The following is a 72,089-nucleotide window of genomic DNA, read 5'->3' on the forward strand; positions in this document are numbered from 1 at the left end:
TTGGACCAATTCATGGTGGAGGGAGCCTCTAACCAGCCCAGTTTGGGCAAATTCATGGTGGAGGGAGCCTCTAAAAAACCCAGTTTGGACCAATTCATGGTGGAGGGAGCCTCTAACCAGCCCAGTTTGGGCAAATTCATGGTGGAGGGAGCCTCTAACCACCCCAGTTTGGACCAATTAATGGTGGAGGGAGCCTCTAACCAGCCCAGTTTGGACCAATTAATGGTGGAGGGAGCCTCTAACCACCCCAGTTTGGACCAATTCATGGTGGAGGGAGCCTCTAAACAGCCCAGTTTGGGCAAATTCATGGTGGAGGGAGCCTCTAAAAAACCCAGTTTGGACCAATTCATGGTGGAGGGAGCCTCTAACCAGCCCAGTTTGGACCAATTAATGGTGGAGGGAGCCTCTAAACAGCCAAGTTTGGACCAATTCATGGTGGAGGGAGCCTCTAAAAACCCCAGTTTGGACCAATTCATGGTGGAGGGAGCCTCTAACCAGCCCAGTTTGGGCAAATTCATGGTGGAGGGAGCCTCTAAACAGCCCAGTTTGGGCAAATTCATGGTGGAGGGAGCCTCTAAAAAACCCAGTTTGGACCAATTCATGGTGGAGGGAGCCTCTAACCAGCCCAGTTTGGACCAATTAATGGTGGAGGGAGCCTCTAAACAGCCAAGTTTGGACCAATTCATGGTGGAGGGAGCCTCTAAAAACCCCAGTTTGGACCAATTCATGGTGGAGGGAGCCTCTAACCAGCCCAGTTTGGAACAATTAATGGTGGAGGGAGCCTCTAACCAGCCCAGTTTGGACCAATTAATGGTGGAGGGAGCCTCTAACCACCCCAGTTTGGACCAATTCATGGTGGAGGGAGCCTCTAAACAGCCCAGTTTGGGCAAATTCATGGTGGATGGAGCCTCTAAAAAACCCAGTTTGGACCAATTCATGGTGGAGGGAGCCTCTAACCAGCCCAGTTTGGACCAATTAATGGTGGAGGGAGCCTCTAAACAGCCAAGTTTGGACCAATTCATGGTGGAGGGAGCCTCTAAAAACCCCAGTTTGGACCAATTCATGGTGGAGGGAGCCTCTAACCAGCCCAGTTTGGGCAAATTCATGGTGGAGGGAGCCTCTAAACAGCCCAGTTTGGGCAAATTCATGGTGGAGGGAGCCTCTAACCAGCCCAGTTTGGACCAATTAATGGTGGAGGGAGCCTCTAACCAGCCCAGTTTGGACCAATTCATGGTGGAGGGAGCCTCTAACCAGCCCAGTTTGGACCAATTAATGGTGGAGGGAGCCTCTAACCACCCCAGTTTGGACCAATTCATGGTGGAGGGAGCCTCTAACCAGCCCAGTTTGGACCAATTCATGGTGGAGGGAGCCTCTAAAAAACCCAGTTTGGACCAATTCATGGTGGAGGGAGCCTCTAAACAGCCCAGTTTGGGCAAATTCATGGTGGAGGGAGCCTCTAAAAAACCCAGTTTGGACCAATTCATGGTGGAGGGAGCCTCTAACCAGCCCAGTTTGGACCAATTAATGGTGGAGGGAGCCTCTAAACAGCCAAGTTTGGACCAATTCATGGTGGAGGGAGCCTCTAAAAACCCCAGTTTGGACCAATTCATGGTGGAGGGAGCCTCTAACCAGCCCAGTTTGGACCAATTAATGGTGGAGGGAGCCTCTAACCAGCCCAGTTTGGACCAATTAATGGTGGAGGGAGCCTCTAACCACCCCAGTTTGGACCAATTCATGGTGGAGGGAGCCTCTAAACAGCCAAGTTTGGACCAATTCATGGTGAAGGGAGCCTCTAAAAACCCGTTTGGACCAATTCATGGTGGAGGGAGCCTCTAACCAGCCCAGTTTGGGCAAATTCATGGTGGAGGGAGCCTCTAAACAGCCCAGTTTGGGCAAATTCATGGTGGAGGGAGCCTCTAACCAGCCCAGTTTGGACCAATTAATGGTGGAGGGAGCCTCTAACCAGCCCAGTTTGGACCAATTAATGGTGGAGGGAGCCTCTAACCACCCCAGTTTGGACCAATTCATGGTGGAGGGAGCCTCTAAACAGCCAAGTTTGGACCAATTCATGGTGGAGGGAGCCTCTAAAAACCCCAGTTTGGACCAATTCATGGTGGAGGGAGCCTCTAACCAGCCCAGTTTGGACCAATTAATGGTGGAGGGAGCCTCTAAACAGCCAAGTTTTGGGAAATTCATGGTGGAGGGAGCCTCTAACCAGCCCAGTTTGGACCAATTCATGGTGGAGGGAGCCTCTAACCACCCCAGTTTGGATCAATTCATGGTGGAGGGAGCCTCTAACCAGCCCAGTTTGGACCAATTCATGGTGGAGGGAGCCTCTAAAAAACCCAGTTTGGACCAATTCATGGTGGAGGGAGCCTCTAAACAGCCCAGTTTGGGCAAATTCATGGTGGAGGGAGCCTCTAAACAGCCCAGTTTGGGCAAATTCATGGTGGAGGGAGCCTCTAACCAGCCCAGTTTGGACCAATTAATGGTGGAGGGAGCCTCTAACCAGCCCAGTTTGGACCAATTCATGGTGGAGGGAGCCTCTAAACAGCCCAGTTTTGGCAAATTCATGGTGGAAGGAGCCTCTAACCAGCAGAGTTGTGGGAAAGCAGGGTGGAGGGAGCCTCTAACCAGCAGAGTTGGTGGAAATCAGGGTGGAGGGAGCCTAGTATTAGCAGAATTGTGCAACGCTTATGGTGGATGAGTATGAGGATGCGGAGGAATTGGAGAGGTTGAGTACAGACATGGAGTTTCATGTTGGGGTGCTTTACACAGGTGGGCACAAAAATGAAGGCTCTATCCAGTGGTGGTTCATTTTTATCAAAGTGAGCCGGTCGGCACTCTCAGCTGACAGACGGGTGCGCTTGTCAGTGATGATGCCACCGGCTGCACTGAACACCCTCTCAGATAGGACGCTGGCGGCAGGACAGGACAGCACCTCCAAGGCATATAGGGCAAGTTCAAGCCACAGGTCCAACTTCGACACCCAATACGTGTAGGGCGCAGAGGGGTCGGAGAGGACAGGGCTGTGGTCGGAAAGGTATTCCCGCAACATGCGCCTATACTTCTCATGCCTGGTGACACTAGGACCCTCCGTGGCGGCACTTTGGCGAGGGGGTGCCATCAAGGTGTCCCAGACCTTAGACAGTGTGCCCCTCGTTTGTGTGGACCGGTGAGAACTTGGTTGCCTACTGGAGGAACTGCCCTCCCTGCCGCCAACGTCACATGCTGGAAACATCTCCATCATATTCTGCACCAATTGCCTGTGGCAAGCATTGATGCGATTGGCCCTCCCCTCTACCGGAATAAAAGACGAGATGTTGTTTTTATACCGGGGGTCAAGGATAGCAAAGATCCAGTACTGGTTGTCCTCCATGATTTTGACAATACGCTTGTCGGTTGTAAAGCACCCCAACATGAACTCAGCCATGTCTGCCACAGTGTTAGTTGGCATGACTCCTCTGGCCCCACCGGAAAGTTCAATCTCCATTTCCTCCTCATCCTCCATGTCTACCCATCCGCGCTGCAACAATGGGACGATTCGAAGTTGCCCGGAAGCCTCCTGTATCACCATCACATCATCGGACAACTCTTCTTCCTCCTCCTCCTCCTCCTCCTCCTCCATTAAACGCAGTGAAGCGGACAGATGTGTGGACCTACTCTCCAGCTGTGACGGATCGGATGCTATCCCTAACTCCTCTGTGTGATCTGAGTTATCCCTGATGTCAATCAGGGATTCTCTCAGAACACACAAGAGCGGGATTGTAAGGCTCACCATCGCATCCTCAGAGCTCACCCTCCTTGTGGACTCCTCAAAGACCCGTAGGATGTCACAAAGGTCTCTCATCCATGGCCACTCATGGATGTGAAACTGAGGCAGCTGACTTTGTGGCACCCTAGGGTTTTGTAGCTGGTATTCCATCAAAGGTCTCTGCTGCTCAACCACTCTATTCAACATCTGAAACGTTGAGTTCCAGCGTGTGGGGACGTCGCACAAAAGCCGGTGTTGTGGCACATGCAGGCGTTGCTGGAGAGATTTTAAGCTAGCAGCGGCTACTGTCGACTTGCGAAAGTGGGCGCACATGCGCCGCACTTTCACCAGTAGCTCTGGAACATTGGGGTAGCTCTTTAGGAAACGTTGCACCACTAGGTTGAAGACGTGGGCCAGGCATAGAACATGTTGGAGTCCGGCAAGCTCCAGAGCTGCTACCAGGTTCCGGCCGTTATCACAAACGACCATGCCTGGGCCCAGGTGCAGCGGCTCAAACCATATTGCCGTCTCATCGAGGAGGGCATCCCTCACCTCGGAGGCAGTGTGCTGTCTGTCCCCCAAGCTGATCAGCTTCAGCACAGCCTGCTGACGTCTACCAACGCCAGTGCTGCAACGTTTCCAACTCGTAGCTGGGGTCAATCTAACAGCGGAGGAGGAGGCGGTGGCGGAGGAGGAGGCGGTGGCGGAGGAGGAGGCGGTAGAGGAGGAGGAGGAGGGGGGTGTTCTTCTCGTGTCCCTGCCAGGAATGTTAGGCGGGGAGACGAGGTACACCGGGCCAGTTTGGGAAGCAGTCCCAGCCTCAACTACATTCACCCAGTGTGCCGTCAGTGAAATGTAGCGTCCCTGTCCGCATGCACTTGTCCACGCGTCGGTGGTCAAGTGGACCTTTGTGCAAAGCGCGGAACTAAGGGCCCGCCTGATGTTGAGTGACACGTGCTGGTGCAAGGCGGGGACGGCACACCGGGAGAAGTAGTGACGGCTAGGGACGGCATAGCGAGGTGCCGCAGTTGCCATCAGGTCCAGGAAGGCGGGAGTTTCAACAAGCCGGAACGCCAACATCTCCTGGGCCAGCAGTTTAGCGATGTTGGCGTTCAAGGCTTGCGCGTGTGGGTGGTTAGCAGTGTATTTCTGCCGCCGCTCCAATGTCTGAGAGATGGTGGGTTGTTGTAAAGAAACGCCTGATGGTGCCTTTGATGGTGCAGGAGAAGGAGATAAGACAGGACCAGGGGAGGATGAGGTAGAAGTCAACAAAGTGGCGGAGGCAGATGAAGTGGTGTCCTGGCTCGTCCTCTGGAGTGCATCGCCAGCACAGTCAGCAGTGGCAGTGGCAGAGGCAGAGGCAGTGGCAGAGGCAGTGGCAGTGGCGTGAACGGCAGGCGGCCTTTGTCCTGCCGTTGCTGCCTGCCACTGATTCCAGTGCTTGGATTCCAAATGACGGCGCATTGAAGTGGTGGACAGGTTGCTCTTCTCAGAGCCCCTAATCAATTTCGAGAGGCAAATTGTGCAGACAACACTATATCTGTCCTCGGCGCATTCCTTGAAAAAACTCCACACCTTCGAGAAACGTGCCCTCGAGGTGGGAGTTTTTCGGGGCTGGGTACGAACTGGAACATCTTGGGAGATTCCGGGTGTGGCCTGGCTTCGCCTAAGCTGCTGACCTCTGCCTCTGCCTCTAGCTACCCTTTTTGGTGCTGCACCTGCCTCAACATCCACACTACTTTCCCCGCTTGACATCCCCCCTGTCCAGGTCGGGTCAGTGTCCTCATCATCCACCACTTCCTCTTCCAACTCCTGTCTCATCTCCTCCTCCCGCACAATGCGCCGGTCAACTGGATGCCCTGACGGCAACTGCGTCACATCATCGTCGATGAGGGTGGGTTGCTGGTCATCCACCACCAAATCGAACGGAGATGGAGGAGACTCTAGTGTTTGAGCATCTGGACACAGATGCTCCTCTGTTAGGTTCGTGGAATCGTGACGTGGAGAGGCAGGTTGAGGGACAATGAAAGGAGCGGAGAACAGCTCTGGGGAGCAGGGACAGTTTGGGTTATTGTTCTGTAAAGCTTCGGAATTTTGGGAGGAAGGAAGACAAGACTGTTGGGTAATAGGAGGAGAGGAGGCAGAGTCTGACTGGCTGCTGGACAATGTGCTGTAAGCGTTCTCTGACAGCCATTGCAAGACCTGTTCCTGGTTCTCGGGCCTACTAAGGTTTGTACCCTGCAGTTTAGTTAATGTGGCAAGCAACCCTGGCACTGTGGAGTGGCGCAATGCTTGCTGCCCCACAGGAGTAGGCACGGGACGCCCTGTGGCTTCACTGCTACCTTGCTCCCCAGAACCATTCCCCCGACCTCGCCCACGGCCTCGTCCACGTCCCTTTCCGGGAGCCTTGCGCATTTTGAATTCCTAGTTAGAAATTGGCACTGTATACCAGTAGTAAAAATTGTGGGTGCACGTAACCCCAATATATTCTTTGAATTCCCAGTCAGACACTGGCACTATATGGCAGTAGCAAGAAATGAGGGTATTTGTATTCCCAATATACTCTTTAAATTCCCAGTCAGACAATGGCACTGTATACCAGTAGTAAAAATTGTGGGTGCACGTAACCCCAATATATTCTTTGAATTCCCAGTCAGAAACTGGCACTATATGGCAGTAGCAAGAAATGAGGGTATTTGTATTCCCAATATACTCTTTGAATTCCCAGTCAGACAATGGCACTGTATACCAGTAGTAAAAATTGTGGGTGCACGTAACCCCAATATATTCTTTGAATTCCCAGTCAGAAACTGGCACTATATGGCAGTAGCAAGAAATGAGGGTATTTGTATTCCCAATATACTCTTTGAATTCCCAGTCAGACAATGGCACTGTATACCAGTAGTAAAAATTGTGGGTGCACGTAACCCCAATATATTCTTTGAATTACCAGTCAGAAACTGGCACTATATGGCAGTAGCAAGAAATGAGGGTATTTATAACCCCAATATATTCTTTGAATTCCCAGTCAGACAATGGCACTGTATACCAGTAGTAAAAATTGTGGGTGCACGTAACCCCAATATATTCTTTGAATTCCCAGTCAGAAACTGGCACTATATGGCAGTAGCAAGAAATGAGGGTATTTATAACCCCAATATATTCTTTGAATTCCCAGTCAGACAATGGCACTGTATACCAGTAGTAAAAATTGTGGGTGCACGTAACCCCAATATATTCTTTGAATTCCCAGTCAGAAACTGGCACTATATGGCAGTAGCAAGAAATGAGGGTATTTGTATTCCCAATATACTCTTTGAATTCCCAGTCAGACAATGGCACTGTATACCAGTAGTAAAAATTGTGGGTGCACGTAACCCCAATATATTCTTTGAATTACCAGTCAGACACTGGCACTATATGGCAGTAGCAAGAAATGAGGGTATTTATAACCCCAATATATTCTTTGAATTCCCAGTCAGACAATGGCACTGTATACCAGTAGTAAAAATTGTGGGTGCACGTAACCCCAATATATTCTTTGAATTCCCAGTCAGACACTGGCACTATATGGCAGTAGCAAGAAATGAGGGTATTTGTATTCCCAATATATTCTTTGAATTCCCAGTCAGACAATGGCACTGTATACCAGTAGTAAAAATTGTGGGTGCACGTAACCCCAATATATTCTTTGAATTCCCAGTCAGAAACTGGCACTATATGGCAGTAGCAAGAAATGAGGGTATTTGTATTCCCAATATATTCTTTGAATTCCCAGTCAGACAATGGCACTGTATACCAGTAGTAAAAATTGTGGGTGTATATAGCCCCAATTCTATTGCTAGGGGACTTGCAGGGTATTTCTGGGGTGAAGGTGGGGGGGCACACCGTTGGAACGGGTATCGGGGTATATATCGGGTATACGGGAATACACTGACAGTGTATTCCATTCAGGATCCTGGGAAAGCTGGGTTGCGGCGATTGAGCCCGTCAGTGCCACGTTACACTGACAAGCTTCTCCCTGGAATTTAGCTCTTACAAGAGCTGTTGGTTGTCTTCTCCTTCCTATCCTAGCCTGTCCCTGCCTACCCAGAATCTAAGCCCTAGCTAGCTGGACGGAAACCTCCGTCCTCGGTGAATTGCAAGCTCAGAATGACGCGAACCTGGGCGGCGCTGTTCTTTTAAATTAGAGGTCACATGTATTCGGCAGCCAATGGGTTTTGCCTACTTTTTTCAACGTCACCGGTGTCGTAGTTCCTGTCCCACCTACCCTGCGCTGTTATTGGAGCAAAAAAGGCGCCAGGGAAGGTGGGAGGGGAATCGAGTAATGGCGCACTTTACCACGCGGTGTTCGATTCGATTCGAACATGCCGAACAGCCTAATATCCGATCGAACATGAGTTCGATAGAACACTGTTCGCTCATCTCTAATCACTACTGCCAATAGATGATGTCACCGCTTATCCATAGAAGAAGCATCACATGACCTCAGGTGGCGCTCTGTTGGGATTCCACATAATGACGATCGTGGATGAGTCAATGCGAGTCATTGATGGGTCAGAGGATAAGTCCTGGTCATGGAGGAGATACAGAGAGGAGGGAGGACATCAATCAGGATAGATGGAGGGGATAAGTGTCATAGTGAGGAGACTGACAATAAATAGAGAGAGATAGGAGACTGTCAGGGTGTAACCGGCAGCCATGGTTGTGTTGCTGTTGCTGCACAATACTAACATTATTGTAGGAGATCTCAGAATGTCAGAAATTATTTTTCAGGGAACCTGGAACACTTCAGACCAAATTTGTTTGGACTGAATGGAGTCTGCCGCCAGTATATAGCAAGACGTGTACAGAGGCTAAGTTTCTTATACATGTATCTCTTCCTTAGGAATCTGCTTTCTAATCCTCGCAGCAAACCGATGATTGATAGATTAATAAAGCACAAAGTGCAGAGTGGATATTAATAGCTACAGGAAGGATCCATAGGATTGTGTCTAGTTAACGTTCTCCTCCTGCTTTATAAATGCCCTTTACCTTCCGAATCCTTAAGGGGTTGGTACATGTGAAAATCAAACATGCTGATGTTTGTAGGTTAATAACCTTTATGTGATGCAGGCGCAGCGATCAAACATCACTGTGATAACTGGAGGGTAGAATCTATCCAGAGCGCCGGCGCCCTGCACATTTACATGAAAACATCAATCAAATCAAACCTGACTGTGTTAACGCGAAAGTCAAATCAATCACTCACAGAAGCCCAACGTAATTACCTGTAATACAGAGCAAGACCGGCCAAGGCATGGACCGCACTGATATACAGAGGCCAGGTGATAATACTCCCAATTATGTGTCTATCTGCAGGGAAATAAGGAGTTAAATGAAATGGAGGCAGCGGTACAAGTTATATAGTATACAGGAATATAGGAAGTAATACAGGACATGGAAGAGAATCAACAGAGCAATGTATCACCAGATATTGGAACTAGATTAATGTTTACTGTATTAGGATTAATTATAATATTGCCATGAGACTGAACTGCTAAAGTACTGCCCCCCATGTGCAAGAATATAACTACTATAATACTACTCCTATGTACAAGAATATAACTACTATAATACTGCTCCTATGTACAAGAATATAACTACTATAATACTACCTCCTATGTACAAGAATATAACTACTATAATACTACTCCTATATACAAGAATATAACTACTATAATACTACTCCTATGTACAAGAATATAACTACTATAATACTACTCCTATGTACAAGAATATAACTACTATAATACTACCTCCTATGTACAAGAATATAACTACTATAATACTACTCCTATGTACAAGAATATAACTACTATAATATTACTCCTATGTACAAGAATATAACTACTATAATACTACTCCTATGTACAAGAATATAACTACTATAATACTACTCCTATGTACAAGAATATAACTACTATAATACTACTCCTATGTACAAGAATATAACTACTATAATACTACTCCTATGTACAAGAATATAACTACTATAATACTACTCCTATGTACAAGAATATAACTACTATAATACTACCTCCTATGTACAAGAATATAACTACTATAATACTGCTCCTATGTACAAGAATATAACTACTATAATACTACCTCCTATGTACAAGAATATAACTACTATAATACTACTCCTATGTACAAGAATATAACTACTATAATACTACTCCTATGTACAAGAATATAACTACTATAATACTACTCCTATGTACAAGAATATAACTACTATAATACTACTCCTATGTACAAGAATATAACTACTATAATACTGCTCCTATGTACAAGAATATAACTACTATAATACTACTCCTATGTATAAGAATATAACTACTATAATACTACTCCTATGTACAAGAATATAACTACTATAATACTACTCCTATGTACAAGAATATAACTACTATAATACTACTCCTATATACAAGAATATAACTACTATAATACTACTCCTATGTACAAGAATATAACTACTATAATACTGCTCCTATGTACAAGAATATATCTACTATAATACTGCTCCTATGTACAAGAATATAACTACTATAATACTACCTCCTATGTACAAGAATATAACTACTATAATACTACTCCTATGTACAAGAATATAAGTACTATAATACTACTCCTATGTACAAGAATATAACTACTATAATACTACTCCTATGTACAAGAATATAACTACTATAATACTACTCCTATGTACAAGAATATAACTACTATAATACTGCTACTATGTACAAGAATATAACTACTATAATACTACTCCTATGTATAAGAATATAACTACTATAATACTACTCCTATGTACAAGAATATAACTACTATAATACAGCTCCTATGTATAAGAATATAACTACTATAATACTACTCCTATGTACAAGAATATAACTACTATAATACTGCTCCTATGTACAAGAATATAACTACTATAATACTACTCCTATGTACAAGAATATAACTACTATAATACTACCTCCTATGTACAAGAATATAACTACTATAATACTGCTCCTATGTACAAGAATATAACTACTATAATACTACCTCCTATGTACAAGAATATAACTACTATAATACGGCTCCTATGTACAAGAATATAATTACTATAATACTACTCCTATGTACAAGAATATAACTACTATAATACTACTCCTATGTACAAGAATATAACTACTATAATACTACCTCCTATGTACAAGAATATAACTACTATAATACTGCTACTATGTACAAGAATATAACTACTATAATACTGCTCCTATGTACAAGAATATAACTACTATAATACTACCTCCTATGTACAAGAATATAACTACTATAATACGGCTCCTATGTACAAGAATATAATTACTATAATACTACTCCTATGTGCAAGAATATAACTACTATAATACTACCTCCTAGCTGTGAGGACGTGTTTTTGTAGCTCTCCTGAGGCTCCTGATGTCTGGAGATAGCCCAGGGCGGGGCCGCCCTGGGTGGGGAAGTTCCCCTGCCAAGGCCCAGGCTCCAAGGCCTTCTCTGGGAAGCAATTCCCAGACAACTAAAAAAATGGATGGAAATCCTAAAGTCCCCAGTAATGGGAATCGTGTCCAGTGTGTCAGCAGTCCTAGTGCAGCAAGCCAAGATGGGAAGAAAGTTGTAAAGGAAGAAGTAACGGAAGCAAGCAGTAGTACGGTGCAACAACCAAGCAAAATGGTTGAATGTAAGGAGCAAACTTTGCAGCCTGTGCAGACTCCATTGCAGGTTGCAGGTGTCCAGTCCACCCCACCCTCCTGCAGACAGAGGAGAACATCCCTGGAGAAGCAGACCATGCAGGAGAACATGCAGCAGTCTGTTTTGGTACGGTCTGAGCGGACAAGATCTGGAAGCGGTAACTACAAAAATGTAGTGAAGGCAGTGGAGGAGATCAAAGGGAGACCAGCGGGGAAGCTTCAAGGTACCAGCAGTACAGTCACTGGAAATAAACTGGGACATAGTCCCCAGTCTGGACATTGTGGGCCCATGGCAGTGACAACAGCCGTAGCATGTCAGAAATCACAGGCTACACCAACCAGAAGCCATACTGGGGGTAACCAACCTGCAAAGCTTTCCAACAATGCACAGACTGTCACAGCTACTGAGCGAGCACCAGAACTGCGCCTGGCAGATGAGATACCAGCACTGGTCAAGCGACTGGAGACATTGAAGGCCAGTAAAATATATCTGCAGAGACAGATTGAATGTGCGTATAATCTAAAAAAGTCTGCATGCCCTGAGAAACTGGTGTTACTGGACAGGAAGCTGAGCGCACTGGCGAAAGAGCTCGCCGAGAACGTACGGGAGACCGAGACTGTACTGGAGCAAATGGGACCGGTGGGAGAATCATACAGAAACCAGCAGCGGTTCCAGGAATACCAGAAGTCACCATCACCTTGTGCCAAAGCTGGGTCTGAACCCTCTCAAGGTGGCAGCCAGCAGTCCCATGTAAAACCAGTTCTGCAGCCAGCAAGTTTCCCTTTTAAGGAAGGGAATTTGTACGGGAAAGCGACCAGTGTTCAGCAACAGCAAAAACCTGCAGCAGTTCTCAGCAAGGCACCACAAGTCCCAGCAACCAGCACTTTGCAACCAGGTCATGGACCCCTGCCTAATGGTAATGAAGTAGCAGCTGTGCAGACACCACAAGTCCCAGGAGACAAGTCATTGCAGCAGGACTATGGACTCTTACCTGAAGGTACTGGGGGAGTAACATATTTGGGGTTACAGGTTGTGGACTCTGTTGTGCAGGACTCTGCTGCCGCTGACTGTAGTGGTAATATGGACTCTGCTATGCAGGACTCTGCTGCCGCTGACTATAATACTAATATGGACTCTGCTGTGCAGGACTCTGCTGCCGCTGATTGTCTGACTAATGTGCCTGATATTATGGATATTCCTGTATGTGATAACGGCCCAGCAGGGGAAGGTGTTTCTGGGGGGGATCCTTCACGATCTATGGCGTCAGACCCCTCTGCAGTCCAGTCTCTGGAGTCTGGTGATATTGCAGACATAGAGGTTGATGGTGGGGCGGACACAGGACAGTCCAGTGTGCAGGACTTTCCCCCTCTAGATACTCGCACAGTAGCAGAACCACATGGTACAGGTGCTCAGCAGCCCACACAGCGCCCACAAACATGCCAAGATGGCGGATCTGGCCGTACCTCCTCAGGGAATGCCTGGAGCCGCGGTGCTCCATCTTTTGCATCAAACTCCAATTATACAGGCCAGGCTTTCAGGAGGAGGAATGTAGTCAGGTTTAGGCACGGAGGTGCCAAGGAGGATCTGCCGGATAGGAGGTTTGTGGTCCGAGAGCTCCTATGTACCCAGATGGGCTTTGTGCCGACTGATATCCTGGCCGTCATAAACCTTCCTGACCGCCAGGGGTATGATGTTAGTTTTAAGCTGATGTCTGATCTGGACCGGTTCTGGGCCAATCTCACCAGGTTGAGAGATACGGAAGGTTGGGATAAGTTCAGTTTCATCCCCATCTCTAGGCCAGATACAGCCTCTGTCACAATTGTATTTTGGAATGAAGCCGTTCCCCCTCAGGACATAGTCATCTGGCTCAGGAGGCATTGTGACCTCATGTCTGATCTTAGTAAGAACAGGGATGAAGACGGGGTCTGGACCGGTGGGTGGAGGGTCCTGGTGAAGTTGCGTCAGCAGAACAACATAACCCAACATCTGCCCAATTCGTTCTTTATAGGCCGAGAAAAAGGGATCTGCTTCTATGCGGGTCAGCCTCGCCGGTGCTTCAAGTGTGGGAAGGCCGGCCATGTGGCCAGTGTATGCTCCATGGTAAAGTGTAGCCTATGTAATGAAATGGGCCACGTGAGTGCCACATGCCAAAGCATTAGGTGTAACCTGTGCGGTAGGATCGGTCACCCCCACAGAGATTGTCCTGATGCCTGGCATAACATCTGTAAAGATAGCCCTGATGAGGACTTGCTGGCAGCGGCTGATGACATACAGGAGGAGGAGGAGGCGCTATTGTCAGGGTCAGTAGTCACGGAGGCGGAGCCTCAACCACATACAGGTGATACCACCCAAGACCAGGCCGAGTCAGGTCCCATTGAGACGACCATGGAGGTTGTCGAGCAGGTTGTACAACCCTCAGTGGTCGTCTCTTCTCCTGCCCGATCATCCAACAATAATAAAAGGAGGAAGAAGGATAAAGCCAGCCGTAAGCCTGAGGGTGAGTGGACCACGGTAGAAAAGCCTACAAAGATGAGAGTAAGTAGTGCAGGCGAGGTCACTGCAACGGGGAATAGATTTAGTGTCCTATCAGAGTCAGACGGAGAAGCAGAACTAGACAGAGAACTCTCACGAATGATGGCGGAGTATGAGGAGGAGCCAGAGGGCGATCCTCCCAATAAGAGGAGACCCCACCGAGATGAGGGGCAGTCCGAATCAGACATGGAAACAGCTGGTCACCAGGACACCTCTGACTCTGATCTATGACAATGGGGCCCATCTCTCTGTTTCTCATATTCCTAGTTGTTCTGATGGCAGGTTTCTATCTTAAAGTTATCTCTAGTAATGTGAATAGCATCCGAGCAAGGAGGACAAGACACGCAGTGTATGAACATCTGAGATATCTTGATGCCGATGTCTATTTCTTACAAGAAACCCGTTTAAATACTTTAGGACTAATACGAGAAGCAGAGAGAGAATGGAAATCTGGCCCGTCCTTCTGGTCTCTGGCTGTGGAACCTTATGCCGGGGTTTCTATACTGTTTAACACCCCTGATGTCACCATACACAGATTCACTGAGGTTCTGATGGGGAGGTGCCTGGTTTTAGAAGTTACCATCCGAGGCAGAAGGCTCCGACTCATTAATATCTATGGTCCACCGCAGTCGGTGATGGAAAGGGCACGTCTGTTTGATGAAGTCAAGCAGTACTTGTTTACATCTGTTCCGGTAGTCATGGCAGGGGACTTCAATGCCACCATGTCATCCAGTGACAGACCTACTGGTCGGCCTCTCACCAGGGACTGCAAGGTCTTAAGCAGAATTATTTCACAGGCTGGTCTGTCTGATGTGTTTACTGAGGGTGGTAGGAAACCCAAATTCACTTACTCCTGCGCTGGTAGATGCAGTCGGATAGACTTAGCTCTGGTCAGTCCCGCTGAGCATGTTAGTGAGAAAAGTGAAAAGACAGTCCCTTATTCTGACCATCTGGCTTTGTATTTTTGCTTGGGCTCCACAAAACGCCCTGATATTGGGAGAGGCCTATGGAAGCTCAATTCCAGCCTCTTGGACGATGACTGTGTCCGGAGTTGTGTCCACTCTCTATTTCAGAACCAGCTTGAGAGAGTGGTGTTTTATGATAACATGGCAGACTGGTGGGAGGATGTCAAGGAGGAGATCAGATCCCTCTTAAGGAGACTGTCAGTTAAGAAGGGGAAGAGTAAGTATAGCCAGTATCTCAGGCTGCGGAAAGAATTAGAGTCACTCTATTCGGCGGGCGGGGATAACCAACAGAAGATTGACCGGCTGAAATCTGAGATCAGTCAGTATCAGTACCGCAGGTATACATCCCTGGTTCTTGAACGGGATTATGGGTCCTTAGGGGCTCCGGATCCTTTTGAGAATTGCAGGGAGCGGGTGGCAAATAAATCGGTCACAGGTCTCACTGACTCCCAGGGTGTGTTACAGGAATCTCGGGAGGGTATCCTGGGGGTGGTGAGAACTTACTATGCTGACTTGTTTCAGAAGAAGGTTTTGGATAGAGAGAAGGTGGCTCAATTCTTGGAGGCAACTCCAGGTCCTGATACTAATGATTTGGACTTTTCTCCTTTGACAGCAGAGTTAACAGTGGAGGAGGTGAAAGAGGCCATAGATAAGTTACATCTGAAGAAGGCACCAGGTCCAGATGGGATTACAGCTGAGTTCTATAAGAAATTCCGAGACCTCTTGGCACCAATTCTCGTGGATGTATACAAAACTAGTCTAGAAAACCACCTGATGCCTCCATCCATGAGAGTGTCCTCCCTGATCCTGCTGTCTAAAGGTAAAGAGCCTAGTGACATCAAGAACTGGAGGCCGATTGCCCTCTTGAATGTCGATAGGAAGATTCTTGCAAAAATTCTGTTCTCTAGATTAGTTTGTTTGTCCCCGGCACTGTTGGCAGGCTCACAGTTTGGCACAGTTAAAGGGCGGAACATCTCTGGAGCAGTTATCTCGATAAGGGAGATGTTTGAGAGATGTAAAGCTCTGAGGTGTGGGAGATATGTTGTGAGTCTGGACCAGGCTAAGGCCTTTGACAGAGTAGACCATGAGTATCTATGGGCGACTTTGACAAAGTACGGTATTCCGGGACAATTTGTGGATTGGCTGAGAACTTTGTACCATGAGGCGGAGAGCTTTCCTCTGATTAATGGTTGGCAGGGTGATACTTTCAGGGTTGAGGCAGGGGTGAGACAAGGTTGCCCACTGAGTCCATTACTGTATGTGTTTGCCATAGACCCGTTTCTTAGGTCACTGCAGGAGTGTGATTTTCAGGGGGCGCCGGTCCCCCACTGCTTGCCCCTGAGAGTTGTTGCCTACGCGGATGATGTGACTGTGGTGATATCTGAGCCTCGTGAGGTGGAGATGTTGTCTGCAGCCATCAGAAGTTACTCAGAGGCCTCCGGGTCTCTTGTCAACCTTGAGAAGAGTCAAGCTCTCTGGACGGGTCATACTGGTCCTACATTTGATCTGCCGCAGTTTGCCCAGGCCTCCTCCTATATTAAGATCCTTGGGGTGAAATTCGGGAGGGATGATAATTGCAGACTAAATTGGGAAGAAAAGTTGGAATCCGGAAATGCAAAGGTTCAGCGATGGAAGAACTGGAGGCTGACCTATAGAGAAAGGGTTAAAATGTTGAAGACTTACCTGGTCCCTGTCTTCTTGTACGTCTCTGTTGTCTTTCCTTTGCCAGAATCTTTCTCCGCTAGGCTCTTTAGCCTGTTCTTCCAACTTTTGTGGGGGAACAGGTTGAACCCAGTAAAAAGAGGGATAACCTACCTACAGAGGAGAGAGGGTGGGCTGGATATGTTAAATCCAAGGGTGTTTTTTGACTCCATGTTTCTAAAAGTAAATTTTGGTTGCCTGGACTCAGATAACAGCTCCCTGTGGGTAAATAGTATCAGGGACTGGATATTGCCTTTTGCAGAATCCTGGGTGCGAGGCGGCAGCCTTAAGAGGGGTCGATCGACTCGTGACTACCTCCCCCAGTATCTGGACTATGGCATAAGGTGCCTAAAAAAATGGGGTATTGAAAAGACCTATCTGGTGAGTAAGACCAGGAGAGATCTATACACCAGGGTATGTAAGACCTTCTATTGTCTCCAGCCGGCTTTGAGGGACTGTACATCTATAACCCTGCAGGATAGTCTGAGGCTCCTCACTGGTCTGAGGCTCCCTGCAAAGTTCTTTGACATTGCCTGGCTATCTCTGCATGGGAAACTTTTTGTAAGAGGCAACTTAAAGCATCTCAGTGTGACAGATCGGGCATGTCCATTAGGTTGTCAGCAGGAGGAGACCATGGCACATTTTATATCAGAGTGCGGGGGAGGGCGAAAGATCTGGCAGGAAATATCCCGGAGGCTGAAAATTCCCCGATTACAATCACTCAAATACCCCGAAATCATATATGGCATCCCAACTAATATAGGTGACATTAACCGGGAGACCCTGTATATTATTATTACTGTCATCAAATATTATCACTGGCATACGAGGACCCAGGTGTCCCTACACAGAGAGCCCTTCCGTCATATGACCGCTGTCACATATATCATGTCTGAACTGAGGTGGATAAAGTCTCTGGAGGTCAGAAAAAAGTCTGATAATGTAAAATTGTGGAGAAATGTATATATCGATTGCTGAATATTCTGATAACACTGCAAATAAGTCTGTTCATTTATTTATGGATTTATTTATTTTTTCCCCCTCTTTATCCTGCCAGCAATGGACTCTTAAGTTAAAGTGATTCTCATTTTTGTTATCTGACAGACATGTCTGATTTATGTTATATTATTATTATTATTATTAATTAGTTATTAATTCTGCTGGAATGTAATGTATTTTTGTTTTGTTTTTACTAATAAAAATTACCTCCTATGTACAAGAATATAACTACTATAATACTACTCCCATGTACAAGAATATAACTACTATAATACGGCTCCTATGTACAAGAATATAATTACTATAATACTACTCCTATGTACAAGAATATAACTACTATAATACTGCTCCTATGTACAAGAATATAACTACTATAATACTACTCCTATGTACAAGAATATAACTACTATAATACTACTCCTATGTACAAGAATATAACTTCTATAATACTACTCCTATGTACAAGAATATAACTACTATAATACTACCTCTTATGTACAAGAATATAACTACTATAATACTGCTCCTATGTACAAGAATATAACTACTATAATACTACCTCCTATGTACAAGAATATAACTACTATAATACTGCTCCTATGTACAAGAATATAACTACTATAATACTACCTCCTATGTACAAGAATATAACTACTATAATACTGCTCCTATGTACAAGAATATAACTACTATAATACTGCTCCTATGTACAAGAATATAACTACTATAATACTACCTCCTATGTACAAGAATATAACTACTATAATACTGCTCCTATGTACAAGAATATAACTACTATAATACTACCTCCTATGTACAAGAATATAACTACTATAATACTACTCCTATGTACAAGAATATAACTACTATAATACTGCTCCTATGTACAAGAATATAACTACTATAATACTACCTCCTATGTACAAGAATATAACTACTATAATACTGCTCCTATGTACAAGAATATAACTACTATAATACTACCTCCTATGTACAAGAATATAACTACTATAATACTACTCCTATGTACAAGAATATAAGTACTATAATACTACTCCTATGTACAAGAATATAAGTACTATAATACTGCTACTATGTACAAGAATATAACTACTATAATACTACTCCTATGTACAAGAATATAACTACTATAATACTACCTCCTATGTACAAGAATATAACTACTATAATACTGCTCCTATGTACAAGAATATAACTACTATAATACTACCTCCTATGTACAAGAATATAACTACTATAATACTACCCCTATGTATAAGAATATAACTACTATAATACCACTCTTATGTACAAGAATATAACTACTATAATACCGCTCCTATGTACAAGAATATAACTACTATAATAATACCTCCTATGTACAAGAATATAACTACTATAATACGGCTCCTATGTACAAGAATATAATTACTATAATACTACTCCTATGTACAAGAATATAACTACTATAATACTACTCCTATGTATAAGAATATAACTACTATAATACTACTCCTATGTACAAGAATATAACTACTATAATACGGCTCCTATGTACAAGAATATAACTACTATAATACTGCTCCTATGTACAAGAATATAACTACTATAATACTACTCCTATGTACAAGAATATAACTACTATAATACTACCTCCTATGTACAAGAATATAACTACTATAATACTACCTCCTATGTACAAGAATATAACTACTATAATACTACCTCCTATGTACAAGAATATAACTACTATAATACTACCTCCTATGTACAAGAATATAACTACTATAATACTACCTCCTATGTACAAGAATATAACTACTATAATACTACCTCCTATGTACAAGAATATAACTACTATAATACTACCTCCTATGTACAAGAATATAACTACTATAATACTACCTCCTATGTACAAGAATATAACTACTATAATACTACCTCCTATGTACAAGAATATAACTACTATAATACTACCTCCTATATACAAGAATATAACTACTATAATACTACTCCTATGTACAAGAATATAACTGCTATAATACTACTCCTATGTACAAGAATATAACTACTATAATACTACTCCTATGTACAAGAATATAACTACTATAATACTACTCCTATGTACAAGAATATAACTACTATAATACTACTCCTATGTACAAGAATATAACTACTATAATACTACTCCTATGTACAAGAATATAACTACTATAATACTACTCCTATGTACAAGAATATAACTACTATAATACTACCTCCTATGTACAAGAATATAACTACTATAATACTACCTCCTATGTACAAGAATATAACTACTATAATACTACTCCTATGTACAAGAATATAACTACTATAATACTACTCCTATGTACAAGAATATAACTACTATAATACTACCTCCTATGTACAAGAATATAACTACTATAATACTGCTCCTATGTACAAGAATTGTAAAGGGATGAAACTTTTGCAGCCTCTCTGACTCCTTGCACTCGGAGATTAGTGTTATAATTCCTGATTCCATTTGTCTTTGTATTTTGGGCTATGGTAGGACACAGAGATAAATAATACACCCATATCCCCCTCCCCGCCGGTGAATACTGCGTTCAGTATTGGTGGTTCTTATTGAAGCATAAAAAGCACATTTTTGCCTTTCCTCCGCTTTCTTGAATCCAGTGAATTGGTCCCTCCTGTGTTTGGAAAATAGCGGATAAGTCAGGCAGAGAGTGAGCGTACATTGAATGGCGAGCACTTGATGAAACAATCCGTACCCCACCAGGCAGACATAAGCTGTGCCCTACAGAACGGAGCAGGACGTCAGCACAGATGTAAGGCGCCGGTGACACTGTACAGCCACACACAAAGATGTTCCTGGTTACAATTACACGACTCGAAACAGACAGGATTCCTGATAGAAGAAAGTGAATCTTAAACATTGTATTTGTGAGATGTTGCAATGAGGTCACAAATAATGGACAATAGTGGAAGAAACGAGGCAAACGGGAAAATATAAACAATGGAGATTGATGGCAGAGAAGACCTCATGGTCCATGGAGTCTACCCTCAATATTTTGTGTTTACCCCTCCATGATACATTCATGTATATTCCCAACCACATCTGCTGGAAGTTTGTTCTAAGACTTAATGACTCTTTCACTGAAATAAACAAAGAATCGTAACTTTGTATTTCTGACCTGGCTCCGCCCATGCAGAGCTGAATTGGGGTTTCACCTCTTTTTCGGGAACTGCTGGGTCTCTCAATGATATAAATGTAATTTTTGCTTATTTCTCAGGGCTGGAGTTGTATTCTGCTCTCCCCTATGGTCCACTTGTGTTTCTTTTTGCCTTGTAGATGGTGTCACTGGCCCTGGGTAACCCCTGACCCTGAACTGTAATACCTGTCCAAACCCAAGTGTTTGAAAAACTAAAAAATACCATCTTGTTATAAACCGGTTTGGGATTGAGGGAGGAAAAGCAGAACAGAGCAGAAGGAGAAACTCTTTGGTGCAACGAGGGTGTCGGCATTGCTCTTGCTGTTCCACAGAGCTCATTTACATATTTGAAAAAAATTCTGATATCTTGGGAACAGAAGGGAGAATCCGCAAGAAGTATTCACAGATCACTATGGAGCCTCCTCTTTTCTGTAGATACAACTGCTTGTCTTCCTATTTGTCTTGCTTTCACTCTCGCACTGCCATAGATCAGATTTTGCACTGCAACGTGTTAAAAATTTTAAGAATTGAGTAAAGAGGGAAGAACCTTTCATGTTTATGATGACCCTGACCCTGTAACATTATTACAGATCCACACAGAGAGGGCGGAGTTACGTTATACCCTATGTACTAATTAGATACACACGATTCACAGACTGCTTGGTGATTGTGCTGAGACTTCCTGCTGTGAGAGAGGGCAAGGAGGATTTTTTGATTCACAGTCTTTAATGAGAGCAGCAGGGGGCACACAATGTAAAACATATATTTTTTAATTACTAGATACGATAGAGTGAAAACTTAGCAGACCGTGCTAATTTGCACAGGAGTGGTCCTCTCATAGAATGAAGTATAGAGGATGCAGAATAAAGTGAATAATGACAAAGCCAAAACTTAGGTATATTATACATAACCAAAGTTTACTGTGCGTCTGATAACATAACTTACTCCAGTCCATGACCGTAGGGGCACCCAACTCTCTTACTCTCATGGTGACTGGCACAATTCCTAGTTCCAAGGTGGCCCCACTATATCTTGGCTCCAGGATAGTATCTTTAGCATGGCTCATTTCTGGTCTCCAGCATGGGGTCCTCAGCTAGGTTCCCCTCTCAATACTAGTCTCTGCCATGGTATCCTTTTACATTTTGGCTCTCAACATGGTTCCCCATGGACTCCAGCATGGCCACTCCTCTCCTTATTGGGTCCTAACATGGATTTCCTCTCCATTTTAGACCCAAACATGGCTATCATTTCCATTTTCTCCTTCAAGGCTAACCTTGATGATAGTTGAAGACATTTCATGGTCCAAATTCTGAACTTTCTCCTCTCAAGTCCCTTTGAAAGTTTCTTACCCTTGCTCGATTCAGTCCAGTGATGTGGCACAGAGCGACGGTTATCTTGGTCTTATAGTCTATAAGTTCAATGTGTGATCTTTTCTAAGGAGCTCCCATTGAAAAATGTGGTCAATAAAATTGGTCTTTGGTTAAAGGGGTGGTCAACTTATAGAAGGATAGCTTCCATAGAGTATAAGAGGAGGTCTTTAAGAATAGGGTCTTCTGGGTTTCCACCAGTCCCGACCACTTCGAATATCGTTCACAATTGTATTACACCGTTCCCTTCAGATGAAGTTGACTTACGTGACCTTTATCCATTGCTTGGATGTCTATAATAATAGAACTGGGCCACATGTGCAGGGAGTATAGGACATGATTTGATATATTTTGCATCCTGACCTCCATAGGGGATACGGTGACCCCGCGTCTTCCACCTTCGCACCAGCTCACATAAAGATATAACCAGTTCTTAAAAACTATTAACCCACCAGGGAAACAGGTCTTTGACTCCAATATTCTGTTCCGTTGTTCACGATTGCTCATCGACTGTCAAAATGAAGTCAGGCATAAAATAGGACTTAGCCTCCTGAGAAGACTCCTCCTGACCTCCTTAACATTGGTGTCTTTAACCATCAAGGTATCTCTCTCTATCTTCCCTCTCTCTTCTATCTAAGTGAAGGCAGCCGCTCCTGACATATCCACAAGATGATTCTCTCCCATTCCCCGGTCTCTAGGTAAAACTGCTGCGAGGCTGCAAAGCAGAACATTTTAAGATGTGGACACCTGACGGGAAACTAGAGCATGTGAAAATGAAGGCATTATCCTGTGACTGTGCGGTAAATTGTTCAACTCCCAAGACGTACTGCACATCCTTGACACCTTCCTTTACAGAAAAAGATTTCCACTTTCTAACTCCAATTTGGAATAAATTTGGGAATTTTTTTTTTTCATATAAATCTAATAAAAAATGAACATTTCAGACTAGACTGAAACTGCTTTATGCTCAGCCCTGGACCTCAGGGGTGGGACATAGCACAAAGGGTCTCATGTTGCCATGCTCCGCCCCCTAGGGACTACCCTACATAGAACACAGCAGATCATAGCTTGTTACATAGTTGATACATTGTTATGGGGTTGAGGGTGAACACGATGCCAACTCCGCACCCCAATCCCAAACTCATTGCCATTTAATTCTGAATATTTGATATCGTTTTTGTAAACCAGACAATTCCGACAAAATGCAGAAACTCGCACCGGCTGAAATAAAGATTACCGGAATATTCATTAAGCAAATCGGATGATTTAGGTAAAAGTGAATCAGCAGGAAGCAAAAGAAAGACAATATCCAATTAATTAGAGACATTACCGAAATCCAAAAAAAATCTCTCACCTATAAAGTGACACAAGGTTTATTGGAATGTAATTAATATCGGGTTTATGTCTCGTGTCATTAGAATATTAACAACTCATTAATAATTACATAGAAAAATAGGAAGAAAAAAATTATCACATTCCCTGAATTATTAGCAAAATGTAATCACTCATGGGATCGTAGAACATAAGAAATGACTGACCCGAATATCCCTGTGCGCTGCGAGTAGGGACCCCAGGGCTGTGTGTACAGGCCCCAGGGCTGCAAGTATGGACCCCAGAGCTGTGTGTACGGACCCCAGAGCTGTGTGTACGGACCCCAGGGCTGTGTGTATGGACCCCAGAGCTGTGTGTACGGACCCCAGAGCTGTGTGTACTGGCCCCAGGGCTGCAAGTACGGGCCCCAGGGCTGCAAGTACGGGCCCCAGGGCTGCAAGTACGGGCCCCAGGGCTGCGTGTACGGATCCCAGAGCTGTGTGTACTGGCCCCAGGGCTGCAAGTATGGACCAAAGGGCTGCAAGTACGGACTCCAGGGCTGCATGTACAGACCCCGGGGTTGCATGTTTGGACTTCAGAGCTGAATGCACACAGGGACAAATTGATGCAGATTTTCAGAGCAAATTTGTGCTAAAATTTCTACAATGAGCCAAAAAAGTGTTGTATGATTTTACGTTATGTATTCAAGGCTGACGCAAGCAACCATTTTACTTGGGCAGGGGTTCTGAGCACTGGGGGACGTCCAATACTGATGGAGGGTTTCATTGCCTTGTAATTGTGAGAGGTGCTCATAGACTTCTGTTGCTTTCAACCTTTGCAGTTATGGATGGAGGGCTGGACTTCTATCCCTAATGACATCATTCTGGGAGGAGACTGGAGAGTGTTCAGGTTGAAGCTCTTTACTGACCAACGCGCATGCCCTGAGGCCTGGAAGCGAGGCCCCAGAGAACCGACTACAGACTATTGTTGGTATTGCTTCTTTTCTATCTTTTATGTCCATTTTATTTTATGTATTGTATTATGCTGTAACTGTATTTGCTTATCCTCCATTGATGTACTGTATATGTTAAGTGGCTAGTATCAACACGTTCGGGGTGAATAAATATATAAAATTTATAAAGCTTGTTTCGTATTATCCTATAAGACCCGGGCACACTCGCAGGGCGTAGATGGATTGAAAGAAAGTAGGGTGATCGCCAGGTGTTCCAAAGTGGCTTTGGTGATGCGGTACTTTGCTTTTGTCCTGCCTGCAGTCAGACCCCACATGGAGGTGTGACATGTATACATCACCCCAGCACACGCATATACACAAACCTTATGCATAATGTTCTTTATTACAATTAGATACAATTTGCAGTTAATCGCCTTGTTCAGATTCTATGCGGCGGTTTCCTTATGTATCATTACCCGCTGTTCACACCATCTGAATTGTCTGTTGTCTATTAACCTGGAGTGATCTGAGGATTTTCAGCCGGACTGTAATATTCTTCATTAATTATTATGTATAGCAGGAGCCGGATCCGCACTCGTCTCCGCTTCTCATTCAGCCCCAGCTCTTTTGTGTTGTCTGTACAATTATTACTCTCATTAGTCCTTCATGTTTGGAAAGAAAGAAGGAGAAATCATCATCTTCAAGCTAAATTAGTTTTCTGTAATTTTGGTATAATAAAGCTGTTCTCTTCCCCTACAATTCACTCGTATTCACTGTATATAGCGGCAACATATGCCGAATCATTCTCTCACTCCGATCGGTTCTGGTCCCCAATGACAACCTTACCTTCGGAGAAAGGGAGTTGTCCAAGATGAGAAACCGGGTTTTGTAAAATTGGTTCTCATGTGATCCCTTTCCCACATTGGGGCCACCGTCCCCTTTCTCCCCTGTTGAGGGGCCTCCATCTCTGGTATCTTGGACATCCATCCAACTCTCCACCAAGGGTCCTCCTGGCCCAGCTTCTGGTTCTTCTGGTCTCCCTGCCAAAGTCATATCTGTAGCAATCCTGTGGATCCTATTGGAACCTACTGTAGACATTGATGGCACCAGTAGATGTTCCATTATGATATACACTATGGGGTCACTTTGTATAACTTGTATAACTCATGTAAAATGAACATTCACAAGATTTCATCTTCCAGAATGGATTTCTCTTTTGACTCTTCCAAGTGGGCGCCAAGGAAAAATGGTAAGAGTTGTTATTCTAGATGACTGGTGGCTGGAGACTAGCGACTATGATGTGTCCTATGCACTACATATGGAGATAAAACTTCAGGTTCATCCACACCCAAAAGTTTGGGGGTTTGGCACCCAGAAATCTACTAAAACTGAATAGCATACCCTGAACTCACGCGTTTCAGTGCCTTCTGATCTCTAGATTACTACTAAGGATTGTGATTGGACAACATGAACCATCAAGGTTTACCAATGCCAATTAGCTGCCCCATATTAAGGAAAGGTAGTTTGATACTTCCGTGAGCAGACAGTCTGTCCTGGAAAACCAAGATGGATTTAGCAGAGCATTAGAGGTCGGAATCAGAGATGGATAAGAGGAGAATGAGTATTTTTCTCTGATAATTTATTACAATTGTCCGATATTTGTCTGTACTATTGATTTAGTTGAATTGTTACTGACCCTCTAGAAGTAGCGGAGTCTTGGATTTTGTTACATTTGCGTATTTTACATCTTCTACTCTAAACTAATAATTTATAAATAATTGATTAAGAATTGCTTTGGAAACTTTCTCTCTCTGACTTCTCTGGCACCTTCTTCGAAAAACAAAATTAAAATTAGAATTAGAATTAGGAGCCGTTCAGTCGTCGGCACCTGAATTGGCTTTTTTTTAATTATTAGCGAGATAATGAGGTTCACCCCATCAGGTGACTCCTATTAATTTACCCCCAACTCAATCGGCGCTCCCGTAATCATCCACAACAAGTCAAATCGTTGCCGAGCCGTCCGATGTTTCCATCATGATTAGAAACAAATTAATTCAATGAGATGGCGGCAATTATTGCACATAATGTTTCCACTCTCCTGATTTGGATGAAATGTAATTTTCTGATCATCTTCTAATGCTCGGCGAGAACCAACGAAACGTCATCTTAGCAAAGTTGTGTTTTTTGTTGTTTCTCTTAAATCAACCCAGAAAAATAAACGAAAATGTGACAGCGAAAATGTTCTGAAAATAATCGGAATGTTCAGTTGTTACAATGTCACAATTGTTGTGTTTAAATAAACTATGTTTATTATTTAATATTTAGCACCATTGTGTGTTATACCGTAAAGGTTGTATTGGAAAAGATTTTTTTTTTTTTTTTTTTTAAATGTAGATTGTGAGCCCCACATAGAGCTCACAATGTACATTTTTCCCTATCAGCATGTCTTTGAAATATGGGATGGAAATCCATCCAAACACGGGGAGAACATACAAACTCCTTGCAGATGGATTTTTGCCCTTGGAGGGATTTGAACACCAGGACTCCAGCGCTGCAAGGCTGCAGTGCTAACCACTGAGCCACCGTGTGGCAAAAAGATAATTTTTTAATAAATATTTGTAATGTTTTAATACTTTTGTGTCACCTCCTTTGGCGAGTCAGAATTGTTCTAATTTTTGTACAAAATAAGGGCTTTTTTTTTTTTTTTGCAGAACTGGCCGTAGTTTTCATTGGTATCGTTTTGGGGTTGAACAACTTTTACAGAGTTATATTTCTTGATGGGTTGATGGTAAAATCTGTATTTTATACAACTTTTTTTTTTTTTTTTAGATTTTTTTGACAGCCTTTCGTTACTGGCAGGGTTGAGCAATTGGGAACGATCGAATCCCGATCAGCGATCGAGTAAATTTCATGATCATGATCAGAATTCCGATCCCGTTCTTTTCCGGATGGATCAAGGTCAGAGGTTATCTCAAGGTAGGCTCAACCCTATTCATGTATATATCAGTAATAGGGTTGAGGGATCGGGAAAGATCGAATCCCGATCGGCGATCGAGCAAATTTCATGATCGGGATTGGCTGGAAAATGATCAGAAATCGGATTTTAAAATCGATCCCGAATTCTCAAGATCGTCTCAACCCTAGTTACTGGAGATTATTATTATATTATTATTGATTCATTTATTATTATTATTATTATTATTATTATTATTATTATTATTATTTTTATTATTATTATTATTTTTATTAAAATTTTTACAACAAAGGGACCTATGAGATCTTACTACACTACTTCTGACCATGGGAAAACAGAGGGATATTCCCTACCCCTACCCTCTATCCCCTTCCCCTAGCCCTCCCCCTCCCCGTGCACTACCTCTCCTTCTCCCTCCCCTCCCCCTACTCTCCCTCCCCTCCCCCTACTCTCACTCTCCCTCCCCTCCCCAACCCCTACTCTCCCTCCCCCTGCCCTACCCTCCCTCTCCCTCCCCTACCTCCCTCACCCTCCCCTACTCTCCCTCACCCTCCCCTACTCTCCCTCCCCCTGCCCTACCCTCCCTCCCCTACTCTCCCTCCCCCTGTCCTCCCCTCCCTCTCCCTCCCCTCCCTCTCCTACCCTCCCTCTCCTACTCTCCCTCCCCTACCCTACCTTCCCTCCCCTATTCTCCCGCCCCCACTCTCCTTCCCCCTGCCCTACCCTCCCTCCCCTACTCTCCTTCCCCCTGCCCTACCCTCCCTCCCCTACTCTCCCTCCCCCTGTCCTCCCCTCCCTCTCCCTCCCCTCCCTCTCCTACCCTCCCTCTCCTACTCTCCCTCCCCTACCCTACCCTCCCTCCCCTATTCTCCCGCCCCCACTCTCCCTCCCCCTGCCCTACCCTCCCTCTCCCTCCCCTCTCCCTCCCTCCCCTCTCCCTCTCCCTCCCCCAAAACCCTACCCTTCCTCCCCCTCCCTTACCCCTACCCCACCTAACCACAATTTTTTTTTTAACTATGACACTTGAGAGTCGTAATGGCTGGGATTACAGTTCTCTTAGATGGTAGCCATTTCAGGGAATCTCTGTAATACACGCCTGTTACCCTCTGCATACAGTCCCTGGCGCTTGCCCACTCTCCATACTGTAACTTGATGACATTCGGTGCTAACTACATAGCGCCAGTGCCATCCATGTACAGAAGATGGCGCCAAGGGGCCCTGATAAAATAACTGAGAGAAATAATAACATTAAAAAAATTGAATAAAATAAATAGGTAAAAAAAAAAAACTAAAAAAAATCGAAAATACAAGTGACCTAAAATTGTAGTGAATGTAATTTTAGAAAAAAAAAATTGTTAAAAAAAAGTCCAGTTGAGATGTTATTCTGGCAGTCGCTCGGAGGAACATATTTTGGAAAGTTATTTTGGTCTGTGTGCCTCCCGAGCATATGACTATTTTATATTAATGTACTCGGCTCTCCCTGCTGTCTCAGCGACTTGGCTAGCGTGCTGGGCAGCTTGTATATGAACAACATTTTCTGGGCCGGGGCCAGGCGGCGCTGCCAGTTATTAATCTATGTTTGTTACAGGAGAGGAAAAAAAAGCTCAAATGTATTTACAGAGGGATCAAGGAGAAGCAAACGCGTCGGGCTAAGTGCTGGATGGATTCATCGGCTTAAAGGGGATCTCTAACCTCCAAGGGAACCCAACCCGACACAATGGACTCGTCTGAAAAATTAAAATTTTTCCAGTATGGAAACTCTGCATAGACATAGATAGAAATGTATCATGGAGAAAATTTGTCAAATCAGCTTTGTTGGAATCGGCATCGTCGTGACTTCAGCCAAATATTATAAAACATCATAAATTTGGCCAATGGTGCAGGTGAAGATAACAGACTGCAATAGATTGTGCTAAGGATAAGTGCTTGTTTCTTCAGTCGTTGGCCTCCTGCCACTGACCAAATCTGTAGAGGAAGAGGAGAGCGCCTCGAAATAGAGAGACCGTTCTCTTTCACAACACAGCAGGGTATTCAGTTATCACCATCCACCCTGATAACCTCATATCTGTCTATCCCTCCCCTCTCCATAGACTTCTTTGTAAACTGACACTGCTCATGTGCAGAGCCTAGAACAGAATCTTCAAGATCAGACTCACACTGCACAGAACGTTGTAATAAATCAATGTTGCAATTTCCTTATACAGATAAGACCAAAAAGTAACAATTTTATGACGTAACTTTTTGACTTCAACATTCTGACTTGCTGGACTTGATACATTTCTATCAGAGTTGGAAGATTGAGCTCGGGAGTGTGTAGAGTTGTATTGTCTACATTTGTATACAGTGTATACACTGTACTAAATAATGATGGTAAATGAATTGAGAACCCTGAGCTCCCCCTAGTGGTGGCTATAGGCAGAAAGAATGTTTATCATATACTTCTATGTAGGAGATTTATATGTGAAGCCCCCTATAAAGATAGGTAAAGAAATGTATCAGCGAATAGGTTGAATAGGGTCCGAATAAATGGATATTCACTTTGAAATATACAAATAGATCCTTGCTGTAGCGCCACCTCCTGGCCTATAGCTCCTTATAGGACTAATGACTGGTGACATGATCAGGGATGAAAGTCAAATCTGAATATCCTCCAAAAGGAAAAGAGCCCCTTATGGAGAAAGCAATTTCAGGGTTCTTGTCCCCCAGGGACAAGGTGAGAGGTCAGAAGATCTCCTGTATCTCCTCTATAGTATACAGTGCAAAGAGAGGTGACACATTTTATTTCCCAGACTGTAGTACACCAGTCCGCCTGCAGGTGTCACTATATCACAAGACTCACATTAAATGTATCTCAATTAAACAAGTATAATTAATGATGTGCTAATGATGAAACAATGTAACATCTTCGCTATCTGCCTGCACCTTTAAGGGATGAGATTACCCAGGGTGCCCAGGTACAAAAGCTTTCTACTCCCTTCTCCCCAGAAGCGTCTTTAGTATTCAGTCTGATTTTCTTGCCAGAACATAGAATTGTCGTCCCAATTTCCAATCACGAAATAAAATTACACGTATAAGTGGAAGAATAATATAGGCAAGATTTTGGATAAGAATGCTTCAAGTGTCATTTTCTCTGAAAACTGAGTATCTTTATTGTTATTCAGCCCCGGAAACCAATATTAATATTCTGTAGAGAGGGAACATTGCGCCGGCCGGGGTGAACAATGGTAGATACAGCATTAACCTCCACTACTATTCAGTGTGAACACTCCCAACCTCGCCGCCAATACTGAGCTATATGCAAAGAAGGATTTGCAGCCTCCAATTATTAGACATCTGAAGTTTGCTCGAGTTCAATCTCGAGACTATTCAGGGAAAGTTGGTGGTTGGTACAATGTGATCTACAACGTAACCAGAGGTGAGAGTGTCATGGTAAATATATCTGCTGGGAGAATTGGCATCTTAACATCTAGAGAGACTGTAGGGTGACCGCTATCTCCAGGCTTATGCAGCACTAGGGTGATCGGCCATCCCAGAGCTTCATTTTCTAAGATTTACTTAGAATATTAGTGACGAGTTCAATACTTATGTCACTTATGTATAATATGTAGGTTAAGTACAGACTAATCTGGCTTGCTTTAAACAATGAAGGTACAGATACAGTCCTATGAAAAAGTTTGGGCACCCCTATTAATCTTAATCATTTTTAGTTCTAAATATTTTGGTGTTTATAACAGCCATTTCAGTTTGATATATCTAATAACTGATGGACACAGTAATATTTCAGGATTGAAATGAGGTTTATTGTACTAACAGAAAATGTGCAATATGCATTAAACCAAAATTTGACCTGTGCAAAAGTATGGGCACCTCAACAGAAAAGTGACATTAATATTTAGTACATCCTCCTTTTGCAAAGATAACAGCCTCTAGTCGCTTCCTGTAGCTTTTAATCAGTTCCTGGATCCTGGATAAAGGTATTTTGGACAAACAATTCAAGTTCAGTTAAGTTAGATGGTCGCCGAGCATGGACAGCCCGCTTCAAATCATCCCACAGATGTTCAATGATATTCAGGTCTGGGGACTGGGATGGCCATTCCAGAACATTGTAATTGTTCCTCTGCATGAATGCCTGAGGATTTGGAGCGGTGTTTTGGATCATTGTCTTGCTGAAATATCCATCCCCGGCGTAACTTCAACTTCGTCACTGATTCTTGAACATTATTCTCAAGAATCTGCTGATACTGAGTGGAATCCATGCGACCCTCAACTTTAACAAGATTCCCGGTGCCGGCATTGGCCACACAGCCCCAAAGCATGATGGAACCTCCACCAAATTTTACAGTGGGTAGCATGTGTTTTTCTTGGAATGCTGTTTCTTTTTGGACGCCATGCATAACGCCTTTTTTTATAACCAAACAACTCAATTTTTGTTTCCAAAATGAAGCTGCCTTGTCCAAATGTGCTTTTTCATACCTCAGGCAACTCTATTTGTGGCGTGCTTGCAGAAACGGCTTCTTTCTCATCACTCTCCCATACAGCTTCTCCTTGTGCAAAGTGCGCTGTATAGTTGACCGATGCACAGTGACACCATCTGCAGCAAGATGATGCTGCAGCTCTTTGGAGGTGTCTGTGGATTGTCCTTGACTGTTCTCACCATTCTCCTTCTCTGCCTTTCTGATATTTTTCTTGGCCTGCCACTTCTGGGCTTAACAAGAACTGTCCCTGTGGTCTTCCATTTCCTTACTATGTTCCTCACAGTGGAAACTGACAGGTTAAATCTCTGAGACAACGTTTTGTATCCTTCCCCTGAACAACTATGTTGAACAATCTTTGTTTTCAGATCATTTGAGAGTTGTTTTGAGTAGCCCATGATGCCACTCTTCAGAGGAGATTCAAATAGGAGATCAACTTGCAATTGGCCACCTTAAATACCTTTTCTTATGATTGGATACATCTGGCTATGAAGTTCAAAGTTCACTGAGGTTACAAAACCAATTTTGTGCTTCAGTAAGTCAGTAAAAAGTAGTTAGGGGAATTCAAATCAATAAAATGATAAGGGTGCCCATACTTTTGCACCGGTCAAATTTTGGTTTAATGCATATTGCACATTTTCTGTTAGTACAATAAACCTCATTTCAATCCTGAAATATTACTGTGTCCATCAGTTATTAGATATATCAAACTGAAATGGCTGCTGCAAACACCAAAATATTCAGAACTAAAAATGATTAAGATTAATAGGGGTGCCCAAACTTTTTCATAGGACTGTAGTACTGTCACCCTATTTCTTCCCATAAACAATGAAAGTACAGATAGTGCTGTTGTCCTCCCTCCTTCCTATAAACAATGAAGGTACAGATAGTACTGTTGTCTTCTCTCCTCCTGTAAACAATGAAGGTACAGATGGTACTGTAACCTTGTTTCTTCCCATAAACAATGGAAGTACAGATAGTGCTGTTGTCCTCTCTCCTCTTGGAAACAATGAAGATACAAATAATACTGTTGTCCTCTCTCTTCCTGTAAATAATGAAGGTACAGATAGTACTGTCATCCTGTTTCTTCCCATAAACATTTAATGTACAGATAGTGCTTTTGTCCTCTCTCCTCTTGTAAACATTGAATGTACAGATAGTACTGTCATCCTCACTGTTCCTGTAAACAATGAAGGTACAGATAGTGCTGTTGTCCTCTCCTCCAGTAAACATTGAAGGTACATATAGTACTGTTGTCCACTCCTCCTGTAAACATTGAAGGTACAGATAGTACTGTTGTCCTCTCTCCTCCTGTAAACATTGAAGGTACAGATAGTATGTTTGTCTTCTCTCCTCCTGTAAACATTGAAGGTACAGATAGTACTGTTGTGTTCTCTCCTCCTGTAAACAATGAAGGTACAGATAGTACTGTTGTCCTCTCTCCTCCTGTAAACATTGAAGGTACATATAGTATGTTTGTCTTCTCTCCTCCTGTAAACATTGAAGGTACAGATAGTACTGTTGTCTTCTCTCCTCCTGTAAACATTGAAGGTACAGATAGTGCTGTTGTCCTCTCTCCTCCTGTAAACATTCAAGGTACATATAGTATGTTTGTCTTCTCTCCTCCTGTAAACATTGAAGGTACAGATAGTACTGTTGTCTTCTCTCCTCCTGTAAACATTGAAGGTACAGATAGTACTGTTGTCTTCTCTCCTCCTGTAAACATTGAAGGTACAGATAGTACTGTTGTCCTCTCTCCTCCTGTAAACAATGAAGGTACAGATAGTACTGTTGTCTTCTCTCCTCCTGTAAACAATGAAGGTACAGATAGTGCTGTTGTCTTCTCTCCTCCTGTAAACAATGAAGGTACAGATAGTATTTTTGTCCTCTTTCCTCCTGCCAATAAACTAGTTACATATATTACTGTTCCTTGGACTCCGCCTTTCAACAGTCCAGATAGTACTGCCTCCCTGGATCTCCATATATATTATGAAATAAACTTATTTAAGTACAGTCCCTATGGTAAAAATGGGGTCATATATGGCCTCAGTACGATATACAGCTATACACACAAACCGTATATGCAGCCATAAAAACCAGAGTGACAAATTCTCTCTTTGGTGAATAAGGAGTTAACACAGTAAGTGATATTTGGTAATGACTTGTATGATCGTCTCTTTATACAAAGGGAAAAACTTGGAAATGTGCGTCTGCCATAAAGCGCCGCTCCTCACATAGCTCGGCAGATTTTAATGTGTCTCTTATGAAGTGTGAAAAACAGTTTTAATTAGACAATTACTTAACAAAACAGTAAAACAGCGACTCTCTCAATAAAACATCTGTCATGCCGATATAACCCTAAATATAAAGCAGAAAGAAGATTCTAGTTAAGCACAAAATGTGACGGCCATATAGTTATTAATGCCGCACCTTGGGCCGCACCGGGCCGCTAACCCCTCGCCCTGCACTGCATACATTGTGGCCAATGAGATGGCTGAGCGACAACATCCCGTATTGCTCGCCACCCAGCTTTTCCAGGAGCGGATTTACTATTCTTCATACCTTTGTGTTCCTTTTTAGGGAAAAGCTGATGAAACCCGAAATTTTAATTGGGCTGGGTGCATTAAAGGCGGCATCATTCCAGCGAGCGGAGCGGATGGTTAGACGGGGGGGATTATCCAGCCCTTTCTGCGCCGTCCTCACAATCCTTTCCTCTATACTGAAGATTTTCAGACATTTAAATCTCCCAAATCCGCCAATAATATGAAGAATCCAGCTCAGCCGCCGCCATTCTCTGCCCATACAATATAAAACTTTTAAATCCTGCGCACAAAAGGCAACGGCTGAATATCCATCCTGTAACCCAGAAACCTGGATATCCGGCCGCTGCTAAATTATTTACACTGTCATTGTATCCGTCGGCGTGATACATTTACCTGTCATGTCCCCCAGCAGCCGCAGCCCAGAACAGGCACAATATTGAAATGAATTCTCCCTCCTCATCCGCGCCGGTATTGGACGCCGCGACATTAAGGGAAATGACATTATAAATGCAGAGAACATTATATCATTAGGGGCAATTATTAGTCATTTCATGGCGGTATACATCTTCATATTAACCAGGATATATACAGAGAGATCCTCGTGGAGAGGAGGGAGAGCGGGGGAAGGAGGGAGAGAAATGTCAGGAAAGAAAGAAAGAGAAGGAAAGAAAGAAAGAGAAGGAAAGAGAAAGAAAGAAAGAAAGAAAGAAAGAAAGAAAGAAAGAAAGAAAGAAAGAAAGAAAGAGAAAAAGAAAGAAAGAAAGAAAGAAAGAAAGAGAAAAAGAAAGAAAGAAAGAGAGAAAAAGAAAGAAAGAGAAAAAGAAAGAGAGAGAAAGAAAAAGAAAGAGAGAAAAAGAAAAAGAAAGAAAGAAAGAAAGAAAGAAAGAAAGAAAGAAAGAAAGAAAGAAAGGGAGAGAGAGAGAAAGAAAGAAAGAGAGAAGGAAGCAAGGGAGGAAGGCTGAGAGAGGACTTATATATTACACTATGGGTAGACAGAATCTAGTTTTTAGCAAGAATGGACATGCACCAGCAGCAGCATGGGGGACATTATACAGTGGTACTGAGCAGTGTATCTGCGACCCATCCCTAGGGTAATACTAGAAGGCTGTATCAAGTCTGTGGGTCTGCATCTGTCTATCTGCTGCTTCTCCCTCTCCATAGCTTTCTGTTCTCTCAGTGAGCTCATAGTAACTCCATGTCTATCTGCTGCTGCTCCCTCCTCTCTCTCACTCTCCATAGATTTCTATTGACTGTAACCTGATCTCTCAATGAGCTGATAATCCCTCCCTGTCTATCTGCTGCTGCTCCCTCCTCTCCCTCACTCTCCATAGATTTCTATTGACTGTAACCTGATCTCTCAATGAGCTGATAATCCCTCCCTGTCTATCTGCTGCTGCTCCCTCCTCTCTCTCACTCTCCATAGATTTCTATTGACTGTAACCTGATCTCTCAATGAGCTGATAATCCCTCCCTGTCTATCTGCTGCTGCTCCCTCCTCTCTCTCACTCTCCATAGATTTCTATTGACTGTAACCTGATCTCTCAATGAGCTGATAATCCCTCCATGTCTATCTGCTGCTGCTCCCTCCTCTCTCTCACTCTCCATAGATTTCTATTGACTGTAACCTGATCTCTCAATGAGCTGATAATCCCTCCATGTCTATCTGCTGCTGCTCCCTCCTCTCTCTCACTCTCCATAGATTTCTATTGACTGTAACCTGATCTCTCAATGAGCTGATAATCCCTCCATGTCTATCTGCTGCTGCTCCCTCCTCTCTCTCACTCTCCATAGATTTCTATTGACTGTAACCTGATCTCTCAATGAGCTGATAATCCCTCCATGTCCATCTGCTGCTGCTCCCTCCTCTCCCTCATTCTCCATAGATTTCTATTGACTGTAACCTGATCTCTCAGTGATCTGATAATCCCTCTATCCCTAAATGATCAGTGCAGGAGGCAGGGGATGGGGAGACAAGTCTGAGCAGTGAAGGAGAGGCAGATATCAATAGTAGAAGTGAAAATAATAGATCCTTTCAAAATGGAGAAGGGATTTAGAATAAAGCTTCTGGTTTCTAAGGGACCAATGAGGGTGATGATAAAATGCCTGGTGGTCCAGGGTCAGTGAAGGTTAATAGGCTTCTAACTCAGGTCAATCCTGGGGTGTCAGTCCTTAGGACCCACTTAGAAATAGTTTAGTTAGACCCCCCCTTTACACTGTCCTAGAGGCTAAATAAAGAAACACCCAAAAATTAAGAGAAAACCCTAAAAACCGGCCAAACTAAGCCACAGATGGGACCAGAGTCACCGGGTTTAGGACCTCAAACCCCAATATCAATAAATACCACTTGGGTTTAGGGCGCCTGCAGAAGAATTGAACACTTACTTCCAGATTCAATATAATCCCATGTTATTGGCTTATTGCCAGGGGATGATTGTGGGAAAACTGAGGACCCCTTTAAGAAAATCACATCCAATCTACAGCCATGGGGATAAATAATGCATGTGTCCATGGCTTTGCTGGAGAGCTTAAACGTCAAAAAGATGGAGTCATTTATCATGCGTGCGTGTCCCGCGGGCTCTCATATGACCGTGACCTATGTCATAATGAGTTTTGCCATTAGGAATACAAGGACTTGGTATTGGCAGTATTGTCATCCTGATCAATGGAATTAACATTCACATTAGCTGAAACCCAACGTCTCAGCAGATTGGGAGGAAGAAAGTGGTGGGGATGAAGGATTCTGCTGAATCCTGGAGTAGCGGGGGTCGTCCCAATTCAGTCTACGTTGAGAAGTTCTGCAACTTTTTAATATGGTTTCCCAGTAGGGATTGTGTTTTAGGAGAAAATTCAAGGTAAAATGGATGCACTAAATGTATAAACATCTAGTTAGGGGTTAGAGAAGAAGAAAACATTGAAAAACCACCAAAGAGAGACTTCCTGAACTCTGGGGTAAGGAGGTGACCCTGGCTGACCCTGGCCAGTTATCACTCAAGAAATCAGATTCACTTCTAATCCCTTCTTTCATTTATGATGTTTGTATGTCGTAGAGCGGTGGAACGGATCTCCTACAATCGCCTCTGCAACGGGACATCATGTGGGTGGCTTCACAGCCAACCCCTCCCCAGCGGACTACAACTATGGCCACTGCTGGTCTAGAGATGATGGACGGTTGGACTTCTAATCCCTGCCCTTTTTGACCGTATCTGGACATCAAAAGAGCGATGATCATCTATAATAGTCATCGCTCTCCTGCAATGGGGCTTCTAGAGGGCGGTTTCACACCTACCCCCTACCCCCATGCTGATCCCTAAATAATATTGAGTGGTTCCATCTCCAAGCTCTCCGCATCCAGGCTTCATGGTGGCGCTGGTCTCCTACAATGGACCTCCAAGAGATGAGTGGTAGCAGAGAAGGTGGAAGAGATTGGGGGTATTTATCGCAGAGTTCCCCCTGGTGTGGTGGGGGTGCGATATACAGACCCTCACTCTGAACAACCCCAGATGTGCCCCTGGATTTAATAATATAAACCCAATAAACCACCTCCATGAGAAGAGCTTTGGTCCCATCGCTCATCCATACAAAGATTGGAAAAAAAATTCGGACACAGCCTTGGTGAACTTGAGATTTCCTTTTTCTTACGTAAAACTGTATTGGTACGTTTACAATTTTGGAGTCACCTTAGTCTGGTGGGCCCGGACCGCGCTACTCTCTGCATAACATGTATCCAAGCAAGGCTGTTGCTGAAACTGTTGCCATGCTTCTATTCTTGATGTTCCCACCATTGCATATGATCCCGGCCCAGCAGAATACAGCACATGCATCGTCTGGCTGGTGTTGGCGCGGTTGCCCGCACACAGATGTCCTGGGCCGCTCATTGTCTTCTCTGGCTACGTGACCCCCGGAGACTTGTGTCAGACACATTCTGTTTGGATGAATTAAAGCCAAAAATCAGGGAAATTACAAACATATTCTCATTTGTCTCGTATTTTGTGACAAAATGCAGGAGCAGCAGAATCTTTTGAGCGGCGATCAGCCATGAGAGGAGCGCTCTGTTCTAAATTTACATACAAATATAGACACCGGAAGATCATTTGTCATATGTTCCTCAAATTCCAATCCTGTGGTGATTAAAATGTGAATTAAATTGTGAAGTGTCAGCTGCGCCTTTTTGTTAATTCCCTCGGCTTATGGCAGATTCTGATTCAAAGATGCATTTTGGAAATCATTTTAGAAGGCAATTTATTCCGCTTCTCTGTGAACACTTGAAAGAAGGAAAAAATCTTCTCTAAATGTTGTTAGCACATAGAAGTTCTAATCTGGAACACGGGTTATACGGCGCCGGCCTCTGTATTCTCATATCTGAAGGGCACAGATGCAGCCAAATGGTTGTCATATGGTTACTTTGTATAAGCTTGTGTGTTATGTTAAAGGGAGTGTCTCACCAAACTAAGCACCGCCCTGCAGATAGATAGGTTATAGGGTCACCAGAACCAGCATATCACCCCAGCCCTGCAGATAGATAGGTTACTCTCACCAGAACCAGCATATCACCCCAGCCCTGCAGATAGATAGGTTACTGTCACCAGACCCAGCATATCACCCCAGCCCTGCAGATAGATAGGTTACGGTCACCAGACCCAGCATATCACCCCAGCCCTGCAGATAGATAGGTTATAGGGTCACCAGAACCAGCATATCACCCCAGCCCTGCAGATAGATAGGTTACTGTCACCAGAACCAGCATATCACCCCAGCCCTGCAGATAGATAGGTTATAGGGTCACCAGAACCAGCATATCACCCCAGCCCTGCAGATAGATAGGTTATAGGGTCACCAGAACCAGCATATCACCCCAGCCCTGCAGATAGATAGGTTACTGTCACCAGAACCAGCATATCACCCCAGCCCTGCAGATAGATAGGTTACTGTCACCAGACCCAGCATATCACCCCAGCCCTGCAGATAGATAGGTTACTGTCACCAGACCCAGCATATCACCCCAGCCCTGCAGATAGATAGGTTACTGTCACCAGAAGCAGCATATCACCCCAGCCCTGCAGATAGATAGGTTACTGACACCAGAACCAGCATATCACCCCAGTCCTGTAGATAGATAGGTTACTGTCAGCAGAACCAGCATATCACCCCAGCCCTGCAGATAGATAGGTTACTGTCACCAGAACCAGCATATCACCCCAGCCCTGCAGATAGATAGGTTACTGTCACCAGACCCAGCATATCACCCCAGTCCTGTAGATAGATAGGTTACTGTCACCAGAACCAGCATATCACCCCAGCCCTGCAGATAGATAGGTTACTGTCACCAGAACCAGCATATCACCCCAGTCCTGTAGATAGATAGGTTACTGTCAGCAGAACCAGCATATCACCCCAGCCCTGCAGATAGATAGGTTACTGTCACCAGAAGCAGTATATCACCCCAGCCCTGCAGATAGATAGGTTACTGTCACCAGAAGCAGTATATCACCCCAGCCCTGCAGATAGATAGGTTACTGTCACCAGAAGCAGCATATCACCCCAGCCCTGCAGATAGATAGGCTACTGTCACCAGAACCAGCATATCACCCCAGCCCTGCAGATAGATAGGTTACTGTCACCAGAACCAGCATATCACCCCAGCCCTGCAGATAGATAGGTTACTGTCACCAGATCCAGCATATCACCCCAGCCCTGCAGATAGATAGGTTACTGTCACCAGAAGCAGCATATCACCCCAGCCCTGCAGATAGATAGGTTACTGTCACCAGAACCAGCATATCACCCCAGCCCTGCAGATAGATAGGTTACTGTCACCAGACCCCAGTATATCACCCCAGTCCTGCAGATAGATAGGCTACTGTCACCAGAACCAGCATATCACCCCAGCCCTGCAGATAGATAGGTTAGTGTCACCAGAACCAGCATATCACCCCAGCCCTGCAGACAGATAGGTTACTGTCACCAGGCATGTCAGAAACAAAAAGGTAGAGTGTTGAATGCAAAAACGAATGGGACTTTGTAAAAGGGCATGGCGACTCATGAGGTGTAGTATATATAGGACTGTCCTCTCTACTGTGTGGTGTAGTATATAGAGGACCTGTCTTCTCAGTATATACACAATACAATACATGTACAGCCATATTGTGCTAGTGATATAAGATAGCGGTAGATTTTCTCTGTACTTACTTGGGCAGTGCGGGGATAAGACTTCTACAGACAGGAATACAATATTTCTTACTGTAAGGAGAAAATAACCTGTCAGCTGCCTCTTACGAGAGAGCCGGCACCGCGCGTATAGCGAGAGTTCAGACCGCTTAGCATCTGCGCGGCGCTCACGTAACTGCTTGTGACATGTAGGATCAGTGGGTATTATCTATTGATAAAGATCTGCCCAGATTCAGCCCTTAAGTGATGTTTGTTTCTTTTGTGAATCATATAAACCGAAATCGAGTTTGACACCATTTTAGGCTTTTACTGCACTCTGTCCGGGCTAATTTCTTCAAAGGAAATCCGAGGAGGAGGTGGATATTGTCTGGGCGAAGACGTCTGGAGATTTCCTTGCAGCTTTCAATGCACTGAGTTATTTATGTGTTTATCTGCAATGAAGGAAATTTATGGTTTGGTATAACATTGTATAGTATAATGTAGTGTGCGGTATAATTTATTGTATAGCAGCAGCCAGGCTTATACATATTCCGGAGCTTGTGCGAGAGATTTCAGGAGTCCAGACCTGTAAATATAAAATATGATAAATATTAGAATATTAAAAATAATTCTGGAGGCCAAACAGGCAGCGATGTAGATGTGGGAGTCATTATGGAGGGCTCCGTCTGGATGGAGGAACCGAGGGGGAGGGTCAGACTTAAGAAGAGGCTTCTTGGGGGTGGGATCAAAGCTGTTACTGTTATGTGATTGGCTGCAGAGCAGCTCAGTGCACATCTATTGGTTGTCTATTACTGTATAATATACTGTAACAGTGGTTGACTAAGATAGATAGATAGGATACAATATAGATAGTCATGGCCAAAAGTTTTGAGAATGATAGAAATATGAATTGTTACAAAGTCTACTGCTTCAGTTTTCCTAACGGCAATTTGCATCTACTCCAGAATGTTATAAAGAGTGATCAGCTTAACAGCAATTACTTGCAAAGTCAATATTTGCCTAGAAAATGAACTTTATCCCCCAAAACACATTTCAAAATCATTGCAGCCCTGCCTTAAAAGGACCAGCTAACATCGTTTCAGTGATTGCTCCAGTAACACAGGTGTGGGTGTTGATGAGGACAGGGCTGGAGATCAATCTGTCATGATTAAGTAAGAATGACACCACTGGACACTTTAAAAGGAGGCTGGTGCTTGGCATCATTGTTTCTCTTCTGCTAACCATGGTTATCTCTAAAGAAACACGTGCAGTCATCATTGCACTGCACAAAAATGGCCCAACAGGGAAGAGTATCGCAGCTAGAAAGATTGCACCTCAGTCACCAATCTATTGCATCATCAAGAACTTCAAGGAGAGAGGTTCCATTGTTGGCAAAAAAGGCTCCAGGGCGCCCAAGAAAGACCAGCAAGCGCCAGGACCGTCTCTTAAAAGTGTTTCAGCTGCGGGATCGGGCTACCAGCAGTGCAGATCTTGCTCAGGAATGGCAGCAGGCAGGTGTGAGTGCATCTGCACGCACTGTGAGGCGGAGACTCTTGGAGCAAGGCCTGGTCTCAAGGAGGGCAGCAAAGAAGCCACTTCTCTCCAGAAAAAACATCAGGGACAGACTGATATTCTGCAAAAGGTCCAGGGAGTGGACTGCTGAGGACTGGGGGAAAGTCATTTTCTCTGATGAATCCCCTGTTCAATTGTTTGGGACATTTGGGAAACAGCTTATTGGGAGAAGTCGAGGTGAGCGCTACCACCAGTCTTGTCTCATGCCAACTGTAAAGCCTCCTGAAACCATTCATGTGTGGGGTGGCTTCTCAGCCAAGGGAATCGGCTCTCACAGTCTTGCCTAAAAACACAGCCATGAATAAAGAATGGGACCAGAATGTCCTCCAAGATCAACTTCTCCCAACCGTCCAAGAGCAGTTTGGCCACCAACAATGCCTTCTCCAGCATGATGGAGCACCTTGCCATAAAGCAAAGGGGAGAACTAAATGGCTCAGGGAACAAAACAGAGAGATTTTGGGTCCATGACCTGGAAACTCCCCAGATCTTAATCCCATTGAGAACTTGTGGTCAATCATCAAGAGACGGGTGGACAAACAAAAACCTACAAATTCTGACAAAATGCAAGCATTGATTGTGCAAGAATGGACGGCTATCAGTCAGGATTTGGTCCAGGAGTTGAGTGAGAGCTGCCCGGGAGAATTGCAGAGGTCCTGAAGAAGAAGAAGGGGCAACACTGCAAATATTACACCGCTGCAGTAACTCCTTCTAACTGTCACTATAAGCTTTTATTACTCAGAATATGATTGCAATTCTATTTCTGTATGTGATAAAAACATCTGACAAACACAGAAAAACCAGAGGGAGCAGATCATGTGAATAGAAGATTTGTGGCATTCTCAAAACTTTTGGCCATGACTGTGCATATTACCGAAGGTTCACACTAGCAAAATACAGTAAAAGGGGGTTACCTGTGGAAACAGACTATAGACTATAATGGGGTCCGTTGGGTTTTTGTCCAAAAGTAGTCCTGCATGGAGGGGTTTCAGCTTAAAAACAACGCACCCAATTATAGTTAGTGGGGTCTGCCGGGGTCGGTGCGTCTCTTCTGGTTTCCATGGTTCATATCTCGCAACAGACCCTGCAGACGGATGACTTATTGGGCTTAGTACAGACTTTGCTTTACTTTTCTATCACTGAATAGATATTTGAGTCTAGACACAGTATAATGGCGGTATTATCTGTGCACATATTGTTATAGGACGCTGCACAAATGTCAACATTTCTCCTTCCATTAGTGATATCGCCTGGTACTTCTGCACAATGACCCTCCATCTCCTGCCCCCCCATTATAAACTCGAAGCTTAACATCATCTATCACTGAGCAAGAACAACCTGAAATTACAGGATTAACGGGATACAATGAAGACCCGACTCCCTCCGGCCGCAGTTATACGCCCTTCTAACCAGACACGAGATCCCACAATGCAGCAAAGCTGAGGCTACGTGAGATGTGACAACAGACACAGCACTGGCCCCAATGCAAAATCTATAACAGGGGCCCCATCTGCCACATGTCATTGTAATACAGGGTCTTCTTAAGTGTTTACAGGGGTTTTGGGTGTCTTTAGAAACCAGGGCTCGGGAGTGACTGATAACCCTGTACCCGGACAGCGGCAAGTCTGCTGGAAATTAGGGAACTATTGCTATATTCTGCACTGTAAATGGATAGATTCCACTTTGTATTAGAAAGTAACTGTATAAAATATATGTATGGATAGAGCGAGCTTTAACTTGACATCCAATGTTGGACCTGCTCTTAGACCACTGGTGTGGGTCCTACATGTCCAGCCTGCTCAGTGTAGGAATCCAGATGATGGGTTGTGCAAGTTTGTATCTATGGGACTCGTCATGTTAGATGTGGAACCGGTTTCTGGATTTTAAATTTTTCCTTTTCCATTTTTCCAAAAGGAAGTGTCATCCATCTACCGATAACGGGTTTGGGGTTTCTGCCATTCATCAGTGCCGAGCAGGATACTGGTGGACTAAATGAAAGTCCATTCCCATGGGTGAGGAGCGCCCATTCATGTTCCCTATTACCCCACCTATTAGATGGTTCTAACCCTATAAGTCAATGTACGACTTGTAGAAGTATTGCACCATGTCTTGGGTTCTCCAACATACCGTACCCTAGAAAATGCACAATCTGCAAATACAGCTTTAGTTACAAGGCCATAGACTGATCCCTGTCCATCCACCATAGAGGAAGACCAGGCATCAGAGAAGGGATTGGCTCTAAGCTCATGGATATAGTTCAGAGATTAGCACAAGATTCTCCTGACCAAGGTGACAAATTCAACACGTCCAGTTCTTTGCTCCAACATTTGATGTCGTAGGAAAGTTAGGAAACCTCATACACATTGCACAGGGTCTGACAGGTTCGTCACAGCGCCGTCCCTATAACTAGCGACCCTGAGTAGTCGCTCTGAGGTTGCATTTCTTATCAATGCAGCAAATAGAAGAGGTAAGAGCTAGGTACATGAACTCATGGACATCCCCTTTAATCTTGGACCATCATAAATGGAATTTGCTCCTTGCACAACCTTAATATTTTCTATCAATAATATTCTTGCATCGTAATTCTCACCATTACATTGTGATCACGAGACCTTCCTGTCCTGCACTCGAGTATTATCTGCATCCCCTGAGACTGCCAACATGGCCGCCCGGCTCCTTGTAGGACGTAGAGGAGAAGACGCCGGCTGTAAGTCCGGGCGACATCAGGAGATCTCGTCCCTGAAGTAATTAATGAGGCCGCGAAGCAGAATGGACGGCACTATTGATAAGATATGGTAATGTATGGGCGGGAGGGGGAGACGGATTCTGAGAATGGACGTTCTTCATCAGATTCTTACCGATAATTGTCTTATCAATATCCTCAGGAGAAGTCTTGTTTCTGCTCTCTGGCTTTAAAGTTTTCCTAAAATACATTGTTAGATTAGTTATCTACAGAACTTCCAATATCTCAGGGAATTTAGATGACATCACAATGTCAAGGGCCCCACGTGGTCCTCAATACCTTCCTATGACACCTCCTGTACGATGGCCATAAAGTTCTGCACCCGTGTCTATCTTTTTATTTGGGTAGGGGGTTCTCTTTCACTCTCCATTGAATTTGTTCACCCACGTAAGGACAAAACACTCAAGAAGGTCATGAAAACCAAAAGTGACAACTTGAATCCCATCCAGCGTCTCAGGTCACCACTGCTGCGAGCAAAGACCCTTCCTACGTGTCGGCATATGGAGGAGCCGCTTCATTAGGATTGATCCCGGGATCTAAGATGGCAGCTCCCGGGGTCTTCTCATCAACTCCTTCATGCCCAGCTGAATCTGAACCATGAAAAACACACGTGTCCTTCATCTGTGCATATATTACATGAGAAACTGGTCATGTACTCAATGAGATGGCACAATGGACAGATGTACGGTAATATAGTGTATGGTTGGTGGTATATAGCTATAGGGTGCACAGAATGTACTATATGCTCGGTGGTATACATAATATAGGGCACGCAATATATTGGATGGTAGGTGGTATATATATCAGTAATACAGGGTGTTTTATATGGTGTATATAATTTATGGTATATAGATAAGATGCACACCGTGTACAATATTGTGGTGCACATACATATAGTAATCATATAAAATACACATGCAGTATACAGTACTATATGGTGCACATAACATATGTGCACCACATAGCTTTGCCCCTATTTGCACCCATAGCTTTGCCCCTATTTGCACCCATAGCTTTGCCCCTATTTGCACACACAGCTTTGCCCCTATTTGCACTCATAGCTTTGCCCCTATTTGCACCCATAGCTTTGCCCCTATTTGCACCCATAGCTTTGCCCCTATTTGCACCCATAGCTTTGCCCCTATTTGCACCCATAGCTTTGCCCCTATTTGCACCCATAGCTTTGCCCCTATTTGCACCCATAGCTTTGCCCCATTTGCACACATAGCTTTGCCCCTATTTGCACACATAGCTTTGCCTCTATTTGCACCCATAGCTTTGCCCCTATTTGCACCCATAGCTTTGCCCCTATTTGCAGCCATGTTGTGACTGATTCCTTGTAAGGTTTGGCTGTTGTGTATTCTTGTGCGGGGGCTGCAGACAGTATATATGACAGTATATATACGACATCTCAGCCCTGTGTTCATCCCATTAGTGCACAGTCAGATGGGCGCAGCAGGGCAGGATCCCTGCAGGTCCTGTACGTTCCCCGCACATCACACGCCGCTGACATGTCACGTTCTTGTCACATTGAGGCAGGTGGATTGTGAACAGTGGTGAAAGCAAACGGAGGAGATGAATGTGACACCTAGAAGATGTGAGGAGCAGAATCTGAGAAGTCTCTGCCCGGGACACAGTATATACATTGTAGCAGAAGGAAACCAATAATGGTAGGTTAGAATCAAAAATACGTATTGTCAATGCGGAGCCGGTAACTTATTCACTCCGACTCAAAACTGGCCCCAACTCCTTCATGGCCGTAATGGAAGCTATGGTGTATGTTTATAGCTGGAGAAGATCTTTAGGGTGTGAGGATGGGGTTACATAGTATTGGCTACAAATCTATATAGTATGGGTAACCACAAGCTTTGTTTCTGCCAGTTCTATCTGAACCAGGGTCCATTGCAGCGGCCATTGTTGTCTCCCAAGCCCAAGTCACCTGTAGGCTCCAGCAGTCATTTGTGGTATTTCGATGCAAGGTCCACGATTAGGGTTGAGCCAATCTTGAGATGACCTTGATCTCACTGGAAAAGATCGGGATCAGAATTCCGATCATGAAATTTACTCAATCGCCGATCGGAATCCAATCATTCCGATCCCGATTGTTCAACTCTATTCATGATATCAACATGTTACACGTACCCACCACCCCAGGACCACTGACATCACCAAAGAGGCTACAAGACACCCAGAAAAGATCACTGGACTTTGCAAGGGAACCGAAGAGATGAGGGAAGGAGAACACCAGTATCCGTATCTTCACCTCCCCTGGCCTAAGAGACCCCAGAGCAATATAATGATTTATGGGTGAAGAACCCCAAACATTTCAGAAATTTTCAAAAAATTTGCATTTGTTTTTGTCATCTCACCACGTCTATTCCTATACAGTAATGACAGTGTTAAGTCGTGGCCTGAGTGCCAGATGGCCGGCGATAAAGTAAGGGCTAGGAATCGATGTGCGGGAGCGGCGGGTCTCCAGCCATCGAGCTCAAATCTCTACTAATTACTGAAAATTTCCAGGGCTTCAAAAAAAATTAATTCTTTTGAGAACTTAATCAATGTTCTTATTAATTCTCCTAAGTGGAAAGCGTATAATGGGGCATTGTATGCGGAGCCGTCACTTGGGGATAATTCTGTATGTAGAGCGGGATGTGGAGCCCCGCAGCAACATCCTCTGCTAAGCTGACTTCTCTAGTCGGAGATGTTTTTGAGCCTTTTGGGTGTGTGGGGGCATAATGCTAATGATTTGTTTAACTGTGTAAAGCTCCCGTTCCGTGTCTAGCAGAAAGTCTTTATGAATTTGTTTCATTATCACCGGGGGCTGTATCGGCAGGTGTTTTCCCTCCGCTATTTGCACAAATGCTGCATTTAACTTAATAGAGACATTCCACTTAGCTGCAGTATATGGCGATATTATACATAGTAATAAGACTCTCCGGGAAGGTGGGGGAGATGGCTCCGGTGTCGGCAGCTTCTACCTGCTCCATACTCTGCTTCATCCACCATCACAATGAGCTGGACCCCCTCAATTGCACCTCTCTCCTGAAATACTCTGTGCTGATGGAGACCCTGCTTATTATCTATGTATAGTAACTCTCTAGTTTACCTCAACCCTGTCACTGCCTTGTCCAAAGTTTGGTTAGCCATGGACGTCACTACTGGGAGGGCAGAAATTGACGAAGCTCATAAGACTTGTGTGACCACCATGGGCACTCCAACCACCATTAGGCTTCAGGAGGCTTTACAGCCATTAGAACAACCCTTATTGAACACCTATTACCATGAGACACCTTGCAGGTCCCCTCATCGCTGCAACAGCCTTGGAGTTGAGCTGGAAGATCTGATCGAGATCCTTGACATGATGATTAGAGATGAGCGAGTAGTCTTCAATTGAGTAGGTATTGGATAGAATACTACGGTATTCGAAATACTCGTACTCGATTGAGTATCACTCGCTATTCGAATGGAAAAATTTGATGCAGCACCAGCGTTGATTGGCCGAATGCTATACAGTCGGCCAATCAACGCTGGTTCTTCTCCTACCTTTAGAAGTCTTCTCCTCGCTGCGTCCCTGAGGCGTCTTCCGGCTCTGAATTCACTCTGCCAGGCATCGGGCCTGACTGCGCATGCCCGTGCTACAAGAAAATGGCTGCTTTGACTGTAAGTGGCCATTTTCTTGTAGTGTGGGCATGCGCAGTCAGCTCTGCCCAGACCCGATCCCTGGCAGAGTGAATTCAGAGCCAGAAGATGCCGCGGGGAAGCTGCACGGAGAAGACTTCTCGGAGAATCCAGCCCAACCCTCACTCGTGGACTTGGTAAGTTCAGTTTGATCAAATGTTGCCTACCCCTGAAACGAGCATTTTTCCTCCATAAAGTATAATAGGATTCGATATTCAATTTGATTAGTCGAATATTGAGGGGCTACTCGAAATGAATATCAAATATCGAGTATTTAACTACTCGCTCATCTCTAATGGTGATCACTGTGACTACTACCCCCAGCCTCCTGGTCTTCCTCCCAACATACTGATGTAGGTACTACGTGGCTACTGCCGAAATCGTCTATTTGTGTCACCCAGAGTGCTCCTTTAAAGAGGAACAAATAAAACTAGAGAACTGGAACTCTCAACATTGTAACATTGTAGCTTTTTTTGTTTCTGTTTTCGTTTCTGCAACATCCATAACTTCTATAAGCTACAGCCCCGGGTATGTACAACCTCCATGTCCTCAGTTCTGAAGTGACCCCCCCACCTTCACCACTAATTTGTGACATACACAGTCTCATCATGGGTCCCCTTGAACAGAAATGTGAAGCTCAACCCGTAAGAGTATCCAAAAATTTACAAATAACGTTGATACTAAAACCTCTCCGAGTGATCTTACTCCACTCGCTCTGCCCCATCTTCTCACTTGCTTCAGAAGCAAGGTGAATGCAACATGGCCGCATGATCAAGGACAGACACATAGATCTTCGCAGGGGCTGCATACACAAAACGGCTGAATCACAAGGTAGGTTATTTGGTTTATTTTCACTTTAAAATTCTTAGTTGTAAAAGTGATCATATCCCAAAAAGTTCCTACCCAACTATGGAACAAGATGTATTATATGAAATGTTTGTTATTCGTTAGCTTCTTTCCCCGCAGCGTTGCGATGAATGTGATGGCGGGACGTCTCGTTTTCATTTGCTAAGCTTTAATCATCCTTCTTGCTATTACTCTGGCAAAGCGATAAGTAGCACGAAGCAAAAGGGGAGAGGAGCGTCGCCGATATTTCGGAGTGGTGCACATGGTATGTACTTAATGAGTCTCCGTTGCAGCTGTGATAATGATACGTTGTGTATCTGACCTTTCTGCATCTAGAAGAGGCACAAACATAACAAGTGTGACTGGAATCGGCAGACTCGGTGCTTGTGAGGATTATTCACTTTTCTGTATTAAGATAGATGATGTGATTAACATAATTAAGTCTCCGGGCCCTGGAGCTTTCTTTTGTGAGGCAGCAATTACTAATGGCTCAGAGTTCTTATCTGTCTTTGAAGTGTCTATCTGCTCGGAAAACTAGAGGTGGCATTGTCATATTACCAGATGCTCAGAAGACGCACAGTTCACGCTTTCGTGTTGCTCCTTACAGATTATTACATGTGCAAACATAATTATTTAGCAACTGGGAGTAAATATCAGAGAGAAAACTTCCATCCGGACATTGGAGTGGTTAGAAGAGAGGTGAAATTAGGAGTGTAGCATGGAGTGGAGAGAAGTGGCCTATACAGGTGAGCTGTGGAGAGAGATGACGTAGCATAGAGATGAGCCATGGAGAGAGATGACCTAGTGTATAGGTGAGCCATGGAGAGAGATGACCTAGTATACAGGTGAGCCATGGAGAGATGACCTAGCATACAGGTGAGCCATGGAGAGAGATGACCTAGTGTACAGGTGAGCCATGGAGAGAGATGACCTAGTGTACAGGTGAGCCATGGAGAGAGATGACCTAGTATACAGGGGAGCCATGGAGAGATGACCTAGCATACAGGTGAGCCATGGAGAGAGATGACCTAGTGTACAGGTGAGCCATGGAGAGAGATGACCTAGTGTACAGGTGAGCCATGGAGAGAGATGACCTAGTGTACAGGTGAGCCATGGAGAGATGACCTAGTGTACAGGTGAGCCATGGAGAGATGACCTAGCATACAGGTGAGCCATGGAGAGATGACCTAGCATACAGGTGAGCCATGGAGAGAGATGACCTAGTGTACAGGTGAGTCATGGAGAGAGATGACCTAGTATACGGGTGAGCCATGGAGAGAGATGACCTAGTGTACAGGTGAGCCATGGAGAGATGACCTAGCATACAGGTGAGCCATGGAGAGATGACCTAGTGTACAGGTGAGTCATGGAGAGAGATGACCTAGTATACGGGTGAGCCATGGAGAGAGATGACCTAGTGTACAGGTGAGCCATGGAGAGAGATGACCTAGTATACAGGTGAGCCATGGAGAGAGATGACGTAGTGTATAGGTGAGCCATGGAGAGAGATGACCTAGTATACAGGTGAGCCATGGAGAGATGACCTAGCGTACACGTGAGCCATGGAGAGAGATGACCTAGTGTACAGGTGAGCCATGGAGAGAGATGACCTAGTGTACAGGTGAGCCATGGAGAGATGACCTAGTGTACAGGTGAGCCATGGAGAGATGACCTAGCATACACGTGAGCCATGGAGAGATGACCTAGCATACAGGTGAGCCATGGAGAGAGATGACCTAGCATACAGGTGAGCCTTGGAGAGAGATGACCTAGCATACAGGTGAGCCATGGAGAGAGATGACCTAGCATACAGGTGAGCCATGGAGAGAGATGACCTAGTGTATAGGTGAGCCATGGAGAGAGATGACCTAGTATACAGGTGAGCCATGGAGAGATGACCTAGCATACAGGTGAGCCATGGAGAGAGATGACCTAGTGTACAGGTGAGCCATGGAGAGAGATGACCTAGTGTACAGGTGAGCCATGGAGAGAGATGACCTAGTGTATAGGTGAGCCATGGAGAGAGATGACTTAGTGTATAGGTGAGCCATGGAGAGAGATGACCTAGTATACAGGTGAGCCATGGAGAGATGACCTAGCGTACACGTGAGCCATGGAGAGAGATGACCTAGTGTACAGGTGAGCCATGGAGAGAGATGACCTAGTGTACAGGTGAGCCATGGAGAGATGACCTAGTGTACAGGTGAGCCATGGAGAGAGATGACCTAGCATACACGTGAGCCATGGAGAGATGACCTAGCATACACGTGAGCCATGGAGAGATGACCTAGCATACAGGTGAGCCATGGAGAGAGATGACCTAGCATACAGGTGAGCCTTGGAGAGAGATGACCTAGCATACAGGTGAGCCATGGAGAGAGATGACCTAGCATACAGGTGAGCCATGGAGAGATGACCTAGCATACAGGTGAGCCATGGAGAGAGATGACCTAGTGTATAGGTGAGCCATGGAGAGAGATGACCTAGTATACAGGTGAGCCATGGAGAGATGACCTAGCATACACGTGAGCCATGGAGAGAGATGACCTAGTGTACAGGTGAGCCATGGAGAGAGATGACCTAGTGTACAGGTGAGCCATGGAGAGATGACCTAGTGTACAGGTGAGCCATGGAGAGATGACCTAGCATACAGGTGAGCCATGGAGAGATGACCTAGCATACAGGTGAGCCATGGAGAGAGATGACCTAGCATACAGGTGAGCCTTGGAGAGAGATGACCTAGCATACAGGTGAGCCATGGAGAGAGATGACCTAGCATACAGGTGAGCCATGGAGAGATGACCTAGCATACAGGTGAGCCATGGAGAGATGACCTAGCATACAGGTGAGCCTTGGAGAGAGATGACCTAGCATACAGGTGAGCCATGGAGAGAGATGACCTAGTGTACAGGTGAGCCATGGAGAGAGATGACCTAGTGTACAGGTGAGCCATGGAGAGAGATGACCTTATTCTAATCACCCTGTGGATAAGGGATTAGTCATTAGTGTCATTAAATAATAAAATTCAATTTATCTGCACCCACCACTAGGTGGCGTTCGATATCATACCCCCTAACCATACTAGATTAATCAGGACAGTCCTGGATTTTGGGTGCTGTCCCCATATCCCACAGTCCTAAGTATCAGTGGTATTGCCCATCTTTGTCCTGTGTGGGAACACAAAAGGACCGAATAGGCTTGGGTAGGGTCAATGGGGCATTGGCAGATTTTGTCCTACTGACATCTAAAAATTACAGAATCAGAGTTGTAAACCCTCGTAAAACAGTCCATTGATGTGCCCCATGTTCTATCCTTTATGTCTGGTGGACTTTGGTTTTTCTTCCTTTTACTGTAGCTTTTCTGCCTTCGTACTTCTTGACTCCTCTTTTACAAAGTTCATGTATGGCTACAATGTAACAATGTGTAACAATATGTAGCAATAAATACACATTTGTTTCAAAATATACAAAAACAATACAAATAAAGAGGTTCCTTGATGGATACAGGACTGAGTTCCTCCTATCCTTCCTGGATCCAGTATCTTCTGCCCCCCCCCCCGGATTTGGTAGATATTGTAATTTTCAGGTTGGTTTCCTTTCCCGCTTGTCATTTCTAATCTATATCTGATTTCTGTAAAATAAACAACCGGCGATTGAATGGCGCCTCACGCGAGGTCAGCGACGGTGGAATCATCCAGGTGTTTTAAGACCTTGTCGCTAATTTCCGGGGTAACCACATTAAAGTTTTCACATTCCATTAAAGCGGCAGGTCGATGCTGAACGGAAAATGTAACAGTAAATTGAATTACACTTTTACACTATGTCGCATCTATAACTTTCCATCTGTGCAATTTATTAGCATGCCAAAAAAAATTAACAACTTCAAACTGCTGGGCGAGAAGCGTCCCGGCCTCCCCGCAGCGTTCACTCGTAGGATGCAATCCAGAAAATTAGAATGGCAAGATTAAATTTCCAAGGCGACAAAGGCGAAGGCTTTTGAACTTTTGCATCTTCCTCAAATGATGCATGAAAGTTGGAGATGCTTGGTGGGAAAGGGGGAAGCTGCACTAGGGGAACACTTATTACTGAATCCTAAATATAGACATGAAGTATCAGAACCCCCACTATGGGGATGGCAAAATAGCCTCAAGATGGGGGTCTAGGTGGAAGGAAGACTATGGAAATAAGATGGTGATATGGATACTGCAGATACAGTCTAACTACTAGAGAGAACTTTTTTAAGTTCCAGACCAAAGATAAGAGCTCTGGGGAATTCTCTTCTCTTAAATGAGCCACAGGAGATAGGGGGCAGTAGTGAACACCATTGGGAAAAATAGATGAGCTTTGTGTTCCAATTCTTCACCATTTTCAAGATTTCTCTTTGCATGCAGTGAATAAGAACAAAGGGGAGGATTTATCAAGGGCATTGACATCTGTGTTGTAGTCAGGGGCGGGTGCAGTCACACCAGGGCCCAGGACCCTCAGGGGGCCCATAAGTACTGGCATCAATATTGAGATTGCAGCTTCCATCTGGCCTATAAACCAAGGAGACCCCCAGATTACCTGAACAACACTAAGGGGATTAAACTCCTTAGAACCCATAACCATCACTATCAAGAATTAGCTGTAGAGATAAGGCAAGGACCCCTGGACAAAAGATTGCACCGGGGCCCACAAGACTCTAGTTATGTCACTGGTCATAGTAAGTGTCGGACTAAGGGCCCACCAGATAACATAATTGTGGGGGCCCACCTCCAACTCCTCCTAGGAAGTTACCCATAGTGCCCTTCAAGGTGTCTTATGTTAGAGCCTTGGCCCATTGGGCATCCTTTGGTACTGGCCTTGGTGACATAGAGGACACCACACCAGAAGGGGTTGGAGTACCCTCATTCAGGAAAGGGAAGGAAGTGGAGGAATGGAAGGAACAGTGAAGATGGAAAGGAAAAATCATATTGACATCCATTCCCTAATCTATACAATGCTTTCCCTGGTACCTAACCAAAGCCTTGCATCTTCCCGTTGGTCTACGGCAGGGGTAGGGAACGTACGGCTCTCCAGCTGTTGCAAAACTGCAACTCCCAGCATGCATACTTGCTCCACTATTCTTGGGACTCCCATGGAAGTGAATGGAGCATGTTGGGAGTTGTAGTTTCACAGCAGCTGGAGAGCCGAATGTTCCCTACCCCTGGTCTACGGTATATACAGACCCCCATTAGTAATCACTCAATATAGAAATCCACTGTGTGATCCTGTGGGTTAGCGTGCCTGGAGGCCATAGCACATTGATCTGACTGTGTTTATCTCATGTATTATATATGTTACCTAGGGTTCTCCTTTATTACATACACATTGTCGGAGGGGGCGTAGATGGGTCCGCAGTACAGATTAAACCTGCCACGTTACATAAGGGTCTGATGAATGGTTGTTTCCTACAAGTAATTCACAACAATTATTGCAGCCATTCATTACCAAGGTGGTAATTATACATCTTAGGCAGATACGGCCCCGGGATGTTGCCTGAGGCGTCTGCCGCACAAGGGTTAATTACTCATTGATATTACGAGGACTCGGAGACTTTGTAAAGTGAAATTTCTCCTATAGATAGAAGAGATTTGTCTTCTCCTTCCCGGGGTAACCGGTTTGGGCTGAGGAGGACCTGGACGTCATTTCAATGGCTTGGAAATTAATGAGGATTTTCTATGCACAGACGAGGAATTAGCCATAAAGCTGTGGGCTCAATGTGCGCTCATGAGCCCGGACGCGGCCAGAGATGAGATGTATTGACATAGGCTGACGCTCAGATCAATGGCAACAACTTTCACTGCCCTGACCTTCAGCCCAGTCCTCCACTAATTTATCATTTAATTTGTTTAATTTTATTCATTGATTTTGTTAAAAAATTTGCTTTATTTTTAGATTCAGAACGGGATTCATTGTAATTATAGAGGTCAACGATTTTAACCCTGCGGCTTATGCCTATGACTATATTGTAATATGGCCGGGTAAATCCTCCTGTATAATACACTTGTGTAGGAGTTTCCACCGTCCCCCTGTAATAACTCCAATATGGTGCCGTCCCATTGGACACTGCCATATGCTCAGAATGTATATATGGTGCAAGCTTTATACTATAGGCACATACTGTAGTACTTATGTAACTTGTGTTTCCCTTTAAATAGACTGGACCACTGTGGGCAGGGGGGGGGACTGAGTGTTGGTATGTTCCAGCCAGTTAGTTCTAGAATAAGGAATTATATGGCTGCCCAGGGATTTGGAAGCATAAAGTATGAGAATACATTGAGCCTCAGATCATCGACCCTGCCCAAGTCTTGAGACAGACATGACAACCCTTCTGAATACTTTCTGCTTTAATTTTTGTTATTTCCATATTCTCCTAGTTTTTGACCCCAGTAGTTGTAGGACTCTTTCTGACATGCTTTTCTGGTATGGTCCTTGATTTGCAAGTGCATCTGTTCTCTGACATGATGCTGTACTGATATATCCTGGGTCCAGACCAGGGATAGGGAAGCTTCGGCTCTCCAGCTGCTGTGAAACTACAACTCCCAGCATGCTCCATTCATTTCCATGGGAGTTCCAAGAACAGCAGAGCCAGTATGCATGCTGGGAGTTGTAGTTTTGCAACAGCTGGAGAGCCGTACGTTCCCTACCCCTGGTCCAGAAAAATCCATCCTGGCTTGTGGTTGGATTTACCTTGGGGTAGCCTTTGTGGTGTTTCCATTCACTATGGACCCATTGTTGTCCAAAATCTCCACATTGAGTTCTCCCTTAAGTCTTAGCCATGAAATTCAACAATGTAAGCATTCATCAGCTGCCTCATGCACAGTAGAAAGTGCTAAGATGATAGAGCCCCCTGACCTCCCGGGCCCCCGGTTGACCAATGGTGGGTACGCCGTGGATGGTGACATTGTCTATTTTCTGTCTCTACAGCCTAGAAATGACCATCTTTGTCTCCAATTACATTATGAATCACATCAGGTTGACACAATGTATCCAACCTGTTCCATAATTTCTTGATGTATCTAACTAAGACTGCAAGGTGAAGACTAGTCCTTATTGTGAAGTTTCTAGAAGCTCAAAAAATCCTTCCAAAAATGTAATTTATTTCCGTCTCTACACATTGCAGTAGGCCGTTTACTCTGTCATCAACCCGCATCTTCTAATGGATAAACATGAAGCTTTCACACAGGTGTGTAATATTGTCTTGGCTGCAAATAAATGTCAAGGTAATTCCGCACAGTAATGTGTAATATGCTTATCTGTGCATGTCCGGCCAGTTTATTTGTTGTAAGAAGTCAAGGCGGTAATAAAATGGAAAATAATTACAGAACTCGTCCCAGATGTGCGCCGCAGCCGTACTCTCTAAAACGGCTTTTACTGGCATTTCAGGCACCTGGGTCCCACATTTCATGTTTGGAAGGTCTGAACTCGAAGGAACCCTTTTATCAGCAGCAACCTGTATCCGGGTAAGGGCAACCATTGTCACAGTGAAAAACATCATTGTCTGTGCAAACTAAATATTTAGCGAGCAGTAAAATGAAGACCTTCTTGTAGAGGGCAGAACTTTGGATGCCGGGAACAAAAACTTTCCATTATTATTACATTATGCTGTTACATTATTACAATAAAGTGTTTAGATACAAAATGCAAGAAGAATAACCAGAATAAAAAGTAACAAAGGTCAAAGAGAGAGAAGAGGACCTTCTAGAAGGGTCTACAATCTACAAGGTGGACGGAGATAGGAGAGAGTAGGATCTACTCAAATGGTGGCAGGGTGGGTTGAGCGGATTTTCAGGTTGCTTTTGATGGGGACATAGTTAAGTAGACATAGACAAGTGAAGAGCAAATTAGATGAGTTTGAGGATGTGAGATGGTTTGGATACTATCAAGAGATGTCTGGAGGGGACATGTTGTGGACTGGAGATTACATATGTGGAGGACTTGGAGGATTAGTTTAGGCGAGGGCAGGTTGTGGACTGGAGATTACATGGATTACATGTGAGGAGGTATCAGGAGATTAGGTAAGGGATGTATGGAGAGGACAGGTTGTGGACATATTGGGAGATTAGGTCATGTATGGAGAGGACAGGTTGTGGATATATTGGGAGATTAGGTCATGTATGGAGAGGACAGGTTGTGGACTGGAGATTACATGTGAGGAGGTATCAGTAGATTACTTTAGGTAAAGGATGTATGGAGAGGACAGGTTGTGGACATATTGGGAGATTAGGTCTTGTATGGAGAGGACAGGTTCTGGAGATATCATGGATTACAAGTGAGGAGGTATCAGGAGATTAGATTAGGTGAGCGATATATGGAGAGGACACATTGTGGACAGGAGATTAGGTCAGGGATATAGAGACTGGACTGGATTGGGCAAGGACAGGAGCATTTAAATTGAGACAATGGGAAGCAAGTTGTGGTCAACTGGGTGGGAGATAAGAATTTAGGGTTGAGGAAAGATTAGATACATTTTTAAGCTGTAGGATGTAGTTAGGACTTGTATATGGGGCTTGGAAAGACAAAAACAGATTCATTGTTTACTCATAGATAGTAAACTTGTAAGACTGGGAAAATTGGATCCAATAACCTGTGATTAATGTGTCGAGTTGGAGGGGATTGAATGAAGTGGAGGAAAGATGATGAATTATGTTTTATCCATGTTGAGTTTTAGAAGGACACTATAGATGATAGACATTCTGGTGGATAGCAGAAGGGTAAGTTGGTGAGCCTTGTTAAACTCCAATATACTGTAAGTATGGAAGTGGCACTGAAAACTATGGAAAGCATCCGATTCCCAGACTGAGCGTAGATTGAAAAAAAGTTGTCCCAAGATAGAACCTTGAAGGACACCAAACAATGGGACAATGATGGAGATCAGATCATTCTAACCATTAGGCACTACAATTGTTGTACTTGTACCCCAGATGGGACTCCTATGTCTTTAGTAAGGGCCTCCTTGATCATAAAATGTAATTTGTTTGACTTACAATGAATATTCCTAAGTCACTACCCTTTATGGCAAGTCAAATCCCCTTCAAGATAAACCACGTCCTCCAAGAAAGCCCCAAGATGTTCGTAGAATACATAGACGTGGCTCACAGCATGAAGGTCAATTGTATGATGCCAATCAAGCCAGAATTTGGTGAAATCCGCCCCAATACCTACGAGGTGTAGAACCCTTTTATACGCAGACAATGCCTACAAGGATTTCAAAGGCTTCCAAGACGAGGAGAGATCAGTCACTGCCTGAAAGTAGCTGCGGAGGTGTCCACTCTTCTCCCAAATCGATGAGCGCGAAAAGACAAACCTCTGCATTATTTAAAGCCTTTCTCCTCCATGGTGAGTTGTTGGTCCAGGCTCTAATGAATGATATTTTAATTGCTTTGGTTTGTTAATTTTTTATTATTCTCTTCTGTTTTACATTGAACTGGACCCATCGTGTAATTGATTTCTGGGTTATTACTCCTATAATTGAATGTCTTGCAGATTTCGCCTGCCTGCATATTCCAGCTTGCATTAATAAATCTGATTAAATAAATTCTCTGTCTTTGACCGGACCAGGTAACAGCAAAGCAGTTTGGGTTATTAATTAACAAAGCAGGAAATCATGTCGGTGAGCTGCGAGGATCGGGCAGAGGCGCTGATGCAGAGCCCTAAATAACCGCACCACCTGTCCTTGTCGGAGAGGAGCTCCTTCCATTTTCTAACGTCTTAGGTAAAGGCGCTCGGCTCTATGAAGGATAACCGAGGATGTTATATGGGTATTTATGGCGGGGAGAGGAGAATACACATTGGATAGTTTATCAAGACACTGAATTCTCCGTAGCTGAAGATATTGTATACGCCAACCTTTTTGTCATTGGTGACCAAGTTTTCTGCCACTTGCTACAAAAAAAGTCATGAGGAGTTACATGAGACACAACCTGATATGTCCCCTACATCGTCTTGGGGATTGTGAAGCACAAGGGCCTACATATTACAGGGGAGAACCATGCAGCTGGTTCAATGACATAACTAAAGTTTCATGGGCCCGCTTGCACATATGCAATATGACCTCCTGATTGACCTTAGTATGACAGATGAGGTGTAAGCACAGATCTTGGTGGTTGCATTGGATTTTGGCTTTGGTTAGAAAGCTGGAAGAGGCCAGAAGAGACCCAAAGAGGACAGGGGTGTGCAATGGACCCCACCACATAGCTCAAGTGAGGGGAGTATGACTGTTATGTTTATGCATCTCCTGAAGAGCCTCCAGAATAAATTAATAGAAATTCCAGTTTGGACTTGAAATGAATCTGCCAGGCAAACTTTCCAATATTCAGAAGATGAATTTCATGCGGTTCGCTCTACAACAGTACTAAGCAACTCCATGAGACTTCCAGCAAGCCAAAGATTTCTCAAGTAGCCTGTTATATATATATATAAGATTATAATTTGACAGATCCTCTTGACTGCGGTAGTGGCTGCAGTCGAGGTCCACAAGCCCTAGGAGGGCGGCCGTCTGCCTGAACGAAGCAGCAGTATGTCTGTGCGGCTCAAGTGTGAACAGTGTTAATTTCACCGGGTGAATGTGTTTGGGCAGCTCCTAATGTGAACTGGCTGCAATGAGGATTACACCAGTTGACTTCACCGGGTAAATGGGTTTGTGCAGCTTTAATGTGAACAGGCTGCAACAACCGTTCACCAGTAACTTACTGGGGAACTGCACCTTAGTATAGGCTGCAGTAAAGGCTGCCAAGGGTTAAAATGTTGCCCCTGGTCAGCAACACAAAGGGCTCCACAACAGCTTTGGAGCTACAATATTACTGGACAGTACAAGCTATTCAGGTCCCTACCGGCAGTACCCAGGAATCCTACATTAGAACCCCTGAACTGACAAGCTGCCTTTCACAAGAACCTAGCTCTGACCTCCTGTCTCAAAGTAATATTCAAAATGTGAGCACCCGGCAGGCGTCGGCTCACACCATATAAAGGCAAGTCCCTGCCCACAGGGGCAGTGGCCATGACTTCACCGGACATACTCAGTATGGGCCGAATGGTACTTAGCCTCTGAGCACCTCCAAAATTTCCGAGCATGCTCAGTAGGGGAGGAATGGGACTTAGCCTCTGAGCGTCTCGAAAAAGTCCGAGCATGCTCAGTAGGCTGAACGCTGGACAGACTTCACGCACTTCACCGTCCAATGCCGAGGGCGAGAGCTGGATTGACCCACAGGTGGCGCTGTGCAACGGAATGAAAATCTGTGGGATCCCATCCTGACACCTGTATACAACAGTTATTTATGGGGTCCTCTTGACTCTCCACCGATGGCAGATGTCATAAGAGATAAGGATCTGGTTTCTCTTGACTGGGAGATAAGCCATTGCCAGACAGGTCTACATTGCTTTCTCCCCTCTTGTAGGTGGTATTGTCCAGAAGATCTATGTTAGAAGATCCTATGAATGGACCACCCAAGGCCAAGTATCCACAAAAATTATGGTGCTCCGAGCCACAATATCCCATTTCTCCCATTTTATGCAACGGCTTACACTTGGCCGATTCGGCAAATGAAGTTACTTTTAATTTTCTGTACAAGAAATCAGCCAAGAGGATCGGAGATGACATCACATCCATCCCCCGTTGGAATATCAGTGTTTAGCATCATTATCCTCACCTATCATTATCGCCCAAGCAAATTGTCTCCATCCCCTATGTTAATTAGTATTGCAGGTTTCGCTGACAGAGAGAACAGCTTGGCAACAAAGTATTAATTGCAGAACGGTAATGAAGCTCATGACATATTAATGGACTTTTTTTGCATCTGTTTACGAGGGAGCCGCGTTCATTTTTTCTGTTCCATTTTAGGATCCAAAAAACGACAGTAGCAGAAAAAGGTAAAATGATTGCAAGCCGGAGAGATCGCCTGAGCGCCCGCACCGCTCGCTTCAAATAAATGCATCATTATCAGACCCGAGCCAGGAAACATCGTCTCCGCACAATGGCCGAATGTAAATGTTTACCATTTAGATTCCCAAATTGTATCCGCGCTTGTTAAATAATAATCTGCAACGAAAGTCGATGGTGTTTGTGCGAAAACAAGAAGCGATGCGTGAGCGTCAGGCGGCGGGGTTGACCTGTGGACCCTTCCGATGTTCTGAACTGTACAAATAGCAGCCATTTATCACTGGTATTGTGTGTGGGTTTTCTCGGTTAAGTGCAGCACGTCCCGTTCCGTCATCTGATTTTTCTTCCTCTAATGCTGACCACAGAAATAAGAAATATACGCAGAGATCTCCAGGTCCAGAAGTTTTGCAGTCAACGGTTTTGGCACTTTTTAGTTTCAATGTCAACTTTGTACAGTCAAAAAGTTTGGGCTAGCCATGACCTGTGGCCGTATGCTTGGGCTACCTTGGGCCGACAAGTTTAGGGGGCAATAAGGCAACTTCCAGCGTCCAATAACTAAGTTTTGGAGTCTTCAATACCCAATTGTGTCCATGCGACATGCAGGAAGAGATGAAGATAAAGACAAATCGACTATGCTTAACAAGTGTCAGAAACTTAAGGTGTAGGAGATGGTTTACAAGTGAACAGAAGAGAAAAGCAGAAGAGTAGGTCGAGGATCGGAAAAGATCGGATCCCAATCGACGATCGAGTAAATTTCACAAGCACGATCGGAATTCCAATCCCAATCTTTTCCAGCAGGATCGAGGTCGGAGGTTATCTCAAGATCGACCCAACCCTAAAAGTGACTTTTCCCATAGAGAAGCATTGACTAGGGTTGAGCAAACAGGATCGGAAAAGATCGGATTCCGATCGGCGATCGAGCAAATTTCACGATCGGCTGGAAAATGATTGGATCGGATTGATCCTGAAATCTCAACCGTACAGAAGAGTGAATGATCCAGAGAACTTTCTCCAGCCTCTTTGGGTGACACCTTCCCCAATTCTCCTTCTCTTACAGACCTCTCCAAGCCTCCCCATTGCTACCCGAGTTGCCATTCACCATATACCTGTGGTCAACTCCACAACCAGGGACTTTGCACACTGTCTTCTCCACCATCGCGGCCATGTCAGGTGCCCCCTAGTGGACTGGAGGTCAGTTATACCCAAAAACATTTTGCCCAAAATATTGCAAATGTTGTTTTTTCTTACTGTAGGCATCCCTAATATAATTACCATTTCTCATATGTCTGTGAAATAAAGTTATATCGGAGCCTACTGTAAATGAGATCAGGAAACAGATCGCTCTCCGACTTTTTGCTCCTCGCGTGTTGCAAAATGATGTTTAAGAGTAAATGATTCTTGGCGGCCAAGTGGTTGTGTGTTTTGAGAAAAACCCTGAATTGTGGCGTTAAAAGACACAGATCTGAGCACACAGAATAATTGCAGGTCGGTCACCTGAATCATGGCTTGGTCAGATGTCACCAGGGGTCCTGTAAGACAATTTACTGAGTCTCAAGGGGATTTATAGGGGAGGTAGAGAATACTATGAATGTAGCCCATGTCAGTGTTACCATATCACAGTACCAAGCCAGAGGTTTATACAAGTGCATGCATTTAACCCTTTCCAGGCCACTTAGATTTACAGTAGAAAATGATGGTCGCCATCAAGACAAAATTGTCTCAGTGCAGCTCCATTCACATTGGTATGGTATTTTTTCCAGACTCATTGACCAAGCAGGTTCTTCTGCAGGTCTCAATCCCATGCATTGTCACAATTGCACCTAATACTATATACTGTATACTCAGCTGCTCATTGCACAACCACACAAGACACCCCAGTCAGCCTCATATATACCACAGCTCCACTTTGTGCAGCGCCATGATCCAACACTTGCACCCATGTTGCAATGCAAGATTCCCACGGGTCAGTTTGTAGAACACAATATGAAAATCGAATGATTGGATTGACTTGAAGCAATGTTTGTTCATCTGGATTTTATACACCACCACCTTCAAAGTTTGAGGAGGAACATCTAGTGAGAGGCGATCTTGTAGATGGAAACAACTTGTTGGAGGAATCAATGGTGGAGCAGACAAGGAGACTGCAGCCAAAATACAACACTGGTGTCTAACAATAGATGACCAGTGCGAGGGTCATTACTGTCTAATGGAAGGAGAAAAACAAGACTTCAGGGTGCAAAGGTGTAAACATGGCATCACTCAGCAGTAGAGAGACATGGCCTGGTCAGATGGATCCAGCACGTTCTGAATCCTCTGATACCTAATCCCTGTATATGTCCCAGTGAATCACAGAGAATTTGAGATCCAACACACTACTAGGTGGAGGACCTAGCAGCCATTCAGTGTATACCGGTGACTACATTATGTCAACAGCCAAAAAAAGTTTAGGAAATGAAGACACCCCCTCCCCCGTGTACAGCTCATCATCGATACAATCACATTCTAGAACCGCCTTTCCTGATAGACCACCCTGGCCCACGTATACTCCCCCCACCCACCCTTGGATACATATTTGCAACCTTGTAGAGTTGATAGTAAATAAAGCATATTGTTTCCAAACTATTCTAAGAAACAGAATTTATTCTCAGGACGATAGAGTTACCGCGCCAGTTACCATGACAAAGGCGCCAACGCTTTAGGAACGTCTGTAAATTCCGTCATCCTGGTTTATTTCATTAGTCTCCTTATTACATTGTGACCATTTGTTTGGCTCTTTCTCCAGTAATCTCAGAATCACAAGTCTCAGGAATCCGCGTTACAGCCTCAACGACTCTCGATACTCATTATCTTCTTGGATGTTGTTACAGACAAATTAGTTCATGAGGTTTCCTGATTTCGGAGGATTGTGAGTATTAGATGGAATTAATGACTAGATGAAGCCGAGGTTTGCTCAGGACTCCGTCGTCGTCTTCCTTCACTATGTACTAGGACAGGGGTCAGCAACCTTCGGCTCTCCAGCTGCTGTGAAACTACAACTCCCAGCATGCTCCATTCACTTCCATGGGAGTTCCAAGAGCAGCAGAGCAAGTATGCATGCTGGGAGTTGTAGTTTTACAACCGCTGGAGTGCCGAAGGTTGCCGACCCCTCTACTAGGACTTAGTCTAACGTCAACTTGTTGCATTGAGCTTGATCCAAGGAGGCCAGCGTCTACCGTTTAGGGTTAATGATACTATCGGCTAGACAAAGTTGCCGAGCATTAAACTACCCCGTGTCCTTAAAGGGTTAAGCTTTTCCACGCCGTAGAGTATATTTAAGAGACTGCCGATACCGATCACCTCGGAGGGATTTCTTGGCCGTTTTTTGCACAGATTGTTCTATCCATGTGACACGATGCGACATCACAGGAAATTAAACACTTTACTTATCGGATATTAAGATCAGTCAGAGCCGCAATTATAATGAGAAGAGAATGTTCTCGTGTCTAGGAATAAAACCGCTTGTAGTGTCACTAATAATGCCGTAAGAGGGGGCGAACTGACGAGGACTGTCCATACGACCCAGCGTCAAGAGTGTGCGATCTCTGGGCAGCCCGTCGTCAAAGGTGTTCTGTATATGGAGGCTGCACTGGAGGAGAATGTTCTCTATAGTATGTTATGTTGTACGGTATCAGAAACAGTAACATTGTATTTACACTGTATCTGTGGGTAAGGGCAGGTAATGGGAGCATGTCGCCCTACTAGTGTCCTAAACCTATTGGCACCACTGAGGAAATCTAGAAGGAACTTCCACTTCCACGTAGAGGAATCTGGTAAGGATGGGCTAAACCTCAGAGCCAAACTACTGGAGAGCGCAATTGTTTCTACGGTCTCTATATATTTGGTAGATTATTTTATACAAGTGGGACATGTAGGTTTAGCATCATCGCCATAAAGTCTAGCACTCTGGTAAGTCATTCCGATGCCGACCATCCATATAAACTTGGAATAACTTGCAAAGATGACGAAGTAGAAGAAACAACACCTTAATGAGAACGTTCTCCCTTCCAAAGACCGCCATAGATTCTTCACTTCATTAGTGTCTGTCGTCTCTTCATTATCATCAAACGCGTTGGCCTCCATCGGCAGACACTGATATTCTGCGTTTCGCCAGACTTCCATTCTTTAGATTTTAGGGGGTGTGAGGATGTGATAAGTTATCCCGGATTGATTCCGTAGCTGTCATTTCTTGTTACTAAATCATCTTAATTGGTAACCTCACAATTGTTGAATGAGTAATTAGAGAGGAAATATCCGGCGTAAAAGTAAAATATCAATTAGTTATTGCTCCTGGCAAATGCCTTAAAATGTCAATGCAAAGCTCCCTAAGACAGATTTATCTGCGGTTATGTATTGTATATGGAAGATTGATTGGACGGGACGGAGAATGAACCACTCAATAAAGATAAAATGGCCGTCATCCTTCATGTGCATGGTAATAAAATTGCATCAGCCAATGTGTTTCTAGCTGAAGATTCTCTAATGGCTTCAGATATCAGAAACCATCATAACTGAGAACGTGCTGGACATACCCGGGGAAGACAGAGGTGAAGACATAGGAAGGGTTGGCCAACAAACACAAACATTCTCAAGACAATCTTAGATACTGTAACCTCATCATTTACTATGAAATATTAGGGAAAATGGGAAATGAAGAGTTACATTGTGTCTGTCACAGGAATGGGTTGTTCGTCTACCTCAGAATGGAAAACTTCAAGATCCAGCAATGCTCAATAACCAGTCTACAGTTTTATAAGAGAAGATTTGTCTGTATACAGAAGACTCAGAATTACAGGATTTATATAATGAGATTTCTAAATTAGAAAAAAAAGGAATAATCCAATTTGGATAATCTTATTCCATTTGTCATTCATGTAACTATTTCAGAGGAGGAAGAGGAAGAGGAGGAAGAGGAAGAGATGGGAGGAGGAGGAAGAGGAGGAGATGGGAGGAGGAAGAGGAGGAGATGGGAGGAGGAGGAGATGGGAGGAGGAGGAAGGGGAGGAGGAGGAGGAGGAAGAGGAGGAGATGGGAGGAGGAAGAGGAGGAGATGGGAGGAGGAGGAGGAGATGGGAGGAGGAGGAAGGGGAGGAGGAGATGGGAGGAGGAGGAGGAAGAAGAGGAGGAGGAGGAAGAGGAGGAGGAGGAGGAAGGGGAGGAGGAGATGGGAGGAGGAGGAAGGGGAGGAGGAGATGGGAGGAGGAGGAGATGGGAGGAGGAGGAAGAGGAGGAGATGGGAGGAGGAGGAAGAGGAGGAGATGGGAGGAGGAGGAAGAGGAGGAGATGGGAGGAGGAGGAGGAGGAAGAGGAGGAGGAGGAAGAGGAGGAGATGGGAGGAGGAGGAGGAGGAGATGGGAGGAGGAGGAGGAGATAGGAGGAGGAGATGGGAGGAGGAGGAAGAGGAGGAGATGGGAGGAGGAGGAGGAGGAAGAGATGGGAGGAGGAGGAGGAGGAAGAGATGGGAGGAGGAGGAAGAGGAGGAAAAGGAGGAGGAGATGGGAGGAGGAGGAGGAGGAGGAGGAAGAGGAGGAGGTGGAGGAGGAAGAGCACCACCCTCTTAGTTTCTCCCTTCCAGAGAGAGATCTGAGTTCTTGCTTTTAGAAACAGGTTGGAATGATGCAGCAAACCCTGTACTCTACCAACCGTAGGTAACACCAGCTTTAATATTAAAATATTTTTTAAAAAATTGTTACCTCTGCGAAAAGTAAAAGTATTGGCTGCAGATATCAGGGGTGCCTTGGGACACTGCTGGATGGAGAGGTAGAATTAAATGTGAGGATAAAAGGATCTGGAAGTTTTGCTGCTGCTAGTGCCTAAAGTGAACAGCCATGGAAGAAATGTATACAATTGTATTTACTTTTCAAAATTGTTACACTTCATCTACAGAAATAACAATTGGCTGATTTTTCTTGGTTCTCATAGCTTACTTATCAGCTTTACTGTGTAGACTCGGACAGAATGAGGAGAGACATTTCATTATCAATAGGGGAATTAACTAATTTATAGGGTTTTTTTGGGCCTGGATCAGGCAGAATAGCAATAGAACAGACTCTGTTTTCCTCAATCCTAGTGTTCCTTGGCCTCGGAAAGGATCTGTACTCATATCCTGCAGATTGAAAGACACATCTCCATGATCTAACTTCATTTTGGTTGCCACGTGGGCAAATATCGAGCAGTATTACCTATACACATCAATTAAATACATATCCCCAAGAATAATGATACAATATAACAAGGCTAGCTAAGTTCTATTCATCTTCCTCTATCAGAATTTCGTCAGGTTGGACCAACGGATTCCCTATTGATGTCAACCCTGGGTCACATGACTAGAACCAGCTCACGTCCTATGGGTTGCATTGCCTCCTCTCCAGACTATCCCTTTAAATATCGATTTACAGACAAAGCGAATAACGGAACTGACAAGTTTCTTATTAAATAATCTTAGATTTTTCTTTTCTTTTACAATAAAGAAAATTAGAAACAAAAAAATTCCTTCTTTGATGACAAAATAATTTACAGCGCAAAAAAAAAATTCCGCCTATTAAAAAGTTAAAAACCCTCCAAACGACCCCATCAGTACGTTAGCAATAGAATATCTATTAAGTCGTCGCCACTTCTCATTACTTGCCGCGTGATGATTATTTCATTGTCTTTAGAACAGATAAACCCTCTCCATCATCGCCTCCTCCAGTGCCGCCATACACATAATCTGCTTAAACTTTTTATCTTTTTTTTTTCCCCCTCCTCGGCATGCTAATGTCTTCATCACACATTCTTATGAATTACTTAAGCAGCGGCTTAATTTCATAGTCACTTTTTCTTCCAACACGAAGAAGATTAAACCGAAGGAGAAGAAGAAACGGATCTTACGTCGACTACAAAAGTTTGTAAAAAATTCCCAATTTTCCCCTCCCCCCCCCCCCCCCCCTTCGAGTTAATATTGCAAGTTCTGGTTAAACATTGTGATATCAGCGAGTGGTAATGACTTGAATATCCCCTTATTATATCATTATGTTTTTAGCAGGATCGGATTAGAGATAATGGGTGTTCTCTGGATATTATAATGGGGGGGAAGTCATCACAATATTCCAGGTAATCACCAAAGGAGCGCCACGGCTTTCAGGCCTTTATTCCGGGAGATTCTAAAAGACAAAAAAATCGGCTATTACAGCGGCAGAGATCTCATTTTTGGCTGTTTTCAGAAGGATACAATGTACAAAGGTTTCTTTATGACAAGAGGACCTACTATAATGGAGAAGAAAATGCTCTAGAATAAAAAAATAAAAAGGGAGCTGGCTCCGAATAATTTTAATATTATAAAGTCCCTTAAAAAAGTTACATTGTCTCCAGAATCTGTTAAGGTAACGAATAATCTCCTTAAAGGGAACGGTGTCTAATTTTTACACTCCTTAACCCATTACGGACGCAGGATACTTTGTACGTTAATGTTCGGCAACTTTTTTTTTAGATTTTCCTTCCGACCTACCAAAACTCCTAACTTTATTTTTCCATCGACATTGCTATGTGGGGGCTTATTCTTTGTGTGAGGGGTTGTACTTTCATTCTGCACCACTTTGATACATGGGGTCCAATATGTTTACATGGCAAAGTCTATGTAGATTCCTATTAGGCTGTGCCATAGACATGACCTATTAGGATGCCTGCCATGACGCGTTTTTACCAAATCCGATTGAACAAGAGACAAAAACATTTCCAGATATAAGCTATCACCCTGCAGTGACATATTTACACTCTTTGGTCTCAGGTTTGTTGAATGACCCAACTCATTGTCATCCCATAGGCTCACTAGTGTCTGCACAGCACCCAGATCACCAATCTCCAACTTATGTTCCGGATAATCTCGTATCTTTTCGGACATGAAAAATTTATGTCATTGTAACTTCTGAATAAAGGAATGTCTCAACCCAATTACACAGATTCAATCTAACAGTGGGAACAAATGACAACCCCTTGGATAGAACCCCAAATTCAGAGCCCTGCAGATTCATTATACGCATCATTGTGGAGGACCCCTCTCCTGTGCCCAGCTTCTGGTTTGGTGCAAGACCCTGGGACACAAAGCAGAATTAGACCCCGGTCCAGACCCAGATGATGCAGACTGGTGAGGGGTCCCCATTTAATGGTCTTCTCCTGCCCCTATGACCCCTATTCCTATTATCAGAATATGATTAATCCCTCACATTTTTGGATGAAGATGACGATGGATCAGGGTCACCTCTACTGCATGCTACAATGTACCCGGATGAATGACAATGTTGCAGAATTTTTTGCACCCAGTCTGCCCCTTGTGATTTCACCCTACCAGGCTGGTTTTCTATGGTGTAGATGTAACAATCACATTTCTGCTCCTCGACCTCACTTTCTGAGTTGCGATCACAACATTGCGTTCCAGACAGGCTCCAAATTGCTTTGAAAGCTTTGTCCTTTCCCCTTGCGTCCATCTCATTGCGTGCTGAAGTCCTATAATCCTCACCCTATTATTTCCTTACGGGCTGGAGGGATGACTGACACCCCTTATTGCCGTAGCCGTTTCTTGCTTCGTGAACCTTTAATTGCTATTTTAATGCCACTTTGTAACGTAAGGCCAATGACTAATAGGAATTAGGAAAGTAATTTTGCGCCCGAGCTGCAGTCTGGCGGCGGAGTTAGAGCAAAGCGGGAAATCAATAAGCAATAAAGAGACAAACAAATAAAATTCTGAACTTAAATTGCCTTAATTGACTTTCCTTGTGATCACTTAACTTGTCATTGATCTGCATCTGATTATTGAGAAATGTTTACACTGAACGTAGGAGAACAGGAATGCGGAAAATCTCACCCATTCCCATCAAGACTGGAGCGGCCATGACAGTGGGGAGGGCGGTGGCCGGACTGAAAGACTGTATAAGAGCAAAAAAACCATGGCAGCCTCTAGGCTAGACCACAGGGAGTGCCTATGTAGTGTCAGGACATCATACACAGGTCTGTACACATGTACTGTATGTAGTGTCAGGACATCATACACAGGTCTGTACACATGTACTGTATGTAGTGTCAGGACATCATACACAGGTCTGTACACATGTACTGTATGTAGTGTCAGGATATCATACACAGGTCTGTACACATGTACTGTATGTAGTGTCAGGACATCATACACAGGTCTGTACACATGTACTGTATGTAGTGTCAGGATATCATACACATGTACTGTATGTAGTGTCAGGACATCATACACAGGTCTGTACACATGTACTGTATGTAGTGTCAGGACATCATACGCAGGTCTGTACACATGTACTGTATGTAGTGTCAGGACATCATACACAGGTCTGTACACATGTACTGTATGTAGTGTCAGGACATCATACACAGGTCTGTACACATGTACTGTATGTAGTGTCAGGATATCATACACAGGTCTGTACACATGTACTGTATGTAGTGTCAGGACATCATACACAGGTCTGTACACATGTACTGTATGTAGTGTCAGGATATCATACACATGTACTGTATGTAGTGTCAGGACATCATACGCAGGTCTGTACACATGTACTGTATGTAGTGTCAGGACATCATACACAGGTCTGTACACATGTACTGTATGTAGTGTCAGGACATCATACACAGGTCTGTACACATGTATTGTATGTAGTGTCAGGACATCATACACAGGTCTGTACACATGTACTGTATGTAGTGTCAGGACATCATACACAGGTCTGTACACATGTATTGTATGTAGTGTCAGGATATCATACACAGGTCTGTACACATGTACTGTATGTAGTGTCAGGACATCATACACAGGTCTGTACACATGTATTGTATGTAGTGTCAGGATATCATACGCAGGTCTGTACACATGTACTGTATGTAGTGTCAGGACATCATACACAGGTCTGTACACATGTACTGTATGTAGTGTCAGGACATCATACACAGGTCTGTACACATGTACTGTATGTAGTGTCAGGACATCATACACAGGTCTGTACACATGTATTGTATGTAGTGTCAGGATATCATACACATGTACTGTATGTAGTGTCAGGACATCATACACAGGTCTGTACACATGTACTGTATGTAGTGTCAGGACATCATACGCAGGTCTGTACACATGTACTGTATGTAGTGTCAGGACATCATACGCAGGTCTGCACACATGTATTGTATGTAGTGTCAGGATATCATACACAGGTCTGTACACATGTACTGTATGTAGTGTCAGGATATCATACACATGTACTGTATGTAGTGTCAGGATATCATACACAGGTCTGTACACATGTATTGTATGTAGTGTCAGGATATCATACACAGGTCTGTACACATGTATTGTATGTAGTGTCAGGATATCATACACAGGTCTGTACACATGTACTGTATGTAGTGTCAGGATATCATACACATGTACTGTATGTAGTGTCAGGATATCATACACATGTACTGTATGTAGTGTCAGGACATCATACACAGGTCTGTACACATGTACTGTATGTAGTGTCAGGACATCATACGCAGGTCTGTACACATGTACTGTATGTAGTGTCAGGACATCATACACAGGTCTGTACACATGTACTGTATGTAGTGTCAGGACATCATACACAG

The sequence above is a fragment of the Leptodactylus fuscus genome, chromosome 10 (assembly GCF_031893055.1).
Source record: "Leptodactylus fuscus isolate aLepFus1 chromosome 10, aLepFus1.hap2, whole genome shotgun sequence".
NCBI lineage: Eukaryota > Metazoa > Chordata > Amphibia > Anura > Leptodactylidae > Leptodactylus > Leptodactylus fuscus.